Source organism: Panicum hallii, chromosome 9, assembly GCF_002211085.1.
Source record: "Panicum hallii strain FIL2 chromosome 9, PHallii_v3.1, whole genome shotgun sequence".
Classification (NCBI taxonomy): domain Eukaryota; kingdom Viridiplantae; phylum Streptophyta; class Magnoliopsida; order Poales; family Poaceae; genus Panicum; species Panicum hallii.
Window position 1 is genome coordinate 61,026,641 of NC_038050.1, and position 67,705 is coordinate 61,094,345.

Genomic DNA, 67,705 nt, shown 5'->3' on the forward strand with positions numbered 1-67,705 from the left:
ATGCTGCTATGTTCCAATGGGTTCGTATTTGCTATGTTGCTATGCTGTTCACATGTTACAATCCTTAATCACTACGTACTGTTCCTGCTTTACTTAATGCTCATGTGGCTTACTATGTTGTGGTTGCAGGATGAGGGCGAAGAAGATTTCGGTGCTGAATTCTTGTTTGATGAAGACGCAGAAGACTTGGATGCACAGCTTCCCTTCCTCTTATATGGTATGTTGTACGACATGCAACATTTCTCCAAATCAATAAGAGTTAGGGGTCAGGAGAGTGGACATGATCTTGTCATTAGGTTCCTTTCGGATCCACATTACTGTCACATCATGTTTAGAATGAGTCCAGACTTCTTTCATCATCTTCATGATACATTAGTTAATGGTTACGGTTTGAAGTCTACGAGCAAGAGTTCTAGTATTGAGGCATTAGGGATGTTTTTGTGGATGGTTGGGGCACCTGAACCATTTAGACAGGCTGAGACCATATTTGGGAGGTCCCTAGATACTGTGCACCGTAATTTTACCAAGGTTTTGACCTCTGTTGAGAAGCTAGCAGCAGATAATATTAAGCCACTGGACCCACAATTCAGCACTATACACCACGGCTACAAGAGGCTAGGTTCAAGGGCCTGTTCAACAATTGCATTGGTGCTATAGATGGAACTCATATAGAGATCACAGTTCCAACAAACAAGGTTGTGCAGTACCTTAACCGGAAGGGACGGACATCACAAAATGTAATGGCCGTAGTGGATATGGACTTGAGATTCACTTTTGTCCTAGCTGGTTGGCCAGGATCAGTTCATGATATGAGGGTTTTCAATGATGCCGTGAGCAAGTTTGGGGCAACATTTCCTCATCCACCTCCGGGTAAGCAATCGGATCCACATTGTTCTTTCCTTCCTTTGTTAATTAATACCAAAGGTACTCTTGAGACAATGTGATTAAGGTTTGCCACACTATGAAACTGAATGCTCTTGGCTCAATTCTATATTTAAGAACAAAGTGTTGCCGTGGTAGCGAACTAGTGACCAGGGAGATGTACGGGCTCCTAAATGAATACGATGTTTTGTTGCAGGTAAGTACTACCTAGTGGACTCAGGATACCCTAACAGACGGGGATATTTGGCACCATACAAGGGGACAAAGTACCATCTTCAAGAGTATCGGTTAGGGACACTGCCTAGAGGTATGAAAGAGACTTTCAACTATGCACATTCTTCAATTAGAAATGCAGTAGAGAGGTCATTTGGAGTCCTAAAGCAGAAGTGGAGGATGTACAATAACCTGGACATTCTGAAGGTTTCAATGCATTCCGTGAGTATAACATGTATGCTCTGTACAATTTTCGGTTGTCATTAATTGATGAATTCTGTTTGTTTCGGACAAATGCTGCTTCTGAACAATATCTAATCAGTTATATTGATTGTTATGTTGGTGTAATTGTGATGGATTGTTATTTGCATGAATTCTGCATGGAAAGAGGGGCAGAACTGTCCTTTTTCATGGTTTAGATGTTTGAAACGAACGGGCCTCTAAATTTTAGAGGGGTGACAGTTTTTAGACCTCTAATTGTACACCCCAATATTTTTTAGCTTTTAGAGGGATCCGAACGCACCCTAAGCAGTAACGCTATAGTTAGAAATAGGGGCACGGAGTACGGTGTCAGCCTAATAGATTTTCAATCCTAGGACGAGAAACACCATACAACCAACCTCATCCCCCATTGCTATTGTCACCCACTCACCCGGTCACCCCTGGTCACTCTAAAAATAGATCAACTAATTCTCGGTTTTAAGAAGTACTCTGTATTCATGATGAGCAACATATTTTTTATATTAATCATGAAACCTACAGTAAAAATGAAGAAAGCACGGCCAGACGACTTGATGAGCAGTATGAAAAAAAAGGTTGTGAGATAGGAGAAAATACTTGGAGTAACATTTTCATAGAAGTTAGTATAGTGTGTAACCACTTCGAAATAAATCTGATTCTAGTAGTGTAGTTTCACAGAACTTTTCAACAATTTCACATGGAACAATTGAATTCGCCGACTAAGAAATTTGGAAAAAAAAGGAAATTCTCATTTTTCAAAAGACTATCCATGGAAAGCCAGATGTATGATTCCTTGCTATCAGCCGCACACACGAGTGAACATCAAGTAACATTCATCAAGTAACATTTCAGCTTCATTTTCACAGACAACGATCACCCCACTTGGTTGCTTCATGCAGCGACGCAAATCGCCATGCATCTGCGTACCTTTTGTACGGATGACACAAGCATAAGAAGAACGGCAACTTACATAGGCTAGAATCGGCAGCGTATGTAGATTGTAGAAAGTCCAAATAGTAGCATTTAGAAGCCGAAATTGTACAGGGCCGCATCGAGCAGGAGGCCGTCGTGCGCCGGCTTCTGCTCGCCGCCGCCGTCCTCCAGCAGCCACGACTCGATCTCCGACAGCGGCACCTCCTCCCCGCCCGCCGCCGCCTTCTCCTCTCGCACGAACAGCTGGGCAGCCACCGGCGCGGCGCGTCTATTAGGCGCGCTGGAGATGGAGGCGGAGCACTCCGTCAGCTCCGACGTCGATCCGGACGCGCTCTCCGCGGCGACGGGCGGCGGCGGCGTCGCCGGGCTGCCGCTCTTCTTCCCAGGCGTCGGCCGCGCCCACCCGTCCAGCATGCAGGAGACGTCGCGCGCGGTGAGCGCGTACGCCTGCACCAGCGCCGGCGGCGGCGACTCGGCGGGCAACGGCGGCGGCGCCGGGGCCGTGGCGCCGCGGGTGCCGCTTAGCATCATCTTCCCCGCCAGCGGGACGGAGAGCGCGTCGCGCAGGGCGCGCCTGGCGAGGTCGATGTCGGTCTGCAGCCTGAGCTCCCACTGCCCCTTGTTGGGCGGCGGCGAGAGGGTGGAGGGGGCGCGCTGCTGGTGCTGGTGCTGCTGGACGAGCAGCTTCTTCTTGAGGTGCGTGTTCCAGTAGTTCTTGACGTCGTTGTCGGTGCGGTAGGGGAGGTAGGACGCGATGGCGGCCCAGCGGTTGCCGAGGAGCGCCTGGAGGTGGACGATGAGCCTGTCCTCCTGGTCGGAGAAGCCGCCGCGGCGGATGCCCGGGCGGAGGTAGTTGGTCCAGCGCAGGCGGCAGCTCTTGCTGCACCGCATGAGCCCCGTGGTTGCGGGGACCGCGCGCCAGTTGCCGGGCCCGTGCTCCTGGACGTAGGAGACGAGGACGAGGTCCTCCTCGGGCGTCCACGGCCCCTTCTTCACGCCCTCCTTGTCGCAGCACGGCGGCCGCCCCATGGAGTCGCCGCCGCCGCCGCTCGACGATGCCGGCCGGCCGCCGATAGCACGCACGGTGGTGAGCTAAGCGATCGAGGAGAGTGTTGGTGGGGTACAAGGTGTAGTGTACTCTACGAAGGACAAGGGTCCATGGCATGGGCGTCTGCGTCCCCTATTTATTTATATCCACAGCCGGGGATCCATACCGTGTACACTGGGCACCTGTAGAGTACTCCTAGACGGCAGTGGGCAGCACACGGTAGCTAGCAAGGTGAGAAGAGCTGACCATCACCTTTGGGATGAGTCAGCCCCTGGCGCCGCTACAGTACCACACGCAGCACAGCAAAAGTCAAACGGTAGAGCGACCATTGCATGTGGATTGGCACAGTGACCTGATAACCAGTCGGGCTATCGAGAGTCAAAGCTCAGTCGTAGTAGTATCGCACCAAAACTTGGTAGCTTGCACGCGAATACTCTGCTGTGACAGGGTCATCAGAGACGGGGGTTATAAACGCTAGTGACTGGAGCCACACGGCGTAGCATCACTCTATCCGTCGATCAAAATCAAGCTCGTTGACGTCTGACTACTTGATCGTCGTGAGCACGAAAGCTTGCTCACCATGCCGTCGGCCGTCCCCTTCCGACTTGGCGTCGACCTGCTGCTTGCGTTGGATGGCTTCCGAGTCAATGCAAGCCTCCAGCTCTCTCCGTCGCTGACTCCACTGCGGGACCAGGCAAGCCTGGATTCTTCTACCGTTTCGTCGCCTCTTGACACGTGATATGACCTGATAGATCTCGCAGTGGTGCAACACTCTGATTGTGCGTACATGCCTGGTGTACTGGTACTTTAGCTACCCCAAGTACAGATGGAAGCAAGCAATGCACACTTAGCGCCTGTTTAGTTCCCGGCGCAAAAACGTAAAAAAAGCCGTAAACGCAAAGATGCCAAAGAAATCTTACTAATTTGAAGTACTAAATGAAGTCTATTTACAAAACTTTTTGCATGGATGGGCTGTAAATCGCGAGACGAATCTAATGAGCCTACTTAATCCATATTTTGCAACAGTGATGCTACAGTAACCATCCGCTAATTATTGCTTAATCATGGATTAATTAGCATCATTAGATTCGTCTCGCGATTTACAACCCATCTGTGCAAAAAGTTTTGTAAATAGACTTCATTTAGTACTTCAAATTGACAAGATTCTTTTGCAAAAAAGTTTTTTTTGCCTTTTTGCGCCCTGATCTAAACAGGCCCTTAATGTTCACGCAATGCCTGGAGTGGTGGTGCATCCTAGGGAAATGATGCCAGTGACCAAAAGTCAACCTGCCGTCCGCGGTGCAGCAGGGTCAACTTCTGCGTTGGGATTGGCATATCCTCCGAGCAACAACCTACTACTACTGCAAAGTGTGACTGGCCTACTTGCAGTTGCACTTGTATTGTATTGTATGCGATGGCTCTCTACAGTTGTACCCACGCACGAGGCAGAGCATACCGATCATGATGAACTTTAAACGCATGACGCCCGGATGGTCAAACGCTCCAACCCTCCATGCAGGAGGCGAACTTTAAAGGCTCTGGCGACCTACCAACCAGAGCCTCGGATCGCCGGAGACTGACCGGGTCAGCCGGCCGGCGATGGATCGACCGGCGAGCTCTCGCCATCGTCGCGAGTTAATGCGGCGTACCTGATGTCTCGTCAACTTGGCCGTCGTGCGCAATAGCGACGGCGACAGGGACGGTGGCGAGCGAGAGGTTATCCCCAGCGGCCACCGGCGTGGCAGTCTCCGGCGAAACTTGTGATCAGATTAATGCATGGACATCGTTAGTAATGAGCCTGTCTGCTGCACATCTTCCATGGATCAGCAGCATGCTACACTGGTGTCTTCAAGCCGTGCGTTACCGTTAACCCCCAGTATAGTTTCACCATTTCTTAACTAAGCAGCAAGGTAACGAGGCACAAACCCTACGCTAGCAGCGGTGCTACACCGTACAATCTGCACTTGCAAGTGATGAATGGAACACTGCCCGCATGGGTCGACGACGAGTGCCTGCCGGCTGCTATCTGTCTTACCGGGAGATCAAGCCCTGCTTTGTCCGGTGACAGCCACAATTAGTAGGTCGACGGGGTACATCAGCGCCAAGTCCTCTCGCAACTTAATGCGACGGCGACCCCTGCGCCATCAAGGCCGGCCGGCCGTCCTTCCGGTCAGCCTGGCGCACGGGCAAATGGGGCAATGAACATGCCAGGCGAACATGGCCGACGGCCGACCGGGTGGCATCATCCAGTGCGATGCTATCATTAACTTATGGGAGTAACTTGTGAAACAGTGATGCAGTAGCTATCAAGGGACGACTAGTTAAAACCGACAGCCAGGAAACATGTGTTCGTTGCCAGACCAGCATCGAGCAGGGTGCGCGCGGCGCGATCCTCATGGTACCAAACGGGTCTGTGAGCATACCATCAGAATTTCTGATAACCAACTGTGAGGAAGAATTTCGGCAGTAACCGATTTCAGGTTGTCTCACCCTCCAATCCAAGCTTCTAGTAACAAAATTACTACCTATCCATTCTAAGAACAAAAACGACAGGTTCCATTAGCACCGTAAAATTTATGGGTGCAGAAAGGGACAGCTGCATGGCTCTAACCTGTTTTCTTTCGCTACGAGACTTAGGATTTGCTGCCAAAAAGTCAATCATCGATAAATAAGGTGGGGATACGTTTTTTTTCTTTCAGCAGCCACATGAACCGATCAAATATAGGATCATATGCGGCTGCATTGCTCTCTGTACATTATCCATGTAAGTTGCGCCATACTCGGTACAGTACATATGATACTTGTGATCTTTCTGCTTTCTAAGAAGAATAAGTGGTTTCCATCAGAGAATATACCATATATAGGTCATAAGTGGCACCCAAATTCTTCAGATATCATCCGCAGAAAGCCAGAGAGTAACATTCAAATACAACGCTGTTTCCTGAACCCTACTTTCAACTCTATCCGTGACAAATGGTAGCTAGAGCCTAGAGCAGTACGAACCTATGATTCTTCAATCCAAATTCTGACTTAGGCACCGAGTTAATGAAACAACAAGCGCTTGACAGATTGCCTTTAATTCGTCAACATATCTATGGTGGATGTGTCGCCTTCAGATCAAAAGTAAACGGCAGTATTAATTAATACCAGCAAGCCCGTTCTCCATGATATGAACTTATGAAGGAAAACTAGAAAGTTTCTGATGGGACACAAGGAAACTCGAAAACTTCTCTTGGAAATGGTTTCGTGAAGTGAACAAGTCAGCAAGAAGTCAGATCTAGAGTATAGGCAGAATTAATGACCGGATCAACTAATTAGGCTAGCAATTTGGTTTTGTCTTTTCTCATAAAAATATTTGGTTTTATTTCAAGCGAGCAACTAGCTCGCAGACAAGTTAATGAATACATACAACATATCAAATGCTAGATTACAAATCACCAGAATTTCATTCTAACACCAAAAAAATGGGCAAGGCCAGTAACCATGCATAAAGTAAAGGTGTATACTGACAGAATCATGAAGGCAGTCAGCGAAGAGGCAGAGAGCGTGTCAACTGAGAGATTTACCAGACCAGTTAGGATATTTGCCTGGAAGAACAAAATAGACTTAAGTTTCAGTTCATCTAACCTGGCAAACTGAACAACTTTCAAGAAACTGCAGCAAGGTTAATTTATTCAAGAAGTTTCACTTTCCAGTCAACAAAGAAAGCAAGCAATGATCTTACCAGAAGGAATGAACCAAGCATATTTTGATTGAATGCATCTTCAAGAATCAAGTTCTTTTCATATGAAATGAAGTCTGCTAATGTGAGGATAGATAAAACCTGCATCAGATAATCACAGTCAGTATAAACAGTGGAGCATGAACAAAGAAATATACCTAAAAACAACTCAGACACAGAAACCCAGAGAAACTCATTGTTGGTAGACTTTTAAGAAAGCGCGTTCATTTATTTGGGTAAGTAATAAGTTTCATGACTTTGCAACCACCCTTGCCATTTTTCATGAGTCTGATGATATGACAAATGTTACTCCCCAATCATCAAATCAAAGAGTAACATTGGTAGGCAAAGCAATGAATATAAAGGTTAGAGATGAAATTTTGGGCCATGCTGTGAACATTATACTGAGCAGGAACATGTAATACATACCAATTGAAAGATAAAAATATTTAAAGCATATAAGACTGAATAATAATAATTTGTTCCTGATGCCTTGGTTTTCTTTGGCTTCATTACAGGATAATTTGTAGGCATCATCAGATAAGGCAGATATTGATCTCTGTTATATTCATGATGTGGTCTGAATTGTTCAGTGTTTGGCGTACAGAGAGATTGCAAAAATATGAAAGAAAGACAAATTTGACTAAACTGAGAGTTCCAATATGACAATAAATGCATATTATAATTTTATGTAAGAAAGAAAAGAGCAATACCTGAAAATTCTGGCCGAAAACAAGCATAACATAAGCGAAGTTGCACTGCAAAATGAACACCTTGATCAAGTTTTAAGCTACATGTATTAACTTCCGACTGAATCTATAGTCTGGTCAGAAAAGGTTAAGCTTCATTGTATCTACTCCTTTTATACCACTACTAACTAAAAATTTAAATGCTATAACTTCATTTACACCATAATCATCCATTTAAGCATTAATAAGTGTTCCTGACCAGCATAACTTTTTCATTCAGTGTTAAGACCACAATATTCTGGTCTACAAACCATAAAACTGCTTTGACATTGCATAGTAACTTTTAAAATATTCACCAAGATGGCTTTAGTATTGTTTGATTTCATGCTAGAGTAAAAAGTCAGCAAAATTAGTATCTTACCATTCGCCGAGAAACTCTCTCAATATAGCGATCAAGGATGATTGCCAAAATCCTATAAACATGACATGTGCAACGATCAGAAAAGATTAAAAACAGTAATTATGTATGTGCTTATTGTTTCTTACCAAAAAGCTGCAGCAAGAACCCAGACTTTTACCACTTGAGTGTTCCTGCTCTTGCCTTTTGAACTAGTGTCAACGAACAGATAGTAACCCAGAGAAACACCAATTAGAAACATACCCCAGTATCCTGTGTCATGGGAGGGAATCAATTAACAGAATGCATAATGCTACAGCAATTTTAAAATACAACACGTGCAAATTTATGCCATGCAGCTATCAAAAAGGCCCAATAACTAAAGGTAATTACTAATTAGTGTGTAAATAAGCCTAGCAAAGTACGAAACTATGTGTAGCATACAGCGATAGGGTAAGAAGAAAGAAAGAAAAAGGTTAAGATGCATGCGTAAAAACCTGCATTTATGCCTGCATCTGCATGTTGACAGGGTTGCACAGCTATATGTTTCTCAGCCTTTTAAGAAAACAAATTATAAATTATGTAGAAATATATTTGTTACCAAGTATGCTATAAACGCCTTCCTTATTCTGGCTGATTATATCAGCACTTCTTTTATCAGAAATGAGGTACTCATTCAATCCAGAAGATAGCCAAATCTGGTATCCTGAAATAAATAACAGAGATGGACCTTAATAAAAGGATTACTGCAATATAAAGTCCATCAAACCAAGCTGGACAAGTCTGTACCTGCAAGGATAAGCAGACCGACTAGACCACAATGCTTTGGATGAATCCTGACAATGGATGTAAGGATAGAAACAGCAGCAAGGGTGAAAAAGAAGTTCCAATGAACACCATATTCTCCTACATGAACCTACAAGATAACAAACAGAAGTATTGTCTTCAGAATACAGCATTCAAACATGGAATCACTTAATAACTTCTCCATTTCGCCAGGCAATTTGATATCCAATCACTCCACTTTCAGTATTACTGAAAAGGAAATATGATGTAGTACAGTGTATTCAGTTATGTTCTGTGTTATAGGGCTTCAGTGTCCACAAAAGAGGAAACTGGCATCATGAAGTATAAATCACTGGAGAAAAAGGCGACAAAAAATTGCACGAATGGCATACCTACACGAAATAGGTTCCATATCAGTGCATGTGGTGGCAATTACAATGAATGACTGAATAAGTAAATAGTAATGTAAATAGTTGGTACAAAAAGAAACAAAAAAGCACCTGATAATCAACACCCGATGTTGAGATAATGCGAGCAAACCCAAGAAATACCAGTGGACTTACGGAACTCAGTGCTGCCCTGAAACTCCTAAGGAACACAAGCAGGATTAAGATACATTATATGAATATGGTAGACTATTGTTTATTGGCAGACCTATCAAACAGAAACTAATGTAATCATACAGTGAAATTAACAAATTAAAACAGAGAAACCTGTGAAAGAAGATATGCTTTTCAGTGATTACACTAAATTAATGAAGGATAAGATGTCAGTATACAAATCAGTGGTAATATGTCGTGCAGCGCACCACACATAATCCAAGTGTCTAAGTATCCCTAAAGATATTTTGGTTATGAAAAATGATATCAAATCATAATTAAGGACTTACATTGAGGTTATGTTTCGTGCTTGTCTAGATACCAGTGCATTAGCCACTACAAAAGATCCTACTCCAAGATCCATCTGTTAGACCATGTGTCAAATTCTTAACATAATTAAGATGGGAAGATGATTTCAGATTGTACATCACAACTTCTGAACTTTCAAAACTAGTAGCAAATACATTCAAAATTGGGCATGGCAGCATAGGATCAAACTTAAAAACGGTAAGCAAAGAATAATTCCTAGACAAGAGGTCAAAAGTAATTTAAATAAAAACTAAGATACAACAAAAAAAATGGATCATAGGTGTTCCTTACATGCCATTTCTAGAAAATAAAATAAAATAAAAAGGCTGTTTGTGCAAAATACAGGAATAGAAGATGACAACAGGTGAATATTAGTTTTTGTTTCATGCCCAACATTCTGTTCACTGAAACAAGCATATACTCATATATTATTAGCAAATAGCAACCTAAACATTTTTATGACTGTATGAACAATTCGTAGCAGGCAGCGTGTATGCACAGAAGGTTTATGATTAGTTGTGTTATGAATACCACTCGTATTCACCATGAGGATTCTAGGTCTGAACATATACACGCACAGGACCAGACAAATAGGCAAAAAACCCCTTATACAATGGCAACATACAAGACATGAATATATACAACAATTTGCAAAATTGATTGTGAAGACATAAAGATAAGAAAAATGGAAGGGAAAAAAGGCTGAAGTATGACTTACGATGCCACTACCATATGTTTCAGCCTTGGCATAGCGTCTTGGAAAGATTTTGAAATCCACCGCTAGTATGCACAAACATGTCACTAGAACCTACAGATTATGTAATCAGTTTTGATACTTCAATATTGCTCCTACATCTCTACTACTGAAGGATTACTAATTTTTCTAATTAATAAACTTTTGCACACCACTGACACTCGGTAAGAAGATATATCTGTTCTGAGTGAAGGCGGTTGGCTGAGTCCAGCTTTAAGATGAGACTGAGACCTGGGAGGACAGGATTACATCAATTCCAGAATAGCATTGCTGTGTTGCAAGAAGGAAATGCAAAAACAAACTTTAGAATGGCAGAATCTAAAAAGGCTTTCAACAAAATTAGACATAATAGCTCATATCAAATACCTTTTAAACATGATGTAGACAGATATCAGGATTATGAGAGAAATAGCACATGTATAAGCCCATTCAGCTAAGACCTGCGAAAAAAAACAAGGAATAACCCAAGGATCACTATTTTACTTTGCTTCCAACTAAAATATGTTTAACTCATGCCCTGGATTGTAACACTTGTTTCTCCATGAGCTCTTTGATTCTCTTTAGTTCAGAAATACTGGAATCTAAGCAAAATGAAAATACAGGGAAGGGGTACTTACTGTGAAAACCAAAAGAACTGGCAATACAACAGTGAGATAATCTACAACCAGTGTAGAGAAGTACTGCATCCAATCTTTACGAACAGGAAGAACTTTATCATCATTTTTCTTCGCTGCATCCCTCCTAGTATTATCTAAAACACGATGAAACAAGGGAAATATTGTCATTTGTCAGATGAACTCCACACATGGAAAGCAAAAGGTGAGCTGATTATTTGTTAATGCCGAGAAAATTTAAAAGGGCAAACTTAAAAGACAGAGAGAATATAGTTGAAATGGATGGCTTAATAGCATCAGTCATCAGATTTAGCAGATAACTAAAAATGGAGGGGGACATGATATAATTTTTAACAGATCCACATATTATTGACATTTGATGTGACAGGGCTTAAAATAAACCCCAAGGAACCAATAATAACGATTCCGTAGCTACGACAAATCTGCAAAACTGTTGCGTACTAGTAATTTGATTTTCCAATCATATTATTGAAGCTCACTTGCAGATTTGTCGTACCTACGGAATCGTAACGGAAGCACTACAATATAATAGGAGATCTGATTCACTGCGTTTCAGATGAACTGACCTCCGCTGCTCCACTTCCTGAGAACCACCAATGCCTACGCACCAAAAGAAAAAAAGAGAGTCAAATCTCAACTCCGTGTGCGCGTACAGAAAATTGGCAGGAGATTTGAAACGGTCACCGGCACGATGGTGGAGAGCGCCGCGATCTCCGACATGGAGGACCCCGTCAGGTTGCTCACAAATCTGCATCACCAAGGCGGAGGAGGACAGCAGTTAAGGGTGAGAAGGGGAGCGGTCAGGACAGCAGCCTCAGGTTTGGCTTGGGACGCTGGACTTACTGCTCCTTGAGGAGCTTGTTCGGATTCAGGGACTTGTCGAGGAGGCGGCCCTCCATCGTCGACGTCGAGACTCGAGAGGCGCCGGGGCGGAGGCGGTAGGGGCGGGGAGAATCGCTGGGAAGGCGTCAGAGATGGCCGACGGCGGGCAGCAGCGGCAGTCTGCGGACGACGGCGAATGCGAGCGCTTCGCGAGCAGCGGCGAGCCGGCGACCTGCGAAGCCGAAGGGAAAAAAATTCTCTAATTCGCACATGTCATGGCCCAGAAGGCTTTTAGGGCCTAATACCTGCCCCTTACGAGTTTATGGGCTGCATACCTGGCCCATAAGTTTGGATCAGTCCATGTCAATATGTAACAGAGTAATATCAGCCAAGTTAGACTTCGGGTCTACGGTCTGGTTTGTTTTTCTCGACGAGAGAAGGTGATCTGAAAGTCCGTAAGAGTGTGATTCGTACTATTATGATTATGATGATCTGAGGAAGATCTATCTTGACTTGTGAAAAGTGAAGTATGGATCATTGATTCGGATCAGAGATGCTGGTAGGGACTTGGGATACACAAATCTAAACATTATAACAGAAAATAATTGTCTTTAGAAGTTTCGACGCTGTTTAAATTTTTAGCAGTAACATTTCCTTGCCATTTTGTCGAAAATTAGCCATGAGCTTGGATTTGCATTTAATTGTTGAAAATTGGCGTCGAGCAAAACACAGAAGGGGTTAATTAAAAAATTTAAGCACATGGATTTAAAATGATGTCAAATGTCAAGAATGGGATTCGAACCCATGCCCTTTCGGACCAGTACCTGAAACTGGCGCCTTAGACCAACTCGGCCATCTTGACTTGTTGCTGTGGTTGCGATAGAGAGCGTATTATCTTGGAGACCAGATGCACAGCAGGCACATTATGTCAAACAGTTCAGCCAACTTGCTTGCCCTGTATGACCCAAGACCCTAGATTCCATGAACACCAATCACCACAGTCCACAAGTCCATATTAAAGTATGATGGTATCTCAGTATATAATTAGTGAAAAAAATACCAAGCTCATAGCGAACTACTATATTTATTCATCAAAAGAATACAATTAGCACATGACATTGTTCTACACATTCTTCCGTACGCACAAATACGCTATCTTCCATGCTCCACCCACCCAACTCTGCTACCTAAGATCAAGAACACAAAGAATTGAACTTGTACATTGTTCTACAACACAACACCTATTCCTGTCGTATAAATATAATTCATCTGCACAAGGGTCAGCGTCAGCTGATGCGTGTTATGATGTATCGGCCTTTCTCTAAGTCGTATATAATCTTTGTCTTGGGCTTCCTCCATTTTGACACAAAAAAAACTCCACATAAAAGAAATATCCCCACCACAGCAAACAATGGTCTATTGCTATGGGTTGATGTTACAGCAGTGTGTGATGGCTTTGAACTTGTATTTTGCATCAATGTGATGAAAGCTCCTAGGGCCCATTCAACCTGAATGTCTCCAACCTGGTTGGAATACTCAATCCTGATAAGGAGAATATTAAGTTAGTTAAGCATTGCTCGAGAGTAAAATGCACTGAGGAACATTCGTGTGTTCAATATGCTTGCCTCTTGTCATCCAGTGGTACACCAAGACTGTCATGCAATAGAGCCACAATGTATGCCGACGAGAAGCAATACCGTGAGAAATCTTCATCTGACCTATTAGGGTACTTTTCTCTAAGAGTGGATAAATCCTGGTTGCAAAATTGTTCTCCAGCAAGTGCAAAATCTGATAGCGATGAAGACTTCTTAAGTCCAAAGAACTGACAGAGAATGTACATGAGTCAGTGCCAGAAGAAAAGGTTGACATGCAAAAAAGAGAAAAATAGACATGTAATGCACCTTTGAAGTAAAATAGAAATTTTCAGTTGCCAGGAAGTATCCACGGAGCTCAGGTACGAAAGTAGATCCCAGTTGGCATTGTTGATACTTGCACTTTTCTGCATTCACGAGATACATGTGGCACTAATCTCTAAGACATCGCAATTGAGCAAAGAAACAGTTCAGCAAAATATTTGGAGTGCCTAAGATTTGCAAAAGATATTAGCTTAATGCGTAAGTAAAGAACATCTAGCTTCAAGCGATTTTTAAGTCATTCTGTGTGAGCTACTGAACAGAGAGTTTGCAGTTTCGAATATATTTCTTACCTTTTCCTTTTTGCAGTAAAAGCAGGGAAGTGGATCTGCATTCTGTAAAGTTACCGTTTCCACTATCAACATATTGGTTCTCTAGTGTTGATCTTGAAGCACCACTTGTCCTCACCATTACTTCTTCATTGTGTGAATATCCTCTAGGAGCACAAGGATCAACAAGTGTACTATTTTTGGAAGATCCTGCAATCTCACAAGTGATGAACTTGAAGAGATACTTCGCGGCTTAGTAGCTCTTTAGACTGTATAGTGCAATTACAGAAAACTGAATCTATTAATCCCTTCTTGTTTCCTACACATCTTACACTCTGCTCAGTTACTAGGCATATAATAAGCTAGTGGAACAAGGAATATAACTGCTTCAGAAACATATGATCAAGTGCTCACTCTCACTAAACTGCAAAAATGACTCCTGTTATTTTGAACAATGGTGCGAGCATACTTGTACATGCATAGCATACAGGAATAATTGTAGTAGGTATTACTTGTTGGCATTCTGTTGATTAAGTAGCGTCTAGTTTCGTGAATGATTTCTCCTCTCAGAGTATCCATTTTCAGAGACTTAGTTTTCCCTTGTACATCAAGTACTGAATTCCTTATTATCATTGCAAGCATGGTTTTTGAGGCATCGCCTAGGCGTACAGGCATGTCCCAGACACCACAGGACGCCACCAATTCTTCAAAACCCATGATTGCAAGGGTGGCTAGACTGGTTATATTCTTGCACGAATAGAATACAAAAAAGTTAAAATCCAGATAAATACCTCTTGACCTCAGTACTTCATGTAACGAGTCTTGAGCTGCATTCTGTGGAGGTAAATGATTTGATCAGCAAGTTAATCTATTGTATGATTCACAAGATTATACCAAACAGACGAATCAGTCGATATAAATAACTCACTTGACCAAAGTTTAAAAAGCTGTTGGTATAGAGAGTGTATGTTGTTTCACCAAAAATAAAATTATTTGACAGTTCGGGAGGAAGCACTTCATCAGAAACAAAGGTCAGCTGAAACAAAACAGCAACAGTTATTTTGGTAAAAAAAAACCATATTTTTGGAATATGACCATAAAAACAAGCTATTATGTGTACTGAATCAAGAAACTATAAATGAATTTGGCCATCCTATATTACAGAATCCAATTATACAGCATAGAGAAATCAAGATTTCAGGTAAGTGGATCCTTTTGAATTGTACTATACTATTAACAACTCATTTGCATGCACCGGATTTAAACAAGATACAAGTTTCGGGAGCAAAGAATCACAAAAACTGTATATGCGCTCATTGCTAAACCTGAGCTGAAGCGCCCCCAAGTTCAATTATTCCAACGGTTTTGTTAGGATCCCCTCCAAGTCTGCCAAGAGCATAATTTGCCGCAACCCAAGCATAGATGCCTTCATCAGAGCCTGTAGACAAGGTACCAACAAGTGCAAGCATATAAGTTGAAAGTATTTCAGCTAATGGCATAAAGGGCACTCATATATAACGACTTTTTGTGCTTACTAATTCCAACTGTCTGCACTGTTTCAGTAAAAAAAAACTGTGTGCACTGTTTTAGATCTTTGCTTCCCATTATTTTGATTTGATTTGTTGATGTTCTGTTAATCAAGCAACAGAAAATACATCTGGTAATTCCCAAAGAAACCTATCTCAGAACTGAATATAAGTATAGAACACTCAAATAATTAATGTACTCGCAGCTCAGCGCTTGTTATAAAGGCATCCGGAGCAAACTGCATATCCACATATTTAGCATTTCCAATTCATCGCATTAGTCATCATTTCATTCAAACATCCAGTCCCCTATCCACAATGCAATCAACTGCTGACTCCAGAAGGAAATGGCAATGGCAAGGGGCGCGGAACTACCTGGGATCACCTTGGCCCACGCGTCCTCGAACCGGAATCCAGCGGCCCGGAGCACGTCCCTGCAGGACGCCAAGATCGCCTCCCGGGCGCGGTCCTCGAGCAGACGCAGCCCGGCGGTGGCCATCAGCCGCACCTCCGCCTCCGCAGTGGCGCCCCCCGCGGTGCCAATCTTCTCCCTCGCGAATTCTATGAGCGGCCGCAGAGACTCCCCGACCCGCGCCGGGTCGGCTGCGAAGGACGACAAGCCCGGGGAGACGCGCATCACGGCGGAGCGCGCCAGATCCGGGCGGCCGTCGGGCCCCACGGCGAAGACGTGTGCCCGGGTGCCCGTGCTGCCGCCGTCTATGATGACGGAGAAGCGCGCGGGTGCGGGGGCGGGAGCGTGACGCCGCGGCGGGGCGACGGCGTGGACGAGCGCGGACACGAGGAGGGCGAGGAGCGCGGTGCCGAGGCAGAGGCCGCAGAGCCTGCGGCGGCGGCGCGGACGCGGCGAGGGGGGTTTTGTGGTGGGGTCGGGCATGGTGGTGAGCGGCCAGGACCCCCGGCCGCCGCCGACGCCGCCGCCCGCCGTGATTCCTCGACGGCGAGAGAGGTGACGACGTCGAGCTTTTATTTTATTTTTTATATAATATTTTACATGGTTTTTAAAAATGCGGGGGAGGAGCGCTTTTATAGTACGGGTAGGCGCTCGGACGACGGAGGCGAAGGCGCCTCCGAGTCTCCTCCGTCAACGCGCCATAAAGACGTACTTCTCAAGTTCTCATAGTGCGAATGCCTCACTTGTGGATTTCCATTTCTACAGCTTCTTTCTTTTTTTACGAGTAAAGAAAGATTTTATTGATTACTCAAAGAAATATTAAAGTCATGAGCAATCAGCTGCTCGACACGACTTCCTTGTTGTGACTTCACACAAGTTTTTTTTTAAAAAAAAAGACTTAGCACAAGTAATGTTCTTTTGGCAAGAAAGAGAAAACTTTATTGATTTTCTCAGAGATACGGATATCATCCTGGATAACAATTGCTCTACACAGCGGGAATCTACGTACGCCAAACTAAGGAGCGTGCAGGTACAAAAGAATGAATTCTTGACAGCTTCTATGCAAAAAGAACAAAGAATTCGAACACATTGGATCCACGGCCTAACATTCTGACAGGAAATTTCATTTGATCTATAGTCTGAGCTCCAAGTCCAGCTCCTCGACTTCGCCGCCGTTATCCTCGTCGTCGGAGTCGACGAGGTCCACGAACGGGACCTGGGCCGCCGGTACTGCCGTCCGGTCAGGCTGCTGCAGCCGCGGCTGCGCTCGGCGACGGCGACTCTGCAGCTGCTGGTACGCCGACGACGAGCTCTGCAGGTCAGACCGGGTAAGTAGCAATACGGTGATATTCCTGCCACGCGACCAATACAAGACGAAAGGGACATTACCTCAGATGACGCGGCCTGTCCCGTGGCAGGAAGTGCTGTGACGGCGCTCTGGATCTGATCGGCCTGACGGCCGTTCTGAAGCGACGAAGGATGGCCGCTGGATGCAAACAGCCTGCTGACGCACACAGCGATGATCGTTACGTTTAGAATGAGTTTCAGGCAAGCCAATTCTTCGGCGCCTGCTTTCTCATCTCCAAGCGATGTTGATTAACCACAAACGTTGACTAATTTATCTAGCTAATCGTTGGAGGCGACCCGGTAAAATGTAATTACTGTACGTAACAGTACTTGCCTGGTCAAGGATTCATACTGCTGCGCGGCGACGTAGTGCGGGGTGAAATATCCCCTCGGCAGTTGCAGTTGAAGGGCTCCATTTCCGACCTGCAGATCAGAATCATGGCGAGTCTCCGTCACGGCTGATGATTCGAGAATTTAATCGCGGTGAAACTACTTGGCGTGCATTATGGATGGGGCACCGTTGCGAGGGAGGCCCCATGCACGACCAGAGCGGCGGGAGGCATCGCCGGCGCCGGTAGGGGCTGCGCGGCGTAGCAGCGCTCGGACACCTCCAGCGCCACCCTGATCCGCTCCAGCTCCGCCACGCCCAGCCCGCGCCGCGGCTCCCGCCTCATCGCCGCCGCCGCCACGGCCTCCGGGGAGGCCTTCCGCTTCTTCCCGGCCTCTCTGCTGCCCCCGCCGCTCACCATGATCGCCGCCGCGGTTGGCTGCCCAGCTAGCTGGCGCTCGCCACCCATCTATCTCCCGTCCTCCACGCACGCACGCGCGCCGCTATATAAGCGGGCGGCGCGGCGGGCGATCGATCGACGCCATTCTCTCGATCGGGGAACTGAGCTGTATCTCAGCATTGACGCCCGGGGCGATCTGACGCGCGTGAATTCGAGATACGCCCCACCGTAAATTCCTTCCTCTTCTGCTCCCGGATTCCCGATGGGGTAAGTGTGGTGGATGCTGCTGGGATCATTCGAACCGCCCAGCGCGTCGGAATTTACTGGCGCGATCTCCATGCATGGGAACAAATCCTGGCTCGATCGGGCGCCGCCCTGGGGATCCCTGGGCGCGCCGCTGGACAATCAAGGGAGGGAGGGAGTTCCAGCTAGCGCTTGCATGTATGGATTGTCATCCGGTTCGGGTTTCGGGCCGGGGCGGGTTTTAATTTGCGGCCACCAGCAACTTTCGAAAGATCCACCGCGTAATTGGATAGGATTTATGGGCCGTTACTCTTTGTAAATCTTGCCAGATTTGCAAACATTTGCCCATGCACCGACGTCGTCAAGACTTCCTTTCTGCATCAGCGTCTGCTGTTTGAATCGGCCCCAAAATACCGACTAAAAACATGGTTCCTCTGTACGGGAAAAAAGAGGTTTACTCCTCATGCGACTGATACCTACCGCTCATATTTTTTTGAACTAGCAATTTGGTTAGTCTTTGGGGATTTGGTGTTAACAACCCCTGATTTCATTTTTGTTGTTAACTGCGGTGTATTCCAGCCCCCAACATTCCTTCATATTCCAACTAACATGCAGGTGGCTAATGATCACTCAATGACTATTCACTTTTAATGTATAAGTTGAATATTTGATTTTTTTTAAAACCAAAAGTCATTATGTTCCAATTGAGTGCTTCGAAAAATATTTGTGTTAAGATCAAATTTTCAAATTTATTATTTTCAGTTTTGAGCTAACAGTCCACATTTTTCACAAAATGTTCTTGACTTTGATTTGAAAGGTTTCAAAAAATTGGATTTAGGTTTTATGGGGGGGGGGGGGAGGAGAAACGTGGAATGCCGAATGCACATTGGGTAGGAAAAAGTGTACAAGTCATTAGGTAAAAAATATTGAAAACAATAATAAACTTCTAACAAGGGATAATCTGAGAAAGAGGAGGAATCTGGATGACTCCGCATGCTTACTGTGCTCTGAACAGGAATCAATTACTCACTTATTTTTTGATTGTTGTGTGGTGTCGAAAGCCTGGGATTTATGCTCTGAAACTCTCTCCACCTCTGAAGGTGTGAACTTTGAATCAATTGCATGGTGGATTAACAGGAAAACACGCCGTCCTTAACATTTGTACTTCTACTATTTCTTTGGAGCTTGTAAAATGTAAGAAATGCTATGTGTTTTCAGGGTTTGGTGTGGTTGGATACGGAGGATGATGCGGAGACGGGCGGTTCTGTGCAAGGATGCAAGAGTGCTGGAGGACCTGGTGGCGAGGCTGGAAGCGCGAGCAAGACAACCGCTGAGGCTTGCCTGGGTCGAGTCTCCTTCGCTGGCTGTGCCGACGACACAGAATTGGGTGGCGCTGGGAGTGGACGTTTCATCAGCTTCTGGCGTGGAAGTTAAGAGGGGTCTGATGCCCCAGACTCTTCCCTGAATTTGAATTCAGCTGTGTTTGAACCTGTTACGAGCGGGGGCGCTTTGAATACGCTACTCTGAACTGCTGCAAAGACTTTCATAGATTAGAAGCCAGTAGCTACCCACTTGGCCACCAGTAAAGAATTGTGCGGATGGGATTGAGTCTACTTTCAGGGAGAAATAATTGTTGCTTCATCTTGGAGGTGTGTAGCTAAGGTACCACCATTTTTGTGTTTCCAATTATAGGTTGTTTATTTATATGGATGCCCAAGAATTTCAGAGACCAACCAAAACAGCCATTCTACTGGTCACACGTGAGATGTTCTATCTCCATCTAGACCTAGTTGTGCCCATTCACGTCCATTGCATCCTTGTTCAAATGAATTCATGAGTACGATTGAGCTAAATTTATGGTCATCATCCCCGTGCATAGCCAGTTGTGGAAGTATTGACGTTGACTACTAAAAACCGATCAACTTGGTCATGCGTGCTGACGCCAAATTGTAGTATATTCTCCTGCTCCCTCTGTTTAAGTTTCTTAATGTATGACGTTTAGAACAAGATATGGACTAATACTTAACTTTTATAAATGTGTATATATTTAAAAACTCAGAGAGTAGTTAATAATCATACAAAATCAAGGTATTAGGCATTGACAATTCACCTAGAAACATCGGAAGCAGACGGGCGCACATGTGCATCCATATATGTCCGTTGTTTCAATTTTTTTTTTTTACCGCTTGTCTGAGCTGTGGCCGTTGTTCATTGGGTTAATTGTGCTTTAACTGACACCTCTTAGATTAACAATGGCTTAATAGATACATTTTCCTAAACATGAATAAATAACCTATATGTGGCAGTGAAGCAGGCCGGCGCATATATAAAACTTAGATGAGGAAGGAGGCAAGATAAGCAAGCAAACATTTTATTATCAAACATTTGATTATCAGGTGTATATAAAACTTATATGGGAGAGGTAGGCAAGGAATGCAATGCCGTGAGTCCACGAGCAATGACGTCGTCTACGGTTTGATTTATATTGTGCAGGCTAAGTGATGGATGATCTAAGCCAATGCTTCTGGATGACAGGTGTTCATACCAAACCCCTCTTGCGGCCTGTTTCTGTATGGGCATCACGGAGTTCAATCAACTGAACCTGCCACGTAGCATACTGAATGATGAGTCATCCTTTCTGCAATTTTCTTTTCCCTCTACTACTGAAACTGTCTTTGCCTTTGCCATGGCCCCAAAGTTAACACAGAAAAAACACTTTCAAATATCTATCTGTATTTCTGCAGACCTGCAACAGTCACTGTAAGAACATGCTGAATTGCAATGGAGACCGGCCTCTGCTGTGCAAGAACATGTCCAATCGCCTCTATCTGAGATTGCACGGCCACGTGGCACGTGCCCCCAGCTCCGAAGAGTCCATCCAAAACCTTCCATCCTCCCCCTTCCCTGCAACCAGAGGCCTCGATAAAATCCGGCGACAAAAATGGCAGCGCCCGCACCAGTCTACTACCGCTGCAGGGCCACGCCGGAGAACACACAGCGCATCAGTTGTCGCCTCCCCATACGAAGCAGGGCAGCGCCCGGATGGAGGCCGGAGAAGCAGCGGGCGCCCTGCTCTTCGTCCTCGCCGTCGCGGCCGCCGTGGCGGCCGCCGTCGCCACCGGCGCTGTCAACTTCACCTATCCGGCCACAGGTAAACCTCCAACTCGATGACCTTACTTGCTTGCTTGCTTATTGCTTACCGCCGGAGCATGTTTTTCCTCGGTTCCCCAAGTCGGCTCCTCCTCCGGTGGCGGGCAGTGGGGCGCGTGGCTCGAGCCGTGGGCGTGGGTGCGGTCCAGCGCGGTGGCACCCGCGCTGCAGGCGGCGGTGTGGGCGTGCATGGTGATGTCCGTGATGCTGGTGGTGGAGGCCACCTACAACTGCGCCGTCAGCATCGGCGTCAAGCTCCTGGGATGGAAGCCCGAGCACCGGTTCAAGTGGGAGCCCCTCGCCGGCGACGGCGACGAGGAGAAGGAGGATGCTGCTGCTGCTTACCCCATGGTCATGATCCAGATACCCATGTACAATGAGCTCGAGGTGAACTCCGTACATCTGATTTTTGCTGAAGAATTTGAGAGGATTCGAATTTGAAGGGAAAAGTGTCATGACTCATTTCTTTTTTGTTCTTTGATTCTTGGAGCTTATTTCTGCTTTCTGAGCTTCTGTGCTTGGTGCGCAGGTGTACAAGCTGTCGATTGGAGCAGCGTGCGAGCTCAAGTGGCCAAAAGAGAGGTTGATAGTTCAAGTGCTAGATGATTCCACGGATCCCTCCATCAAGGTAGCTATCCATTTTCCATGATTAGCCAAGTCGTTGACTGACTCTTTCGCCAATATAGATGATTCTAATGACTTTCTATGATTTTCAAGCCCTACACTATGTTGTTCTAAATGGTTCGCGTCTCTGCATATTTGCTGCTAACTAGCATATATCAGTTTTTCTTGGCCACACACATCACCATCTGAATCGAAAGGAGCAAAAAGAGCTGTCTTCATCATAGCGGAGCTTGTAGACCCCAGCGCTTCAAAGCAATGTCTCGTGTGCTTGGACCATGCAAACACACTTCGTTAATGTTTTCAGTAGCATCTCTAGAAAATATGGATGGGGCTACGCCCTTTTTACCTGTGGTAAATTAGTGTTAGCCTAAACGGTAAACACTAAACAGTCGGTCACCTACTGTTTAGCTCTTTATTCGGACTAAACGACCATTTAAATGGGTTAAACGGTCATTAAATGGGATAAACGGCTAATTAAATGGACACGGCTAGCCCCTGTGTAGCGTTTACACGGCATGTAAACGGGCTAAACAGCCATATAGGCGCATAGAAAAAGACTTAAGCAGCACCATACATGGTTGAAAAGTTTGTTGTTAAACTTATTTTTCTAGTAAAAAAAGGCTTATCTGCTTCAGATTTTTGTCTCAACCAACAAGTATTCCTCTGAAAATTTTTTGAGGTGCACAGAATACACTAACTGTATTAGTATTTGCTATGGGGATAAAAAGGCAGCATAAAGGGCTTTGAGGTATGCTGGGTGAAGGACACCTCAGCATTTGGCATCAGGTGAACTGATGACTGATGTCACTTTTCGTTCATATGTATCATTTTCCAAATTAGTAGGACAGAAAAGTTTTCATTCTCAATCCAATTCATCCTCATTCCTTTTTATGTTCTTTCCTTCTTGAAATAAACCAAAGAATATTTAGACATTGGTTTGTGAAAATTCCTGGAAGACTGTCTGTACATTTATTTCAGAAATTAAAATTGACAATGACTTATGCGGTGCTCCAGAATTTGGTTGAGAAGGAATGTGAGAGTTGGGCAAGCAAAGGAGTAAACGTCAAGTACGCCACCAGGATTGGCCACAAAGGGTTCAAAGCAGGAGCCTTGAAGAAGGGAATGGAGTGGGACTATGCCAAGCAATGCGAATATATTGCCTTATTTGATGCTGATTACCAGCCAGAACCAGATTTTCTCCTCAGAACTGTCCCGTTCCTCATGCACAATTCAAATGTTGCCCTTGTTCAAGCTCGGTGGGTTTTCGGTAAGACCTCATCTTCTGTTTCCTTTCTGAAACTGAATACCTCGCCAGTCATCATTTCAGTGTTACAGTTTACTTGTCACAGGTCACAGCTAGTGGCAATGAAATTTCTTATAAAGCCTTAAAGGATCATCCTTTTAGAACAGAATTGATCAAAATGGTTGTGGAGCAGTTGAAAATACATGTTGCAGTGTTGACTTCTTTGTCATCGCGCGTTTTATTATTCTGATCTGTCCAATTTTTAATTGACAGAATTTTACAGTGAATGACAGAGCAAGCCTTTTGACAAGGATACAGAAGACATTCCTGGATTACCACTTCAAAGTTGAGCAGGAAGCAGGATCAGCAACATTTTCCTTCTTTAGTTTCAATGGTACAGCACTTGACACAAAAGAAACTTTCAGTAAAAACAAGAAACAAAATTATGCAATATGACTCTAGACATACAAACTTCTAATTGATATATGCTTCCCTCCTAGGAACTGCTGGTGTTTGGCGTAGGCAAGCTATCAATGACGCAGGAGGTTGGAAGGACCGGACTACGGTTGAAGACATGGACTTGGCTGTCCGAGCAACCTTAAAGGGTTGGAAATTTATATATGTAGGGGATGTTAGAGTAAGAAAGCCAAATTCTACAATGTCCTGTTTGCCTGAAATTATACAATAGCACCCCTGCTTTCAGTAATCAAAGGTAGTACTACTTATCTGATGGAAAACATCTCTTAGGTAAAGAGTGAGCTTCCATCCACTTACCAAGCATACTGCCGGCAGCAGTTCCGGTGGGCCTGTGGCAGCGCAAACTTGTTCCGGAAGATGACATGGGAGGTCCTGGTCGCCAAGGTATTGTACATCACCTCTTGCTCATTCCTATTTGGAAAAGCACTAAGAAAAATTCTAACAAGGTAACCACCATTGTTGCTCCATCAGCAAGTGTCGCCCTTGAAGAAGTTCTACATGATTTATAGCTTCTTCCTGGTGCGGAGAGTCGTCGCCCCCACTGTCGCCTTTCTTCTCTACAACATTATCATCCCTGTGTCCATCATGATCCCAGAAGTCTTCCTACCTGTCTGGGGTGTCGCCTACATTCCTACAGCACTCACCGTCGTCACCGCCATAAGAAATCCAGAGTTGGTCCCCCATTACCTGCATTACAGCTCTGGTATGCTGCTAATTCCTTCTTCCGTGGATATTGAAGTTTTAACTGCCATATATTGTACCTTTCTCTGCAGAAATCTGCATATCATGCCGTTGTGGATTTTATTCGAGAGTGTCATGTCCATGCATCGCGTAAAAGCCGCAATAGCTGGTCTGCTCGAACTTCCAGAGTTTAACCAATGGATTGTGACGCAGAAAGTAGGGAACAATGGTGCTGAGCAGAATTGTGAGGTTCCGTTACTTCAGAAAGCAAGAAAAGGGTTAAGAAACAGGTAGGTCCCTGCTCAGAAATGAGAAGACGTTCTGTTACTGTTTTTTCAGGGAACATTATGTTTCTGTTAACACATGAACTTGTGTAAATAGTAATTGAATATTTTGTAAAAGTTAACATGTGTGTTTGTTGCAGAATCAACGTACCTGAAATTGGATTCTCAGTGTTCCTGTTCACCTGTGCTTCCTACAACCTTGTCTTCCATGGAAAGACCAGCTACTTCATAAATCTCTATCTGCAAGGATTAGCCTTTTTTCTTTTGGGGCTCAACTTCATTGGCACTTCCTGTTGCTGCTTATAAGCAATCAATTTAATTGCTTCTGTTTTCCCTTTCTGCTCTGTTTGATCTGTGATTCTTCTCTGTTATTCAAATTTATTCAGGAAACACATGAGGTGCTGTCAGATTACCTCAGGAATGGTGCTGATTTGTGCTCCTCTGTACAGTCACAACAACATATGTATACAATAGTCACATTCAAGTCATTAAAGACTACACTTGAGTTGAGTGCATCTGTACGTGTAATCCTGACCATCAAAGCTTGACTCAAGATATGTACTACATTCTACCAGTTTAAGAAAAATGTCAAGTGTGGAATGCAAATCTGTGTACCAGCAACTGTCATGTCCTGATGGTACGATGTTCTGCCGTCAGATGTTTTTACATGTGTGCATTCTGATCAGTTTAGGAAAACCAGGACTGCTAACCTCACCCGGGTGTTTTTTCTCCTCTTCCAAGTCCAAATTTCATGCCTCTTACATCTGCTCCTCCTCGAGCGACGGTGATCTCCTCCGTCAAGTTAGGGCGGTGGGTAGCACCGACAAGTTCAGAGGCGAGAGACACCGAAGACGGAGGATGGAGGACGGGATAGAAGCCACGATGCCATGAAAAATACTCCCACGATTTACAATAGACGGATGAGATTTCTTCCTTCTTCTCACCCATTTGAAATGCTCAGAGAAGCAGAGACGTGTGAGTACAAATGCTCAGAGATTTCCACCACTCTGAGTCACCAAGTGCAGGTTCGTTTGGAATACACGAGTCGTACAAGATCTCGTATAAATGTATTGAAAGATGAACCCACTCTGCGTGCCGAACGTGTGGCAGCATTCCGGCCCGATCTTAACTACGGGAACTGGCCGCCGGTGAACGTCTGGCCGAAGGCCCATCCGGCGGGCGCGACGTTGTAGGAGACGACGGAGTGGCGGTCGCTGGTGGTGACCCTGAAGGAGAGCGCCTGCCCGTCGAGGCGCGCGCCGCTCTGCCAGTTCTGGCCCCAGTTCCGGGCCATGCCCCGCCACCGCGCCCGGGCGCCTGCGCCGCCCCGCACGGCCACGGCGCGCACGTCGCCGGCGCCGCCCACGTTGCTGACCAGCACCAGGTTGAAGTAGGGGTGGCCGTTCACGGTGAAGCGCATGCCGCCCCGCCGCCTGCAGGGCACCCGGCGGTAGGCGACGGGGACGATGCCGGCGCGGTACCGGGCGATGCGGAGGAACGCCGGCTGCGACAGGTCGAAGTGCCGCAGCGGCGGGTTGCACCACCCGCCGGCGCCGCTGGGGAGCGCGTAGTTGGGCGGGCAGAAGTTGGTGGCCGTCACCACGACGGAGCCGCCCGGCGCGCACGACCCGCGGCCGCCGGCGCACCGCAGCTCGAAGCACGCGCCGCAGCTCAGACCGCCGCTGAATAGCGCCGTGCTCAGCGCCGTCGTCTCCGTGCCGTAACCCTGGCTGTACAGGTCGCCGTACCCGCACGCGCCGCCTGGTAGAGATGCGCACTAATCGGAGTCAAAAACTGATCAACCACATTGGTTAAAAACTAAGCTCTCGCCCAGTCGATCATCCATAACATTGTACGCACCCATCGTGCCGGAGGCGTCGGCGCCGCCGTAGAAGGTGGCGTGCGCACTGATCCAGCGGCCGACGCCATAGCCTCGAGCTGAAGAGGACAGCGAGATCAGGGCGAGCAAGAGCAGCAGCAGAACCTGCAGTGATGGCATCTTCTGAAAGCGTGCAATGCAGCAGGTGCAAGTGCAAGCGAAGCTACACTGCTACAGCGACACCTCTGAAGTCTGAACTTGGAGACTGCAGATAAGAGAAGGGGTTCGCGTGCAGGGTTAAATAGAGAGATCCTTGGACCGACACGCTAATGTGAACTGCGACACTAGCAACTGATGGCTGAGACCTCTTTCTCTGTACTTTCTCTGCCTTGAACAAACATGGCTGAGACCTGAGAGGAAGAACACTCCACTAGGTCCGTGGCGGAGCCTAGCTACCTCAGTTGGTACAAGGCAAACGCGTGGGCGTGTACACCCCCGTGTGTGCCAATAAAGTAGAGAGCTTTTAGGTTCCAATTTATTTGTCTATTTTCTTCTTCGCGTTTACACTGTACTCAGCGAGAGTCTGAATAATAAAGGTGGGTTGCAATTGTGACAGCACAAAAATTGCTGTTCATCTGCCTGAGGCCTACAGCAGAAGCACACATGCCATGCCCCCGCGATCTGTGTTCATTTCAAAATCAAGCAAACGCAGGTGTTAACTCAGTTCGTGCAAAAGATTAACAATTGATTAGAGCATTGTTCATCACATTTACAGACTTCATGTGCACTGATGCTATTTTTAATTTGTGCAGGACATGGGACCCCGTTGATGTGTGGCACATTTCTGACAGCCAGTTAGCAGCAGCTCCCCCGTGTTGGCACGCGCGAGAGCAAATTGAAAGCTGCAGAGTCACAAGGAGCAGCATCACAAATGTATCCCATGACATGGTGCCCAATATCTCCGGGTCACTCCTCCAACAAGATCGCAGGAACCTTCGTGGAAAGGAAAAAAAGATGTATTGCGGGGTGAGGCTGCATGTGGGGGCACTAAATGTGCAGGCAAGATCTGCAGACAGAGCTCTGAAATTGCAGACCTGCAATGCAACCCCCTCCTGTGTTTGAGATGTGTGTTCGGTCTGCCAGTTCAGATGGAAGTAGTTGGGCTAGCAGCGATCTCCTCCGATAGCAATGAGGTGGCTGAGTTCAGTTCCCTTCCTCTTCCAGAGAAAGACAAAATATAAATAAGCAGAGCATACAAGGACTACATTCATACAAAATCTGATATTGAACAAAAATTTGTGCAAGCAGAAACAAAAGGAAAAAAAGAAATCAGCCTGTGAATAGTTGCAGTTTTAAGAATGAACAGTTGCACCCACAACTATTCACGTGGTCATTTCTCTTTTTGTTTCTCCTTGAACAATTTGTGTTCAAACTCAGATTTTGCATGAATGTAAAATGATTGCATTGTCTACCTGGCTATCTAACTTTTGCATGATTTTTTAATGCAAATTTAGGGGGTGCTACTCATTTCGTTCCTGCATTCCTTTTTAAAGGAAATGCCGTTGCATTTCTGATCTGGTTGTCGGTTGCAAGTTGCAACCAGTAACCAACAATTTGGTGGGTGAAATGAATCCATAATATGCAAGGCATATTTATGGGAAGCAAACATATGTCCATGGGCTGATGGAGGATCCGGATTCAGATTGCGTACAGCTTGTTGGCACCTCGTAGAGAGACAGGGGACTGTATCAAGATTTGAACATACTCTAAAACCAAAGAACATAGCCGCGATGTTCATGTACTGGATCTTCAGTCCTCATCAATGGAGTCGCTGTGGACTGGATCTCAGAAGCACCATGTAGGCTTTTGCTATTGTGCCATGGTAATTGGCACAGAAGCCTCTGTTTCAGAGTTGACAGTTTTGGCGTTTGGTCAGAACAAACAGGATGAACTTAGCTTGTTGGGGCATGATTCTGGAGACAAGTTCCTTGTTGGCAGGACAGTAGCCCAATCATCATCAACAAAAGTAGGACAAAAGTATTTACCAATGTCAGACAAACAAATTACCAAATGCTAGGATCAGTGGAAAGTTGATGTCAAGGAGACAAATCCTCAAGTCAGGCTCTAGCGGTAGCCCATTTCCACCCTCTCTTTATCTGCATTTTTGTGTACATCTAAAAATTCAGAAACTTCGAAAAATTAGCTGATAAACATTTTCTCCTTTTGTTTTATTTCTTAAGCAGCCGTGTGCAGGCAAACTTTTATCACTTTATTGTAGCTTTAGACGCCATTGTCTAACCACCTCAGCTTTCTATCTCTTCCTGCTCATTTATCTTCAGCATCCACTGCTCACTAAAGAAGCCTGCCATTCTTCGTGATCATCATTTCAATGAATACTTGACAGCATAAGCATTGATGATTTCTCATTTGATATGTTCCGGAGAAAAGAAGGATAAGGCCACAACCCATTTTCCATTGCACAGTTGCATCGCTGCACTGTCGAAAAGTATCTTCTGGAGGCGGGGGATAAGCCATTTTCAGAAAGTAGCAGAAGAGATCCCGCTTCTAAATATTCTCACGCTTAGAACATCTCCAGCAACGGCCCTCAAATCAGACCCTCTACTTATTGAGTAGAGTAGCTCTCTCTTTTTTTTAGGCTAGTTTTTAACCTCAACTCCAGCAGTGGCCTTAAATCTCACTCTCTTCTTTAAGTCTAAAGGGCAGGACCCATTGGTTGGTGGATAGGGAGCTCCCTAGAGACCCTCCCGGAATAGAGGGTGGAGGGAGAGATACAGAGACCTCCCTAAAATGCGGACTTTAGTAGAGAGTCTGCTGGAGTGTGATTTTTTTATTCTACCCAAATTTAAAATTAGGACTTATTTAGAGTGTCCGCTGGGGTTGCTCTTACGCTGATATTTCCTTGACCGTATCATGATGCCTGCCTGAGTGTGGAGAACAGATACTATTCAGAGAAGAAAATATAGTAGAAAAGGTTTGACCAGATGAGTTTGATGACAGGTTGATCGAATTGGTTGATCGATCCGTATGGTTGTCTCACAAGTCACAAGATTCTGCATCCAGAGTAGTGGCTATTAGGCACTCCATGGCAGGCTGTTGAATCCAGCTAAAGTGCAGCCTTTTGTGATCATTAAGGAGATTAGAATCTCATCAAAGTTTGTTTCATCTTCCAAGATTTTTATCTGATAATCGCCATCGTTCTTTGGAAACTGAAATCTTAGACAGCTGTTCGTTGTTGGGTGACTTCCAAAACCGAAGACATGTTAAGCCTGGACGAGAGTAAGATGGGTTTGGGGTTACAGAGTGGAAGAATGCATGCACAGTGTTGGATCCAATAGCCCCCCAAAAAATTGAATGAGTTTAAGGCGACAAATCATTTGATGGTTGTGTAGATAGATAAGTTGCCGTTGCTACAAGGCTGCATCCTTTTCCGGTGCTTGATGCACAGATACTGCAATCAGGTGGAGAGCAGTATGCCAGCATGCATCGCGCATTAGTTTGACCCTTAGTCACCGACAAAATTGACCATGAGCAGCAAGCAGGCCTTGCAGTTCCAACAACCCGAACAAGACAAGACGAGCGAGCAGTGCCCATGACACCATAAAACAAGATGAAGATTGAAGAGCCTCCAGTTCTTCAATATTGTTCGCACTCCAGATGTTTGCTTTGGAACAGCTATATGCTCCAGAAACGAAGCGTCGGCACCACCTTCTCCAGAAATGAATAGGATGAAGGATGATCGGTGGGACAGATGTACTGCATTGTTGGTCAACAGGTCTGCCGCGCACTGCAGTTCAGAACACTGCCACCACTGGCTACTGAAACACCACTGCTTAACCGCTCATTATTCCTAGGGTTGCCATGAAAATACGAAGCGACAGTGGCTGATTTTGACAGTGAGTGAAAACCCAAGCATATTCATGTATTTGTTGCTCATATCTATCAGCTACCACTGCCATCTAAACATGCTCGGATGGCGGTATGGCAGTACTATATGAGTTGAACTCAATGAAAACAACCAAAAGTACAGTAACATAAAAGAATTAACTTAATGGTAGTACGATGGTGGTGGTGGTGGTTGACTGGTTGCAGGTGCGCCTGACGGTCCAGACTGATTTCCATGCTGAGGTGGCATCTGCTGTGAAGTGTGCAACTCGTGCGGCGGAGCAGCAGGATGGGTAGGGAAGCCCCCTGATGCTGCGTAATGCGGTGGAGCAGCGGGTGGGGTATTAGGGAAGCCCCCTGATGCTGCGTACGGTGCTGGAGATGGGTACATCTGACCTGGATATGCTCCTGGGGCTGGGGGATACCCTGAGTTGCCGGAATTCCAACTTGGCACTTGTCCGTTGGCGTTGTGGCTTTGGGCAGGGACACCAGGTGGGGCATATGCCCCGGCTCCTTGAATATTACCTTGCCACCCGGTGGATGTAGCTGCTGCACCAGGTGGTTGTGGCACCCCTTGGATTACACCAGGCGGCATTGTGTAATCCCTGCTCTTGTCACCATGTGCCTGAAGATGAAAGGAATACATGACTTCATATGGCGGACAAACCAAAATAGGCAATTGTGAAACAGAGGGTTCTATGAAGGGACACATGTATCATCTAGGTGGTTTCTGTGACCAAATAACACTAAACAAAATGCTCCTATTATACCTTTACATTCAGATCAGTATGACGAGAGTATGACAGGTGAAGCTTACAGTAGCCACCATCGTAGATGCAATGACCTTCCAATGCTTCCTTCGCAACTGCAGCTGTAGTTACATCTAAAGTATAGCCAAAGATTTAATCAGACTGATGAACAATTTATATACAAAAGCACATGGAAGAATAAATGGAATCAGTTGCATGTTTAGCTGACAGAGTGTGGATGGCAGTCAATTAACTATGGTCTACAGGGTCACAGCAGATGTAATGACTCCTAAAGATGCAAAAGCCTCTGTTTCTGGTTATGACACTGGAAAATATTCACATTGGATTATTGGAAGAACACCATATGATGTGTCAAAATATTGTTTTCCTAGAGATCAAAGCAGTTGACAAGGCAGTAGGTAAACACTAGTTCAACTGAAAAACTGATGTGATTGATTGGTAATTTAAAGCTTGCAATGATCTATTTCTACGCTCATACCAGGATACTGAATCAAAGCTTGTGTGCCACCATTCTTCTCAAAAATAGCAATTTTTTGGACTGTACCAAATGCTGAGAACACCTGGGATTTGTATAGCAATTAAGCACGGTTAGAACGAATAAAGCAGACAGCAACAGAAGTTTGAAGCATATTCTTGAAGTGTATCCCCAATTTGACTTACAGTATGAAGAACATCTACTGTAACGGCATATTGCATATTCTCAATTGATGCAAGAAGAACATTGCCTTGAGCCTCCACTTTCCTTCCATCAGCACCAACAGCAGGCTATTCAAGCACATCAAAAGGCAGATACAGCAAGGTCATATAAAATGGCAAAACATGCAGAATTAAAAGATTAGAATGCATGTTGTCTTCTGCTTGTAAATACCTGTAATGTACCATCCATGGCAGAATAGTTAATTGGAAGATATGGATTGTTATAATCCCTGCAAGATAACACCAAAAGAGGAGCTTCAAACAATAGCTTGTTAAAACAAAAGCATGTCTCCAACAAGATACAATCTAAATTGGCATATACTTGCACAAGTAAAAGAAAACTAACAAAGATTGGAAAAGGCGAATCATGTGACATGTACAGATTTGTGCTACTTCCTAGCATGACAGGTCCAAACATCTAATTAGTGTCTTCGACAAATGATCCCAGAGTTTATAGAACAATACAGGTCCAAATGGTAATATGGTGTATGAAAAGCAATATTGATTCCCATACATAGAGAAGCTCACTTTTGACCAGCTATAGAAGGAAGCACAGATACTCAAACAAAAACTTTCAGCTTCAATGTGAAGCATTGGCCATAGGCTACTTTCGCTTAAATCCAATAAAAAGAAAATACTTTCGCCTCAACAAAATAAAGCTCCAGAAGGCTTACTGAATTATGTATAAGGGTCAATAACCATTACAATCTCTAAGACAAGCAAGAGAAGAATGGGTGTGCACTTCAGAAGATGAAGAGGCGAGTAGTTCTTTTAACACTGGCTGAGAAAATTGCAGGAATTTATTTGGATGTAGTTTGTAGGCTCCTGGTATTTGTTACACAGTTGGGTGATTACTTGGGTATTAATTATTTGTCAAACTGAGGCCATGTCATATGGTTCTGTACATCAACAATAAACAGGAAACAAAGGAACTCCTCCACTATAATTTTATAATTTACTTTTCTAAAGAAAGCAAGGCACAATACTTCTTGTGCAAAAATACTCAATGGCTGTACACTTATTTTAAGAAGGTTCTAAACATGTAGATGATGCAATTAGGGCTTCACAAAAGCAGCAAAGTTCATCGATATATTCTACGAAGTTTAAAAACATGCCAAGCTAGGCATCAGCAATTTGATATACATAATCTCATGTGTTGCCAACGAATCATTGTTTGGCATTTACATTAAGATCTGCTAAACTAAAACAACATAAACCAGTGAATGATAAAATAACTTGCAAGGAGATGGGGCATAAGGATGGATCCTCTATCAGAAATAGGTATAAATAACTCAAAGAGAACAAATTGTAGGCTTTACCTGCTGCGGTTTGACTGAAACTTGATATTCAAATCCTTATGTGCAGAGAAAGAAATTCGCAGGCAGCAGGATGTTACATGCTGTGGAAGCAAGTAACTGTAGAGAACCAAAGCAATTCAGTTTATAGGAAGCATAAGAAAGTACAGTGAACACCAACAATGGACAATACAAAGAAACCCAAGAATGTCACCTTGGGATGCTCCTTCCGTCTAAGGCTTCTCTAGCCGCTGAAGCAGTGGCTGCATCAGTATACTGGATCAATGCCTGCATGCAAGAATAAGATGAGGCTCCTGACTTTCATTTCAAAACCCCAAAAAAAACAATTAGGCATCTAAAACATGATACTTTAACTGACCTGAAAACCTGCAGCCTTTTCAAAGGTGGCTATTTTGTGAACATATCCAAATGCTGAGAAAACCTGAAAGTTGATACAAAAGAGGGTCAAACATAGGAGTTCAAGGGCACAATCAGTTTAGGAAATGCATACAATCTCATGCCACATGAAAAATAAATCTGCAGCATAGCACACAATGATTACACGTGATATTTGTCATAAAGAAATGATGCATAAACCTCATTTCCAAACAAAGGATATAAACTCTTCAAGCTTATCCCTCACCCAAGCAAAAAAGGGGGAAGCGTGAAAGACAAAGAGATCAGATATGAGTAAAATTAAATGTACCATAGTTTTAATATAAACTGGCTGCAATATATAATATCACCAAACAATGATCTAAAAATAAGCACCATAGAGATACTTATGATCTAAAGGTTTGGAATTTAACCTTTCATCAGTAACTTGGATAAACAGGGAGGTGCCCTACACCGGGGATAAGCGCGTTGATGGAGGATACTTAGATTGCATCCTCAAGACGAGACATGAGAGTTCATAAGAACTTTGAATGTACTAGTTAGAAGACAGAGGCAGCAAAACAAACATGGTATCTCTCCAATTGCAGGTGTTGATAACGACATTTTCTCCGTGTTAACATGGGCCTGCTGATTCATGCAGAATACGTTACTACGAGAAGAACAGCTATGTAAAATCTTTGATTTACAAGGATCAGTTCAGGTAGACTCCCTTGCATTCCTTCAGTCAATGGCAATCAAGAAAGTAACAGGCACACTTGAGGTTGTCATTACCATACTAACACAATTATCTAAGTACTTTACAAGAAAAAAAATGGTATTTTAGAACTCACCATATGGATTACATCAATGGTGACATCACTAGCTTGAACACCCTCTATCGTAACAAGCAACACATTTCCAGCAGTCTCTCCAGGGCTCTTGTTGTTAATTATTTCTTGCCTATTTGAATACTGAATGTAAACAGTTTTGCCTCGAATTTGTGCTGGTTCCGAAGATGATGCAAAGTAAGAAACCATCGAGATTGCTTGATTAACATCAGTCTGCAAAGAAAGTTAATTGTGCATAAGTAGTTCTGGCATGTGAATTCAGAACTAAAGCAGTAGAACAAAACAGGCATTAGTACACAGTGTTTTGAATCCAAGTAAGAGAGAGCTTTCCTGTTATGCCTGATCTACATCCCCCACTACTCTAGACGCCCGTCCCCGCCCCACACCCAAAACAACACCGAGAGACAAAAAGAAATGAAATAAACAAAAATTCTACCAGCCATATAATCCACTAAATACTGGCAGAACATCCTACCACAAAACAATAGGAGTGACACATGTTCATATTTTTTTAACTCCAATTGGAACAGCCCAATCCACCAACACAAAATCCATCTGGCAATCATGAGAAAACATAGTTTAATAATCTCGCGTAAATTCCATCTATAAGCAACCCATAATTTCATTAAAATTCGGTAACAACTTGTCAAGCCTTGAACTGATTCAGTCTATTATGGAGAAAGCGTATTCTGTAAAAGTGCTGGCAGGTTTAGCTTCTGAAGGGAGTGGGATTCAATGTAATCCGTTAGTCGTGTATCGGACAGTGAAAAGAGTTACCATGTACTTGGATGGCGAATGTGAAATTAATTGACCGCGTGTGACCTTTACCGGCGAGTAGCAGGGGATATAATACCAGTGTGCCAGAAGGGGGAAATAGACTGGAAATTGAATTTATCTATTATGTTCTTACTTTTCTTGCCTAGGAGTAGTCTATTCTTATCGATTACTGCATGTTCATTTACTTCTCGTCAGTAAATTAGGTAGTTTTAGGTGTAGTTCTTGTCGGATCTTGACACAACTATCTTCACCAATCCAACTGACCAAAAAGCAAGCAGACGTGATAATGGCACATTTCCAAATCCCTCATCATGCCTGATCTATGCAACTCTAAGAGATCATAATTTTGCAGCTTAAAAAATTGATATGCAGTGCAACTGAATAACAGTATAACGGAATAGGCAGGAAGCCTTGCTGACCCCTGCAACATCTAATCCCAAATCCGGAGTGCTGACAAAATTCCAATATCTGACAGGCCAAACCTAGCTAGATCCAGTGACTCGCCTACAATCAAGCTGCTCATAAAATTGCAATATCGCAAGGGTTAAACCTAGCTAGATCCAATGATTCGCCTACAACTAAACTGCCCATCGTATCAATTCCATGCACATGCAAAACCGTGGAGGAGCGGCGCGCCCGTCCCGAATTCCGGATCGGATCGCGGTGGGGATCGATGGGGTAGGGTCGAGAGGAAGGGAGAGGAGAGGGGCGGGGGAAGGACTTACGAACTCGACGAAGGCCTGGTTGCGGTTGGCGCCGACGCCGCTTTTGGTGTTGACGATGCGGCCGAAGGGCTTGCAGAGCTCGACGAGCTCCTCCTCTGCGCACTCCCACGGCAGGTTCCGCAGGTGGAGCACCTTAGACGGCGTCTGCGTATAGCGGAACTGCTGCCCCCCGCCGCCGCCCGACGACGACATCTTGGCCGGCAGGACAGGTAGACTGGACCGCTGAGAGGAGAGGGTGAGGCCGGGGAAGACGAAGCTAGGGTTTGCGCGTTTTGGTAATGTAGTTTCTTATTAACCTTTGTATCCATAGCCTCTCTACTTAACTAGAAATCTCATTTTTCTCTTCGAACCACACTCGTCTCTCACTAGTCACTACTTCCTTTTCTTCGCATGTTAACGTCCTTGAAAATTTTAATTGCAACACATAGAAATATTTATTAGCCCACTCAATAATTAATTTAAAATAAATTTGAAAATAAATCAATTTCTCAATAAATTTTGCAAACTAAAAAAACTCATGATGTCCATTACAAAACTTAAAATTGATAACAAAATCTTCCAAAATTGTTTAGAAGCTCGAGCTTAACAAGATTTTTATGTGTGCATTCTAAGCTAGTTAAAGTTATTAGAGCATCTCCGGCCAATTTATAATAGAGCTTACAATTTCTGTTAAAAGAGTCACCGTCACCGATTGTAAGCATTATGTTATATTAGACATCAAACTGCTACTCCTCATCTATCACGATACACCGTCGTATCTCGTACACAACCATTCCATAAACACCAACAACATCGTCCATTTAATGGTTGCCTCATATTGTACCATGATTATATGGAGCTATGGCACACTAGAACAATCGTCTTGATGGGAGGAGCAAGTTGGGTCGCAGAAACGGGTGAGGATCGTCACCGCAGTCGACTTTGGTGGACCACAAATCCGATATTATGTCCAATTAGATGAGGAAGCTGCAGCCCTTCTCAGCATGTTCATATCAATATAGTACTCGGATTGTTCAACATATTTATAATCGCACTTCGCACTATACTATTTATATAGACAGTAGACAACCACTCTAACATTAATATTAATACTGGCTCTAACATTAACATTAATACTGGCCTTGTCTTTCATCCGCGGCCTGCTCATGACCCACATCAAGGATGCACTAAGAGGATTGAAACAGATTGAATATATGCATATTTGAATGTATGATATTTTTCTTAGATTCGAATTTGGTATGATAATATTAGTTGTGTCGGATACAAATTGTATGTACTCCTTCCATTTTCTTTTGATATTTATAAAAATGATTTTTTTATTTTGATAATTCTATTTATGTTGTCGTTGGAGTTTGACACCGATGACCATTTCAATTTCATGCAAAGTAACTTCTCTGAGAAAATAGATGCATATATATGATAACGTCGACACCGAGTAGTTCTCGTGGAAAATCGTTTCGGCTAACGAGAGTTCATGTTGAAGTGATTAATTAGTGGTAAGTTCTTCTTTTTATCACTGCACGAAAAAGAAATAGATCTATTAAAAAATAATGGAGAAAGTATCCACGTATATTTAACTTTATATATTTGAATTTAAATTTGGATAAAATATTATACTGAAATCCAGATCTGTATACGGACGGATCTCAACTCCTCGTGTAATACGGACTCGTATAAAATGGATAATTTTACACGGCTTTGAAGGCTCCTTCCAGTTTGGGCGTGGGCTTTTGGGCCCCTCGACTCGGGTCGGGTCGGGTCGGCGCGGCTCGGCCTACTCACCATGCACTGCGTATCCGCCCCAAGATCCACGAGCTCCAATAAATGCCGTCGTATATTATTCCTCCATCAGCTTCCTTCCTCCCCTCCCCTGTCCTCCTCGATTCCTCGCCGCCGCTGGTCCGGCTCCATCATCCATCGTCCCACCGTTCGTCTTTCTCGCGCAGCTGTCGCAGGTCCCTCGCGCGGTCGCGCCTAGAGTTTGCTGAGTCCGTCGGCCCAAGGTCAGTGCCCCTCCCCCGCACTCCCACCTCGCCGCGTGCCACTGCGAATCCCCGCCCGCTCGGGGTCTAGTCCGGCGTCCGCGCCGCCCAGATCCGTGTGCTAGAGCCTTCGTTTCTCGCCAAGCCTTCGTCTCCAAGTTGGTTAGGGCTCTTGGGTCTGAAGCGTAGATGTGGCCGAGAGAGGTTAGCTTTAGGTCAATTATTTGGGGATTTCTTGTCCAAGGGATGTGCCCCTGCAGGGGCCAGGTTTAGTTTCTGCAGGGAGGACTCAGTTTAGAGTTTGATTATGCAGATGCATGTCAGCAGGTGTATGACCCCGTTGAATTTGTGTCTTTGTCCGCTTTGGTTATGTTTTGGACTAAAGAAAGAGAGAAAATATGCTGCCTTGTCCTAAAAATTTCTGTTCTCTGGCACAAAAATATGCACAATTAAACCTAGTGATAACGGAATTTATGAGCATTTTTAACACTAGAGCTAGCCTGGGTACTATACACTTGGAACGAGCAATTAATTTATGCCTAACTTAGGAAAGGTCGCATCTTTTCCCTGTTGGATGGGAATAACGGAATTTTCAGTTCAGATGTTTCATGAAGAATTTGATGTGCAAAAAGATTACCCTGTATATGCAAAAGATGGTTATAGTGGTACCGCATCACATGCTCTGCTATTAATGGTGTTCTTGTCTGGTATTTAAGTTTGCATTTACTTGCGGCCATATTCTGTGTTGTTGACTCTTTTGTCTCTGCTCCCAGATAATGGCTGGCCACCGAAACAGTCACGGAAAACGGCACTCTGATTATGCTGAAAATGGAGGCGGTAAGAGAAGAAATCCTGGTGATGATTCCTATGCTCCTGGTCCCGATGATACTGTGTATCGCTACCTCTGCGCCTCTAGAAAAATTGGGAGTATCATTGGCCGTGGTGGAGAGATTGCGAAGCAATTGAGGACCGAGACTCAAGCTAAGATTAGGATTGGCGAGAGTGTTCCTGGCTGTGAAGAGCGAGTTATCACAATATTTAGCTCAAGCAGGGAAACTAATACTATTGACGATGCTGAAGATAAGGTTTGCCCTGCTCAGGATGCTCTCTTTAGAGTTCATGAGAGGCTTGCTTCTGATGAGGGTCCTGGGAATGAAGACAGTGAAGAAGTTGTACCTCAAGTTACTGTTCGTTTGCTTGTGCCATCAGACCAGATTGGATGCATTATTGGAAAAGGTGGGCATATCATCCAAGGAATCCGCAGTGAGACTGGTGCGCAAATACGCGTGCTTAGTAATGATCATATCCCAGCATGTGCCATTAATGGTGATGAACTTCTCCAGGTTGGTGGCCCATGTCAATTCCTGCATTACCTAAACAAGTTGTACTATATAGGCATGTCTGTGTCTAACTTTACTTTTTGCGTAGTATTGGTGGTATATGTAGCTTTGTTAAATGTCTACAGCATTTAATTGTCATCAAAACTTGAAAGATGTAATGGAATTCTAAGCTTTGCTGTCTGTGCAAATAGTTAATATTTACTGACAGTGCTTCCAATATATTGGACACCAGGTATCCGGGGATGCCGTAGTTGTCAGAAAGGCTCTTCGTCAAGTGTCATCTCGCCTCCATGACAACCCATCTAAGTCACAGCATCTTCTTGCATCCAGCTTGACCCAACCTTATGCAGGGAGCTCCCACCTTGGTAGTTCCTCCACTGCACCTATTGTTGGGATTACTCCTGTAATTCCTGCTTTTGGAGGATACAAAGGTGATGTGGCAGGAGATTGGCCCTCTGTATATCAACCTCGGAGGGATGAGAGCTCTGCAAAGGAGTTTAGTTTGCGTTTACTTTGTGCTGCTGTGAATGTGGGAGGTGTAATCGGGAAGGGTGGTGGAATTATCAAACAGATTAGGCAGGAATCTGGGGCTTTTATTAAAGTGGATAGCTCCAATTCAGGTGCTGAAGATGATTGCATAATTACAGTTTCTGCAAAAGAGGTGATCTCTTCCTCCTATTGGTATGCTTTTATTGTGCCTCCTTACTTATTCTTTGTTGTGTTTCCTGACCAGCTGCTTTTTTTCCCATGCAGTTCTTTGAAGATCCTGTCTCTCCAACAATTGATGCTGCAGTTCGTTTGCAGCCTAGGTGCAGTGAGAAAAGTGATGCAGAGTCAGCAGAGCCATCATACACAACACGCTTGTTGGTGTCTACATCACGTATTGGGTGCCTAATTGGCAAAGGTGGTTCGATCATTACTGAGATTCGGAGAACAACAAGAGCAAACATTCGCATTCTTTCAAAGGAAAACGTTCCAAAGGTAGCAGCAGAAGATGAAGAGATGATTCAGGTATCAGCTTGGACTTTCTGATGTTCTTCATTTTTTTTTTGAGTCTCTTGTGCAGTTGTGCTATAGGAAGTTTTCATCATATTTTTCCTGTGCACCAGATCAGTGGAGGCCTTGATGTTGCAAGACATGCTCTTGTGCAAATAGCTACAAGACTGAAAGCCAATTTCTTTGAAAGAGAGGGTGCTTTATCTGCATTTCCACCTGTGATCCCTTATCATCCTATGCCTGCTGGTGTTTCAGATGAACCAAAGTATCTAAGCAGAGACACTAAGCCTGTTGGGCATTATCTATATTCAAGTGGTTTTCGTGCATCAGATGATATGATTCCTTCTGACAGCTATGGAAGTTATAGCAGCTCCCAGGTATATAGCATATGCCATGCCGTATTCTTTGCTATGCCTGTTGGCAGCTTACTAATCAAGTTTTTTTATTCCCACTATCAACTAAACCTTCTCTAGGCACCTGGAGGTGGATATGGTTCTTACAGTGGGTACAGTGGCCGCTCAACCAGCAGTGGGTAAGGATAGCCACTTTTTTTATCCACAAGTAATAAAATTTGAATTTGATACATAATCGAGTATAGCAACTTTTCATTTATCTTTTATTGAACATTGTGCTCACTCGCTCCTTGTAATTGACAATAACGTACATCAGGTTGTCTGGTCATAGTTCTCTTCCCTATGGAAAGCGTCATGGTTATTAGGATCTAGATTTGTTGAATAAAACAGGTATGGTTCTTCAATTTTGTCTTGACTTGTAAGAATGATTATGTGATCGTGCCTTGCTTGCCTTAATGCTTTGCTGCCTTTTTAACACATTTAACCCAGCTCAGCTATCTTCTGATGGACCTGTTCTTTTCACCTTTGCCCCCCTGCTCCCCTCCCGCACTAAAAACAGCCAAGACAATGAAGTTTGGAGCCTGCTTATTGGAGCCCCTTCCCAAACCAGATGACCAAGAGTATTGCCCAACCTGGAAGCTTTGCTTAAGAGGACCTGTCTGGATGCCATAGACCATCGATTTTCCTCACACTACATTACTTATATCTTCCACCGGGCCTGTGTTTGTAGCCCTACCGTAAATTGTCCGAACCTATGTATTGATGAAGGTCGCATTTGAGATTGCGTGTATTTACTCGTTTGAGACCTGCTTCAGTTTAGCGGCTTTTGTTGAAATACTTGTTTCCTATGTGCCACCCAAAAGCCAGGAAGATGTTACTTGAAAAAAAAAACCCTAGGGAGATGTTACTTGCCATTCTTTGAGATGCAGGTTACTTCTCAGTGGTATGTGTGACTGCCATCCTTAAAAGTAACACTAGAACCACATGCCGTTCTTGAAAGTAGCACCAGAGACCACATATACCAATCTTGTTCCTGTTGGCCAACATTTCACAAGACGATTGCACCACTGCAACTTGCAACATCCTTATGATACTTAAATGAGCCTGAAATATACTATAGCATGAAAGACATTTTATGTATTTGAACTGATGTTTTGAAGCACGAAATTTTTAATTGGTTATAGATTTTATGTACGTTGTGTGAACAGCTAAGATCTTAACTGTAGATAGCTGGGAACTTAGCTTGGATTGGTTTATATCACAATGACCTTGAAATGCACTAGGAAATCTCATGATCTTACTGAACCTTTTGACCTCTCAGTCTCATGCATGTGTTGTTCTGATGCTTAAATAAGTGTTGCTGATTTAATGGTGGCTATGCACTTGTCATGTTGGCTGAACTATATGCTAAAGTCTACCTAATTGAAGGTATCAGTTTTAGTCACAGGAAGCAGTTCACGGGGTGAAGACACACCCCCACGATGTTTTGCAGGTTGACAATGTATTTTATCTAGATGCTTGAAGTTTACAGGACTAGGTAACATTATCAAGCATGAGCTCCTTGACATCTACAGTAGGAATCTTGTTAACTCATGATGGTGCAGGAACATACAAAAGGTAAGCAACTATTGCAGGCTTTGTACGGCTGAAAGGAACTAGCCCTGGAGTTGCACATAATTGCTATCAGACCATGCCTCATACATAGCTCACGTTGTATCATAATGTCATTAGCGGGATAACTGCTGTATGTCTGTATGCAAGTTCTAATGGTGTTATATTGATCAGCAAAGTTTGTTTTAGAATGGATTCAGTTTGGTGTTATACCATTCAGTTGCCTGGTCTATCCATGTGCTTTTATTTTGCCGATGGTCTTGATAATTTAATGAATTTGGATATCCCGTTGAGATGAAAGTCGGAGCAGCCGCTTCCTGACCTTGATACATCTGATAACGTTTTCAGGTTTTGGATAATCTGTACCATGGCACCGTGACAAGTGTGGTACGGCTTGGCGTTGCCGTTTTTGGGTCGTTTCCTGAGATCTAAAGTTCAGAGGGGTCACGTTAAAAAAAATCTTGTTTGTTATTTAGAAGTATTAAATAAAGTCTAATTACAAAACTAATTGCAGAACCCTAGGACTAATTCGCGAGACGAATCTAATGAGGTATATTAGTCCATGATTAGCGGATGATTATTGTAGTATCACTGTGGCAAATTATGGATTAATTAGGCTCATTAAATTTGTCTTGCGAATTAGCACCCATCTGTATTTGTAATTAGACTTTATTTAATATTTCTAAATGATAAGATTCTGTTTGATGTGATGGGTCTAAAATTTAGAGGGTAGGAAACGAACAGAGCCTTAGACAAGGTGTTTTCTGGCCTCATCGTTTCTGGGCCTGGTGGCGTCTGGCTCGGTGCTAAGTTCTGTACCTTGATGAGGTGTGGTGTTGATGCCGGAGTAGGGTGCATTTTTAGTTGCTTTTTTAATTTCTTTTGTCTGCCTGGATACGGCCTCCGATCGTCGTAGTCTTATTTTTCTTTATGCTATATTAATTAATATATAAAAACACATACGCCAAGTGTCGTTCGTTCAAAAGAAAAAAAATGATAAGCTAATCGTGAGGATAAGCGCACGTGCTCAAAATCGAGATTTTGGGATTGGATGGCCAAGGAGCGCATCATACCATGGCAGGTCCTTGGAGCTAGGACGGCCTTGGACGAGCATCTCACTTTGTGCATTGATGATGGGAAGATGTTGGCACATGGTGTAATGGGTGATGGTTGCTACTCGAGGTGGACGCATTGTGGTGCAGAAATTTCAGAAAATGGGTACGATGCGAGACTGTCACAATCCATAGCGCGACATATTTCAAGTAGCGAGTGCAGCTGCAGGAGCCATATGTCATTAGCTAGTAGTGGGAATCGGGAATCGGTGAGAGTAACCGAGTGCGTGTTCATTCGGGGAACATCTGGTCCATTGCTAAGCCTGTGCCCCAGCAATTCCGAGTAGTCCTGGGCTGATCGTCTGGTTAAGCATAGAACAAAATTAGTTAGTTTTTTGAGGCAAGGTTTCGGGCGAACAATTTGGTTGTTCGAGAAGAAATCTAGCCAACGAGAAATCAAAGATTTTCAGCTAACTAATAGGAAGAATGCAAGAAGCCGAAGTTCGAAAAGGGCCTATTAGCTCAGTTGGTTAGAGCGTCGTGCTAATAACGCGAAGGTCGCAGGTTCGAGACCTGCATGGGCCATGTCGTTCTTTTTTTTTTATTACTTTTCGTACTGTCGTGATTCAGAAACATATTTTTTTGAGGGCGTGATTGAGTATGCACTTGAAACGAACCAAGAAAAAAAATGTGTTTGTAATAACATGCGTCTGGTCTATCCAAATATGTATCAAATCATTCCGTTTGGTGCCTTATATATCTTAACCAATGCTGTTTTCCTTTTGAGTGGTAGTATAGTCGCGGTGGTAATTCAATTATCTTAGTTTTTCTTTAGGGTTTTCCAATCTTAGGATTTGCCCTTGTAATCTGTCACATATAGTACATGTTGGCGAGAGTATGGTGCGTGTGTGCATGCATTCACAAATAAAGGTTTTCTCGAAGAAAACTGATATCATTTGGGTAGACAAAGGGTGAAGTATATCCGGACGTGTATACCATGTACTGGCTGGTAGGCCATGAGTTTTCAGAAAATACCCCTTATGTTCCTTCCAAGACCATTTCTGCCCAGCTTTATTAAAAGTGAGATTATCTACTGGGGTTGCTAGCGCTACCAGGTCACCATAACATCTAGGCATCTAGCTAGCATCGTTCGGAACCAGGAGTCCCAAAGAAGAATACCCTGAATACGAGAGGCCAGAACTAGGCACTCTAGTAACTCATTTTCACCTCTAACAATGAAACAAACTTGATAGGGAAAGCAAAAGTCGTTCTATTACGTCAAGAAATAACTAGATACAAAGCAAAACAAAAAAAAATGAGCACATTCCATACGCTATCATTATTGTGTCTTCTTTATTTTCCGTCGATCGACCGAGTTTCACAGTCTGCGTGGCCGAGATAAAGCTCGTCCCATAGGGTGTGAATATGTGTGATATGAGCATACTCACGGCCAGTACTCTATTTCATTATGATGGTATATTATGCACACTACAACATATTTCTAATGTTTTCTTGAGTCTTTTGCCCTATCATCTTATCGTCTTTTTACATTTTTCTCAGGTGGAATGGCTCTATAGTTTCTTTTAGCTGATTTCCTAGGGAGAATACAAATTAACAACAAAGAATCCCAAATTCCCAACCAATATTTCCCAACAAAAAGATGCCGGCCACTTAACTATGGGAAACTGGCTTATTAATCAGATTAAAAACCTTGGCTATTTTTAAAAATTTCTAAAGAATATATAATTATCTGCCATTGGAATAAAACAGTACTAGGGAAATGTTGAAAATCTAGTATGGAATGAATGTGTGTCCTATTAACCATCTATACCTTTCTTACAACCAGATGTGTGTTTGCACATGTTTCACGGGCACAACTTTCGTGATCACAACTGTTTGTGGATAAGAATGGGCATGAACAATAGACCTGGTAGTATAAAGGTGAAAACGATGCATGTGCGCTGAAGTAAAACAATTTTTTTTAAACAATGTCAAGAGCTCTTTTTTCTTTAGATAATGGATTAAACCAGCCTTCTATTTCCAGAAAAGTGGATATATACAGCCAAGGGTTAAAAGAATTCTTAGACTCTAAACCTCAAAATTAGAGGTTTAACAAATACAAGAGAGAAGGCTCTAAAACGATGCATGGGAAGTAAAACAAGTTTTTTTAAAGGCAATGTCAGGAGCTCTATTCAGTCAAAGTATAGTTACAGTCATTGGCAAGTGCCTCTAAAAGAAAGTTTGGGGCACTGCCATTCCAAATTACATGACTCTCATTCACCGAGACCCTCCTAGCACATTCATGTGCTACTCTGGTAGCTTCTCGGCAGGCATAAGAAAATTCGTTTTCTTTTTTTTTTTGGGGGGGGGGGGGGGGTGGGGCGGGCGCAAATAAGAGGTTGTTGTGTTGTTTCTTGTTTAGAGATTTTACAAATAAACATGAATGTAGCGGCTCGAAAGATTGAGCATATTGTTTCTTGTTCATAGAAAAGAAGGATGCTGGTGTTATTCTTCATAAGAGGAGCCAGATACTATAAGATATACTAGTGTCTATCAGCAAATAATGATAGATAAGGGGACCATGTCCCTGGGCACAATGTACGGTTCATCCTGATCTATTTCCCTGCTTAATCCGACTCTGCAGCCTCTCGTTCAACAATGATACCGAGGGAGCTTCTTCGCTTGGATGTGCAGTATGGTAGCCGCAATATGAGACGTTGGAGGAGAAAAGTCGTCGCACGCAGCCGACTCGCCTGGTGGCCTCGACAACACACTTGGATAGCGATGTATCAGGCAGGACAGGGGCACGTACCTTTCTGTCAGCAAAAGCAACACACAAAATATGGCACCGATATGATATGATGCTCAAGGTCTTATAATTAATAAAGTCATAATATAACGACCTAGAATAACAAGCAAGCAAGTCGTATGTAGTATAGATGCTACACGGCACTGTGCAGAGGGTAGGACAAATGAAACAGGCCAATTTTTTCTCTCGAAAATTTGAAACAGGCCAATCTGGAAGACCAGGGTATGCCCATCCGATCAATGGAGTTGTGAGTTGACAAAAAGCATGCATCAAATCTAGAACAAACTAAGGGTACAATTTGAATACGCAACACATCTTTGATTCCAATACATTTATCTGACTATCTATACCTTTTTTCCAGAACATACATGAGCGTGTGTTTCATTACAAGGAAGATCGAGCAAGCTAGAATTACAGCGACACACGCACCACAATATATGGGGCTCGGAGAACAGAGAGAAATAGAATTGCACTAGTCGGATCGGAGAACTATGTGCTTGCTTGAATTGCACGGCTATGCTCACATTAACAAACCCTGTCGACTCGTCGTGCGCGTGGTGGTTGTCTCTATGCATGATTCTATGCATGATTTATGCTTATGGTGTTCCATTCCATCCGCATCTTGTCACATTTCCTCGTGTTTCTCTTAATTCTTCTTCGGTATATATATGCCGCAATCTCTTTACGGTGTGTGGCAAGCTTTAACTTTTCTCTTTTGGTAATTAAGGCAGGTCATCAGGTCCTACAGGCCAGGATTACTGCTCCATGTAATGGAGGACGGTCGTGCTAAAGGTTTCTCTCACACGCAGCCCCTTACATGGATTCCACCGCTGCTATACATCGAAATGATCGACTATATATATAGGCAGACTGCACCCACCGCGAGATCAGATCATAGTCCATACTATGATTCACATACACGTGGACGTCTCCTGCTGTTTATTTTTAGGCGTGTCATAAAGATTGAACTCCCCAATGGTGACTGTAGTCTGCTTGCCTGATGGTATGCGCGTGTTCATCATCCTTAATCGTGAAAAAGAAAGGGCAGAGACATATGCATGGTGAGCCAAACCAGATGTGGGGATCAATTTGCTTCTACAACGAGGGACCTCACCCAATTAATGACACGCCTTGATGTGTGTAGCAGAAAGTCCCTCACGGTTAGTGTGTTGATTCCTCAGAGAGAGGGAGAGAGAGGGAGAGGGAGAGGGAGGGGGGGGGGGGGGGGGGTAGGAGGGAGGGAGAGAGAGGGAGAGAGAGAATTACTGAATCATCAAAAGCCTACGCATATGCATTGAACGCCAGGATAGAATGTATATATCCACGAATAGGGAGCATGTGGATGGGAAGGGCACACCGAATAGTTTACTGTCTGTGTGCACGATGGTCCTAATGATAAATACATCTATTCTATGTCTTCCTTTTTTTCAAAAATATATATAATGACTCTATTCACTTGAAGCAACCAAGGACAATGCGATAATTAATGTCCTTGCTGGGACCAAGAGATGGGGATCGAGCTCCCAATCAGAAGCCCAAGCAACCGATAATATTATCTCTTCATTCTATTGTAGCGTCATGATCAAATCGTACGGGCAAGATAGACTTTTTGCGAACCATCACACCACCACGTGAAGGGGTTTTTTTTTTTGGAATCTTTGTAAATATTTCCAATTTTATCCAATATATCATTATAAATAATATGACACGTGTTTGTTGTCTTACCTGGGACTTTTTGGCTTTTGTTTATATAGTATATATATAATATTATTAATAAGTAGTCAATGAAACACCCCCCTCCCAGAAGGAAATGATTAGACAGCTTGATAGAAACCGATGGCCGATTGGGCTGCCAAGACAGAACCCTTCTCTTTTTTGCCCGATAGGATATGAGAATCGATACGACGGCCAGACAACTTGACCGGATATGAGTTATTCCGTTGCCGCCACAGTTAAAAAACGTGCGCGACCACCGTCCAGGCGCTGACTCCACTCTCCGCTTCTCCATCAGTTGCGCTACTATTTAATCCTAGGTTAGCCTAATGATTTCTGTAGCAAGGCTAGGCTGGCTAGCTATAATGAAGACGCCAGAGCAGGAGCTGGACCTTGAGCTCAGCCTCATCCTCCACCGCCCCCCCTCGCCGCCGGAGCTGGAGCCGGTGGAGGAACCGGTCGGCTTCTTCCTGTGCACGTACTGCGACCGCAAGTTCTACACCTCGCAGGCGCTCGGCGGCCACCAGAACGCGCACAAGTACGAGCGCGCCCTGGCCAAGCGCCGCCGTAAAATCGCTGCTGCCATGCGCGCGAACCAGGCGATCGAGAGGGGCGCCGGCCAGGTCGACAGGCCTGGAGGCACAGGCGCCCGAGTCGTTGGCGTCGCTGGAGCTGAGCCTGAGGCGGCCGAGAGGGCGAGGCCGCTGGTCGCGCAGCAATCTGCTCCGGTGCCTTGGCACTCCGCCGACCTGCAGAGCGACATGGGGCGCGCCGACGAGCTGGACCTGACACTCAGGCTATGATTGGCTTCTTCTCCGATCCTGCAGCTTCCTAGCAGCTACCTGATCTGTGTGGCTCTTTGCCTGTTTTTTGAAATGATTTGCTTTATCGTTCTGCTACTCGATCTATTTCGTCAGTGCCTCGTGCATATAAATGAGTATGCGTATGTCTGATGGAGTCAGGTCTGTGCAAGATGGACGACGAACTCTGCTGATTTGTCCAGAGGGCTTCTTCAGTTTGTTTTCTCATGATTTATTCCCAAATAAATTAGCATACATCTTCAATTGGAATAGGCAAGACCTTTTCGAATGCATCTTTTCTTGGTGGGGGTCAGTACCTGCCTCCCTGGGGGCTTCTCCAAGTGACCCAAGATTGTGCATATTCCATGTGATGTGATGAGGATTCGTTCACTGGATCACTGGATGGACAAGTGATTGCTCGACCAACTCGATATATATACGAAGCCAGCTTGGTAAGTCGCTATGTCCTAACTAAACTTGCCATATAATCTTGAATACTTTGTTAACATTGATTGATGAATATTTGTTAATCTTGGACACAAATCTCTTTCAAACACGTTTAAATGCTTCTTCCATCTTGAAATAGATGGCATTTAGGATAAGCTAATTAGTCCATCATATATTTAAAAGGATAGTATTAAGCAAAGATACTTGCTTGAGGAATATATATAGTTGATTCGATCAGTTCTCTCTTGCCCCGATTATCATTGATTGATGACTTTGCTAAATAATCTTGCCACGGTCGAATGCACGACACACATTAATTGGCACATGTCCAGATTCTCTAGATGCTACCACCCTAGCTTGTACTCTAATCTGGCTGCAGTTGGCGTTGATGAAAGGACAAACATATATGATAGCTAGGTGTGCACACGAGGGAGGAGCTCAAAGTTATTTTGTACTAGTTCATCAACCATGCTCCAGCACAGCTAATAATTTTGAGAGGTTGATACGTATTAGAAATTCGAGAAAAATTAGAGTTCATAGCTAAAATTGTTTACCTTACACTTAGGTCTATCTCAATTTTTAAGTATTCTAACACAATAGTCATACGTACTTGCCTTAATCATTTTTTTACTCTATATATACACGTGTTATCCAATATGTTTTTCTTTGCATCACACCTCCATATATATGTGTTTCACATATGTTTTGTTGAACTTGTAGTTTGAGATACGTGTTCAAAATGACAATTGGTATTCCCATCGCTTCTCTCGTACATGTATATATGATCTATATGGTGACACAAATCATGCATTTATATCTTAAATTAGTTATTTTTATATTAACAATGCAATAAATAGGTAATTTAGAATCATATATTGGTGTAGTTTGATTTATTTTTGTAATGACATACTCCCTCCGTCTGGCTTTATTTGTCGCTTGGGAAGCGTGATTGTGAGGGAGTCGCGCTTCCCGAGCGACAAATAAAGCGGGTCAGAGGGAGTACGTAGGTAATTTAGATTCAGATTGAGATATTACTTTAGGTTATTTTAATAATACATATGTGGATAATCTAGACGCAAATTTAGGGGTTACTTAAGTTATTTTTATAATGGCATAGGCGGTAATTTAGATAAAGATTTGGGGTTTATTTTAGGTTATTTTTCATAAAGGAATGGGTGGGTAATTTAGATATAGATTTAGGGGTTATTTTAAACTATTTTCATAATGGTATAGGTGAGTAATTTTTTTAGAAAATATAATATATTTAATGGCTAAGATGGGTAGAGTCTACCAGATCAATGACCGAATATTTCTATTTTTTATAATTTCTGAAATTTACTTTTTAGTGCATCTCGTGAGGATTAATGTGAAGTCTTCAAAAGGAAAAACTCCCATTAGTAATAGTAAGATATGATTCAAATAAATAAGTTAATCATATATTACAGGATACATATCATTCTAATATTCTTCACGTGTAGGGTTACCATGAAATTTGATTGAAGTCTTTCAACGTTTGGCTCAAAAAAAAAAGAACAGCAACAGTTATATATTATCCTTTCTATTTGGGGACTGAAATTAAATCACAAGGTCGACCACCAATGTGCTGACTACTACTCCAACTTATTGATACTTAATTTGCCTAGTGGAACAAGCAGATATCTTTTTTAACAAGCACCGCTAGACTAGCATTAAGTACCGGGCATAGGGGGCGTTTAGTACCGGTCTGGCTGACCGGTACCGCCTGGCCGGTACTAAACGCGCCACCTAAAAAAATGACAAAAAAACTATTACAGACCAAAATTTTCACGCGTAAATGCATGTGCGTGGCCGTGAGGATTTGAACCTACGACCTCCAGTCTCGCGTGTAGACTCCTTACCATTCTACCTACACATCACATGTGATTAGATGGGAAATGCTTTCCTTTTGAAGTAACCCGTTGGTGACCATTTAGTACCGGGCCAAGACACCCACCGGTACTAAATGGTGGTACCAGTGTATCTTGGCCCCAGTACTAAAATGGCTTCATGGGCTTTCAAATTTGAACCCGGTATTAAAATGGCTCTATGGCAGTTTTAGTACCGGACCCAATTGTATCCGGTACTAACGTCAAAGATCATTTTCTTTGTAGTGAAGTATATATATACTCCCTCCGTTTCCTTTTGTAACCCACAAATTACAAGACCTAAGCTTTCAAATTGTTGACCAATAGTATTAGTCAACGCTTTTAAAAGCACTTTCTTGTAATACTAAGTTCATTGTTAACAATGCATTTACTTTAAAGAGAATGTTATGATGAAAGTCTAGTCTGTCAGGTTGCATCTAGTCAAATTAACAGTACTCTATATTTTGGAATGGAGCTAGAGTACAACGTAATATAAGAGATTTAAAGAAAGTGAACAGGTGTAGGTTGCTATTTGCATGCATGTTCTCTATGCAGTGCGCATGCGCCCTCTACTACTGTGTGCTCAAAATATCCAATTACAAAACAAATAGCTTACTATATCAAAGTCATTCATGACGATTGATTAACATACTATCTCCGTTCTAGAATATAGCTACTTTTAGGTTTTTTCCAAGTCAAATCTTTTAAACTTTGACCATAGATGGTAAAAAAATATAAAGATCGATAACATAAGAATGATATTAGTTTATTCATAATGAAACCAACTATCGTAATATGTAACTTTTTCTATTTAAAAGTAATTATTTTTGGAGATATTGTTGGTTAAAAATGAAAATATTTGACTTTGACCAAGTCAAAAAGTTGTTATATTCTGGAACGGAGATAGTACTAGCCAGTGGGTTTAGGATTGTGTTTCTAGAGATATACATGTTACGTCAACAAAACTTGTTTTCTGTCTACTATTCATTGTGCTTCTACTAATTCCTGGACCATGCAAATAGAAAACTGTTCATCATTTCTATCAAATCCCTGATTTTTATAAAGGGATACGCACAGGAAAATCCATGTCTTTATTAAAAGGATTCTCTTTCTTCAAAGAACTAATACCTAATCATATATCTCTCAAAATAATGCTTGGCTGTGATTTGACTACTCTTTGAACTACAAATGAAGACACATGAGTTCCATTTTTAATGGTGAGATATCGGAGCACGTGTGGATTAATCTATTTCTCAATTTATTTGACAAAACCAAATAATCAATAAAGTCCAAATTTGAGTCTGGGATGATTTGCCTTTTCTATACAAATCGGAGTCCCCACCATCGGCGCAGCTGCTCCTCCAATGGCGGTGCCTCCTCCGCCGTGGCCGCCCACAACCGCATGTAGGCCCCTCCTCCACCACGATCTCTCCTCCTCTAGTGATGGACTCTTCCACTGTTGGGAAAATAGGTAGAAAAAATAGATAAAAAATTGTAGAAAAACTAGTTAGAAACAATAGGTAAAAAGGTTGGGAAAATAGGTCAAAACTAGCTAGAGAAAATAGGTAGAATAACAGTTGAAAAAATAGTTCGAAAACTAGTTAGACTAAATAGGTAGAAAAAACGTTGGAAAATTTAGGTAGAACAATCAATTTAAACACTAGACAGGGAAGCTAGCTGGATAATTTACTAGGAAAAACTAGTTGGTTATTTTAGTTAAAAATAGGCATAAAAACTAGGTAGAAAAGTACTAGTAATGGAAAAAGTAGGTAATTTAGAAGTGTGTTGGAATTACTTTTATTTTTACAATGGCAGAGGTGTGTAGTTTATATGAAGATTTAGGGGTTAGTTTAGATTACTTTTCATAAAGATATGAGCAATTTTGATAGATTTAAGGGATTAGTTTAGGCAAATTGTTTTGTAATGACAAAGAAATGAGTATTTACAAGCAAAATACATCCAATGGCTATTTTGTCACCAACAATGATTTAGTCTGCAGTATCGATGTCCAAACAATTTGCTTTTCTGTTACTTTCTACGATTATCCCCTCTTTTCCTAATTCTTCTCATGAAAATTAACTTGTAGGTTAAAAAAATTCTAATTAGCAAGGTTTAGATTAATAGATCTTGCAAATATGGTTGGTTCTAGAAGACTCAATGTGCAAGTAACGAAATCATTGCCCGTGCTTAGACATGAACAGGACAGGGGCATTCCAAATCCCTCCCCTCATTATGTACTGCAATGGAGAGGCTCCTTTTGCACAAGCTTCCTTTGTAAGCTTCTATATCTGTCATGGGTCCGTTGTTCCGTTTATGGATAATATATAAGTGTCTAGTAACTATCACAACAACATCCGCCAGTTTTCTTTCCTCTGTTAGCGTACAAGGGATGCCAACGTGCATCACATCAATGTATCTTTTAAATTAATCGCTCCATCTTAAATTATTAGTCATTTTGGCTTTGGTAGATTCATAGACTTTGTCAAAATGAAGGGAGTAAAAAGCAGTGCGTCTTGTATACCCTGCTGCTGAAACAGCAAACGCAGGTGGGGCTTGCAAATTAATGGACTCTGCATGGCAGCCTCACACCCACGGATCGATGACGATCCCTGGATTGGTGCAGAGGAAAGCATGCCTCATGCATGCCTTCTAGCGGCAGGCTGGCTGCAGCTGCCGGCCGGCCGGGTCAAGACCTATGGACCGTATCGGGCCACGAGATCCGCCGGCCATGCAGTCGATCCGGCCGGCCGGCCAATAGGACGAGGCACTTGGCTGGTGTACGACGCACGCTCTCAGAGTTAGTTGCACTTGCAGCCCGGCGGCCGGCGCCGCCGGCGGTTTCTCCGGCCACAATGCGTGGGATCTGCGTTGCTTATTTATTATCCATATTTAGCACTAATTGATTTTTTAAATAGGGTAAGATGACTTATTTTTAGATAAATTTTGAATTCTAAAATGATTTGTTTTTTTGGACGGAATGAGTATGCAATTAGTCCGTCCGTACAGTTACGACCAAGATTGCAGTGGATCTATGGCCTATGGGCGGAGCCCGGCGCTAGCTAGCTACTGGTCTACTAGTAGGCACCCCACGCTGGGGTGTGGTCCTCTTGTGTATAGCCATATAAAGAAGAGGCGCATCAAACCAAAATTGATTACGACCATATGTGGCATTCGTCTTTGATCTACTTTCGTACAGCTAGCTTTCTTCAAGTTTGAATGTTTGACAGAATTTCAGCCAAGCCTTCTCCTCTTCCGAGACAAGAAGATGTACTCCACGATGCAGCTCGATGATTGAGGGCAGCTAGAGTTTCCGATTCAGCTGCGAAATGAGCACAATAATTTCGATCGTGATGGCAACAACATCAGACTAACTGTCCAAGATCACAGAAGTCGTGATCGAAGAAATTAGGGATGGATGCGACTCAGTGTCGGTCTAGTTTAATTGCCCAAACAGAATCAGTCGATCCTGTTGCTTGCCATGAATAGAATCAGTGTCGGTTCAGTGGCCTTCGAAGGATCCACGCTACAATTGCTGATACGAGCTGAAGGAGACAGCTAGCTCGATTGGCACAACCTTGCGAAAAATTCCGACCCAGCCTCCGCAGCCGTCCCGACAACGCACCACCGACTACAACTTTTCCAAGGTTCCCGGCACCACCAAGCCGAGTAAAGTGGAGATAGGGACACGGAATAGGAATAACCACAGCCACCGGTCGTAGGTAGAAACCTCCCGATGATGAAGTTCACAGGAAGAGAGAGCTCGTGCTGAACCTAGATCGTGGTTTTCACTTTCACTCATTCATCTGTTTTCCCTAGTTTACCAAAATGAATGAATCAAAAGTGAAAACAAACTACTAGTATATGGTTGCCATATAGGAGTAATATATATGCTCCTTTCTCTGGGTGGCATCTAGTCTAACATCAAATTAAAATCCTAGATTCTTTTTTGTTTCTTTTTCAGAAAAAAAAAACAGATTCGTATGTATATCCCAGTCAGATAACCACAGCCAACTACTCACTCCGTCCACAAATATAAGGGATTCTAGTTTTGTCCAAGACTATAAGGTATTCCAAATAGACTAGAGGACCACATATTAATTCCTTGGCAAATATAGGGTAATCATTGACAAATCTCAATCACCTAGGTAACCTGTGATTTAACACATGGCTTTGTCCTATTAATCCAAAATGCCTTATATTTGTGAATGGAGCGGGTATTATCAAACTTTCACCAGACCCTTCCATCAATTCCAACAAACAAAAATCATCATCAACCTAGCACATGCTGGTCCCTGTCTTAATTTCACAAGCCAGATTGGCAGTGCATAAGAAAATGTGACCACCAGCTACGTGCGTGCCGTACCGCCGGGTCTCATCATCTATCATCTGTTACTTGGTGTGCAATAACTGGCTTTATTATGTATCATCAAAAACTGAGATAGCCTATAACCTTGAACACACTTTAATGAATTTGCCTACGTATTATTAGCAATAACTTATAAATTACAATATGATTTATCATACCTTGATGAAGTATTAATAAAGGAAGAACTAAGTCCTTGTGACACACAGAGTTTTCAAGTTGTTAGTTGCAAACATAATATCAAAGCAGATTCACTATTCCTGAAATTCTAGTAGTCACAAAAATTAGGAAGTTGGCAAATTTAGCTTGTAGTATGCTAAATATGAAATATGATGATACACAAAAGTGATCCCCGACATAAGATATTAACTGAGAAGTGCATCCCCTCTGTACGCGCTAACATACATGCACTCCTACACATACCCAAGTATATTATTCAATTTTAAATGGTTAGCATCAACCTTGGGGCGCATGCATAAGATGAACATCAACATTTACAAAGTGGAAAAACTCTCACGAGATTAAGCTCTACAAGTTATAAAGTTCATGTGTAATGTTGCAAAACTTGAGTTGCAAGATAAATATGTAACAATTAATTTGTTTTGGAAGCCAGTACTTTAAGTAATGTTTTATTAATTGAGCTCCATCAGACAATGACATTATTAGTAACACATATATGAATTATAAATACATTATTAAAGGTGAAAACAAAATGGAATAGATATCAAGATAATTCCCAGAGAGAGGTGTGCAAATTGTGCACTGCCCTAAGACCAAATAAAGCCCTTGACGTGCAGGTTTTCTGCTCTTTTGTCCCAAGATATGATTCAGGTGTGTCTCTCTGGTAGCATGGCGCGGATCAATGTATCATCAATCACCAATCTCGTTTGTGCCAAGAGAATCAAGGAAATATCTAGAGAAAGTTGTATGGTAGTTGAGGCCGGTTTGTGGTACCAATTGTACTTAAGACTTCGTAATGCTGACTTGGTTCTACCTTCAGAAACCAGGGATCAATCCACCATCAAGCAAAGGAAGGTTTGGTAAGCATATGCAAGCAGGGGCCTAAGGATCCTGGATGTAAGCATGCAATGGTCCAAAACTTTAATTTAGTACGGTGCAAGACTGGACTCAAAAGAAGGTTCATTAAACCAAGAAAGTACTGCCTTGTTCTCATCCTCCCTACTGCACACACTATTCTCAGTATTTAGCTTCATCAAGCTGACAGATCTAGAGGGGGAAGCGCGTGCGGTGGAATACAAAAATCTGTTTTTTTTAAGGAATGCAATACAAAAATCTTCTGTATATTCAGGGATATCCTGTATCACCGACATTGCAGCTAGATCAATAGCAAGATAGGACGGTAGACCTAGACAACGATTAATAAAAAAACTGTGTAGAAGGAACTCAGCATATATTTTCTTCAAAGCATAAGAAGTTCATCCATATTCGAGCTGGAGAGGAGTTGCGCATATATAGGTCATGGAGCATACACACCCGGCCAACATCTTTGATCGGGTGGTTATTAGTTGATCATGGCAACTGTATCAAATGACGAGGTTAATTTGTTGTTCTTCATGATTAGATCGAGACAGTGCGAGAGGATCCTCTACATGAAAACATGTTCATTAATAGCAAGACGTATAAATGTAGGTATAGAAGAAAATTATCTGACACACTACAGGAAACGGCTATTTTGCCGAGTGTCACAAACACTCGGCAAAACTCTAAAAACACTCGGCAAAGGACACACGGAAGAGAAAACGTCGGCAAAGGGGACTTTGCCGAGTGCATTTCGTCGGGCACTCGGCAAAGACTTTGCCAAGCGTCTTGGCCCGCACTCGGCAAAATTTAAGCGCCGTGACGGAGGAGGAACGTAACGGACGATTTGCCAAGTGCCAGAGCCCTGGCACTCGGCAAAGATTCTTCGTTTGCCGAGTGCTAGGGTTCTGACACTCGGCAAAGATTCTTCATACCAGATTTTGCCGAGTGCAAACACTAGGCAAAGTGACCAGAATTACCCATTTTAATCTGTTTTTCTATTTCATCCACACATATATATATCATAAAAACATATATCATCACAAAGACCACCAACATCACATCTATATCACAAACATCACATCTATATTACAAACACAATCGATTCACGTACATATCCCAAATCGGTTCACAAACATATTATCATTGCAGACCACAAATATGTCACAAATATTCATGTCTCACAATATAATCTATATAATCATGAGATGTCACAAAAATATGAGAAGTCTACAGAAACAAGATAAATGAAAAATCATCATCAAGGCTACCAACCCGGCTGAGTTGGAGAAACATGAGGGTCATTTGAGGCCGCCGATTGATTCTGCAAAGAGAAGAAGCAATCGCATGTGTGAGACAAGATAAATGGTGCTCGGCAAATCTTATGGTTCTCGGCAAAGACGCCGTCTCCGGTAGTGACACTATCTAAGGATTATGAGATAGTGGGCAATGCTATATGTTTGCCCTACTGATAACCATGGAAAACTTAAATTAATCTGGAATTTCATCTTCTCTACAAAAGGACTACTATACGTGTTGAGAAATCTTCTTGAGTTATCCAAATAAATGATCCGCGGTTCTAATGTATATCATGATTGTCATTAAGAAAGGGCCAATATGGTGCCTGAAATCAGTTATTGCTCAAATACAATATGCCCCTCACTCTACGTGATTAGACGGAGGGAATCACAACGCAACAATCTCTGGAGGAGGAACAACTAACAGCCAAAAGAATGCAATAAGCACACATCAAATCTCCTCAATTACTCTCTGGCTAAGCTTGAGCGAGGAACTGGCCCTCAATCCTTGACATGAAATTATTCCAGGACACAAACCCCAAACTTACATGAGAAAGGGGCACTGCCGAATTGAAATTTGTGGGCTCAATCATCGCCTCATAACCTGAGGGACAAGTCCAGCTCGTCGGCGCGCCCGGCGCGGCGCTCCGGCGAGCTGCTGCTTATGTTGTGCTGCAGCAGGCTGCTGCCGGACAGCCAGGCCAGCGACGGATCCGGAGCAGCTTTCTGTGTGTCCATCGTCCTCGCCCTCCCAGCAGGCTCCGCTCCTGCAGACAGCAGGTTGATTGCTACTCCAGCGCTCCCTGGGGGGTCGGCCCGGGCACCCGACCGCCCATGCAAGCGCATGGAGGCGGAGATCTCCCGGCGGCGCTTGGCGAGGGTGCGCTCGTACTTGTGCGCGTTCTGGTGGCCGCCGAGCGCCTGCGAAGTGTGGAACTTGCGGTCGCAGTAGGTGCAGAGGAAGAAGCCCGGCGGCTCCTCCGGCGCGGCCGAGGCGCCGGGGTGGAGGAGGGTGAGCTCAAGGTCGAGCTCCGGCTCCGGCCTCCTCTCCATTATAGGGCCGGTCGAGCTTGCTGGTAATGATGGTAGGACGTCTGTGTGACGCCTGTGGGCGCTTAATTTGCTACAGGAACTATTGTGCGGGTCATTAGGCGAGGGTTTAATACAGCTATCGGAACGAAACTGGCCGGTGTGGCTTTGCCGCTTGCGTGTTGCCGCACGCACGTGCTTTTGGGGATACGTGGCGACCGGAGGAGGAAGAACTCATATCAAGCCAAGTTGTATGTCCGGAGTGCGCTGATTTCATTAATTGTGATTCGGAATAATGACATGCCGGCTGGGGCATTTTTTTCGTACGAAACACAAAATATGAGGGAAACCACAGGGATTCGTAGCTTCACCGCTGGGGCTTGCTACGGTTCATCTATTTGTCATTGTTAGATCCAATGGCTTCATGAAAGATAGTTAGCTAGATCTAATTAGAAGATGTTTTATCTATTTTTCAATTCTCAAAATAAAAAATATAGAAACTTACATTTCTCCTGATACCTTCTAGCTAGGATGTAATATGTGATAATAGCCACCTAGATCTATATAAATGGATGGGTTAAAGTTACTTCGGAGTACCGTAGCAGAGCTCTTGGATCACCATTTCATAAATCAAAAGCAACGAGCTTCTTTAGAGCTCCCTCTCCAGTTGTTTAGTTTTTCTTTGTCGTGTAGGAGTATCAATAAGGTGGATGCTAATGACCTATCAATGATGATTATATAGGTGTGTCATATATGCGGACTTAAACCAGAGTCTAAACACTTTAGAGATGGCTATTCCAAAAAAAAAAAACTTTAGAGATGGTACGGCCCGCCATGCCAGCGCTTCTGACACGACGTCGCAACAAGATATAGAGACAATTTGGGCCGCAAGGGAGCAGCCTTTCGTCGCGCGTCATGAAGCACATCACTCGCCGCCGTCGCCGTCGTCGACGTGTTGTCCGGCCGCCGGGGACCAGGCGTTGGTGGCCACCATCTCGCGCTCACGCCGCCATTATTTAATTTCGGCTGGTCGTCCTTGTTTGCCAGTATATCAAATTGGCCCTTGATTCGTCCAGACGGTTAGGCGCCATGCATGGACCGCTAGCTCTCACCAAATTTGGATGCTTTGGGAATTGCTCGCAGCTAATGTTTCGTATTGTTACTCACAATGCAAGTGTCGTTTTACAATCCGTGTTGATCAAACTTCTATGCTTTTAATTTGATCATCGTTGGATGAGACATCATGCATCATGTAGGTTGAAAAGATAAAGTTGATTCCGTTAAACTCGTCATGAAAAATACTTTCATAACGTATAATTATTTTCATCTGAAGTATCATATACACTTTCATAGAGATTGCTAGTTAAAGTGTCGTGTCATAGACCATGCCAAGGTCCTAAAAGGTTTGTATTTTGGATCAGGTGGAGTATCTGAATCTTTTGTGAACAGTTCATGAGCATGTTGAAACTGTTTAAAACATATGTAATACCGTATAACGTGATTAATTATTTGTCTTTACAAGCCATCAATAAACCTTTTCCGTACACCTGTAACTATTGTTTTGTACCGACATACCTTCAAAAATTGCTCTTATTCTCACTATAATGAATATATTTTGGAAACACTATGCATGGTGACATTGTGAGAGGGGGGGTGGGGCGCGGGGACGGGGGCGGCTCAACCCCAACCTTGTGCTTAAACCTGAACTCAACAAAAGAGCTTGAAATGAATAGTCAGAGGAAGAGGGAGGCGAAAGAGGGTCCTTGTCTTTAATTATTACACGGATCAAATGGGTAGAAAATTGAAGGAATGAGGATAAATGCCCGATCCAAGTTTAGCCAATAATTAGATTTGTAAATAGACACGAATGGGTAGTTAGGCGTCATCTCTTTCTGTCTAGTTCAAAAGGCAAAGGCTGTTGTTCAATAGTGTGCTTTTATTGTTCGGTACACGCGCGATGCACCTAAAACATATTGATAGCACTACATACAGACATGGATATATATATATGCATGATTCTGATTTTGCTAATACGAACAGTGTGGTGTAGAAGAAATAGATGGTCAAAGTTTGGTAGATTCTTTTTTTGAATTGCAAAGTTTGGTAGGTTTTTTTTTAATTGCAAAGTTTGGTAGATTTTTTTGAATTGCAAAATTTGATAGATATTGAAGACATATATCGAGCGGAACCAAATTTTATATTTTGAAACGGAAGAGGAGTTACTAAGATTCTGTGCACCGTGTGAGGCAGCCGGCCGGCCGGTAGGCCGGGACCCCCTGCAAGGCTTAGCTACAACGCTGCAGCGCAGCGTGGCAGAACTTTGTCTCTTGCACGTACGCAGCCAATGCAAGCATCTGCCGATGGGCACACCAGTGGTTTAAATGCGATGGATCCACTGCCATATTCTACTGTGTCGTGTTGTGTAATGGCCAAACAAACTTTTTGACAAAAAGCTCATAGTTATTCTCATTATCATTATACCACTGTATCAGTATACCACCATACGTATGTCCGTATATTTATTTATTATTTTAAGTATATTCATATACTATTTCTAAAATATTTCAAAGGGATATACATAAAATTTTTCAAAAGCATCCCTATTTTTTAAGTATATTATCATTATACGTTAATACTAGTATATAAAAATAAGATGTTCATATACTCTATATATGGTCACATACCCAACATATATACCATCATAGATGTTCTAGTATGATCACATACTCCACGTACATACCCTTCGTTAGGTCAGATACGTCCTACATCATGAGATACACATGTGGGAGTAGCTACAGGCGAGTGTAGAAAGAATGTTATATACATAGAGAGAGAGAGAGGGGACAGGTTTTCCCTGCTCTCGCGTGTATCTACTCCTACTATGGGAATATGGTCTCCGGAGGTCAACCAGGTACCCCAGCGCTAACAGGTTCCAATCTTGTTCCGCATACCGGTGCACATACGTACGAAAGGAGGGAGGAAATACCCACACTATCTGTATACGGGAAAAATCACGTGCCCTTCGGAAATACTTCATCAATATCGGATTGGGTCGTGCTTATCGTTACTTCAGATGTTGCACAATATTTTTTATGATGTTGCAATAGTTAGTTTGGGATGTTGCATTTTTTCCAATGCGAAATATCGTATGCAACATGATACAGATGTTTATGTTGCAGCAGGTTTTTCCGATGGACAACGAATTACTAATTAGTTTTCTACGCATTCTTTTTGATGTTGCAAACGGTAATTTTTGACGTTGCAAATGTTGATTTTCTATGTTGTCGACGCTATTTTTAGATGTTGCGACGGACGTCCATAGAAGGTTGGAACGCCAGCAGCACCGTTTACAAGTTGTTAGACTGACGGTTGGTTGTTAGAGATTAGAAGATTTAAGTCTTGGGTGTATGCACGACGCGTACAAGAAAGAGGCGGTTCGGCTTTCGTGATCAGTGCACCGATCAATTAACAAAGCAAAAGGACAAAAAAGGCCGGCTAAACTAGGTGCAGTCGGCATGGTCGTGCGCGTGTCGATCCAGGTGGCTGACATATCAATTGGAGTGGAACTCATCGTTGCGGTGCGGCACCTGCCCCAAAACCAGGGAAGGCGGACTGCAGCTTTGCTTATCTACACAGTGTAGCCTGGTACGCGTTGAGCAAGTCATCCGAGCATGTCACTCGGGTCGGGTGCTACCGATGATTAAACAAGAAATAGAGATCAGGAAACAAGCGTGTGTTGGGCCGGAGCATATTAGTTTTCAAATGTTAATATGAGTTTATCTAGTTATAGTCATGATGATCATGTTTCAAAATGTATGTATCCTTATATAATCGCAACTTTGTATGCTTCTTCTACCTATATATCTATGATATAGCGGTGCTCCTGCTGTTGTTTGAAAAAAAAATGGAGGGTCAAGGTGTCAGCTTCTTTTTTTTTATTGGGATTAGGTGTCAGCTTTGATCGACTAGAATCGCAGCCGATACCAGAACAGCATTGATCGACTAATTCAACTTCATGCTGTTCGTTTTACTGCTTCTAGGTTAGCTAACACAAGTATCGTTCTTCTGCTGCTCTTGTTTGCTTGCTTTTGGTAAATTAATAAACAGACGTGACATAGTAATTTTTCTTTTTATGATATATACATCGAATAAAACAAAGCACATGCTGCTATGACAAGCTACAAGGCGCCAAAAATAATTAGAGCTCCACGTCTTGGCACAAGCTGCAAGGCCCTAGAACAATCAATTTAACTGCAGGAGGAACTTTACCCTCGATGAATGCTTCGACAGCCAAGAGCGCTTGCTGGGATTCCCTGACCATATCCTTCTCCATTGTGAGGCATTTGCCAAGTTTGTTGGCAGAGCACCTAGGAAGGCCCATAGTGGTGTCCAATGTAAGGCAATCAAGCGATGTGACATTCTCAAGAACGTAGCATACTAGCTCAACCAAGCTCTTCGCAGAGCAGAAGCCAGTGATCTTCACATTCTTGAGGTGGTCGTGGCGGTGTCCTGATATCTGCCTCAGAGGTGAGGGATCTCCAATAATCGAGTCATGCTGCATCCGCAGTTGTGACACCTAATAAAAATGAAAGACAATATGCTAGAGTTAATGGTTGGTTCCACAATGGACAGAGAAGAAAAAAAAACAGGATACTTGTTGGCATCGCAGGATGAAAAATGACTTACACCCAAGACAAAAGTCTCCAGTGAAGGTGCGGCATCAAGAAAATAAACCACGGAGAAACAGTCGTAAGCAGGGGAAAATGCAGCTCCATGTAGACTAATACCCAAAACCTTGAGATGAAGGAACTTGCTTGGCGACAGTGGTGTGCTAACCGCCTGCACAATGATGTTTCAGACTCCCAATACAATAGCAGTTAACCACTTCACTAGCCTATAACCACACATGAGTTAAGAACACACCTCACGAGATGAAATAATGGAAAGAATTTCCAGGTTTGGCACAACGGACGGAAGCTTGACAGGAGCATAAGAGATGGCACAGTCCATGCTCAGTGTTATGTCCTTCACTTGCAATGACTCTGCAAGTGAGACTTCTAATTGGCCACCTGCAATGTAAAAACTAGAGACATTTGGAGCTTTGCTCTCTATCACTCGCAGCTTGTCGCATTGAAGCACACTGAAACAGCTCAACCTCTTCATGAGGCAAGGTATCTTCAGGCAAGTTATTTTGTTGCAATAAACTAAATTCAACTGCTCCAAAGCACTAGAATTTGAAAGGAGGCACCCTAACTCTTCCTCTGTGATGCGCACATCATGCAGAGTCACACTCGTCAGGTTTTTCAGGGAATCAAGTCCAACCGTGGTTCTGAAGGCGCACCAAGAAAGAGTTAGATGCCGAATCGAGTTTCCACTCCCGCGAGACAAAAGTGAGGACGGGAAACAGTACTTCGCCTTTTTAAGTGGTAGCAGCAGGGTGAGTTCTTCAAGCTCTGGTGTAACAGCAAATTCAAGCCAACTATTGAGATAGCAATGGGTGTTGGAATTGTAACCACAGAATTCAATCTTCAGAGACCTCAAGCCAAAGCCTGAGTGTTTTTTCAGAATATGGTCAACTCTGCTATTGAAATCACTTGCTATTTTATTCTCTCCATGGACATCCTCATTCAAGCCCAGTGTTGTGCTGCTGAAGGTAATGTTGGGACGGCATCTCCAAGAACGTAGAAAGGCATGAGACACACTGGCTGTACGGGCAGCATCTTGAAGTGGCATTAGGGAATGTATATGACCCCATATGTCCTACGTGCACAAGCATGGGACAAAAGTTGAATATTGGAATCATTAATGGAAATGTTTTTCTTCAGTTGAAGAAAGAAAAAAATACAGCACAAAAAAAGGGTTGATTGTGGTAAGCTTGAGCGAGTAATCTAGGTGGTTTATTCATTCCTATCCTCACAGAGGAAAAAAAGAGCTCCGGAACCGCACTGCTGCAAAAATCAAAGAGAACTGTCCTCGAACAAACTCCCATGCAAAATTATTTTTGTATTGGCACCTCTTTTCCTCCAATGAAAATATATTCGTAACTCCCACCACCCCTCGTCATATTAGTTCTATCAATCGCCACGGCTGAAGCTGCAACACACGGTAGCTTTGTTGCCCCCAGCTCTGGCCCGATCGGTAGACATTGATTCTTCCAACCACCTGGAGCCTAATTTAGCGATGGGCGCTAACATGCCAAAAAGAATGTTGGAGAAACATGACAAGCTTGGTGGCAGGGAGTGCAATGTGGGCTGCTGACCTTAGAAGCAGAACACAGCAAATGCAGCAGAGGAGCTCGGGTGGACATACCAATGCTGTCAAGGGCTCAAGGCATTGTGTAGGCTTAGCAAAGTGGAGGGGGGTCCAATGCAGCGAGGTTGTTGACAGTGGTTTGATCTGCCATTAGAATCATACTTCTATCCCTTCCAATTAACTAGTCATAGCAAAAGAAGCACAGCAGATAAGGAAGATGGAACCAAGACGCCTACTCCTTGTGACATACCAATGACAGTTTTGTGCTAAAGGGCAAACCAGTAAAAGCTAAATGAAGCAAAGGTGTGAATGGAGTATAGCACAGCTAACAAAGATGACGTTCGTCAGGTCAAGGAATTTTATTAGCTAGCACAGTCCACCAAGTGCATACGGTTAGAGCAGCCATGATTTGAGTTGGTGGTGGTGGCATTCTTCAACATTGGCTTTTCCATATCCAATCCCTTTACCCTCCCCCACATCCTTTTTACCCACCCAGCTAGCCAAGTTAAATGTAGTATAAACACTTATATGTAGTCCTTGAAAAAAAACACTTATGCAAAGACAGTAAAGTTGTTCAGCATTTCCCAATGTAACGAATTGTTTTCCTTTGCAACGCATGGGTGAGTTATTTGCATAAATGGCTTGTTATCAGCATTGGCGTACCTCTGGGAGGTCTGGTCCTGAAAATCTCATTATTTTGCCGCCTTGAGGACTGTCATCATCCTTGTGGTTAGATCTCTTTCCATTAGCCAACGAAGAAACCAATCCATCTGCAAAATTAAACACATCTAGGCTGTGACAAAAAGAAAGAAAGGCACATGGATGCATATGCAGATGCGGTTTGTTTCTGTCACCCAATAGCTGATGGCTTTGTGTCAGCAAAAGGAAAGAACTTCAGCTGACAGTAGGTGTTCTTGGAAGAGATTGCATTGCTTCCCAAGATTTATCAGTTTTGTACCATCCAAATAAGCACCGAGGTGGAGTGATTGGATTCTAAAGAGTCATCCTTGAGAAATACTATCAATACTCGATGACTAGTTTTTTCCCCTCCTGAAATCTCCTTGGAAACTTAAGTTTTCTAATGGAGTCTCGGTGTGTGGTATTGGAAACCTATGCTACTCCAACAAAGTAAGATTTTACAGTCAAATAAGAATTAGCTAGCCGGCTTAGGAGAACACATAGGAAAGGGGCAATGTTTCTATCTATCCAGATATAAGGTTTTGCTGCGCTCGGATATGTAACGAATCTATTTGCTCTCCAGGGTAAAACAGGGGGTTAGCTTTCTATCCACCAAAGTAATTTTTTTAGAATCAAATAAACATTGTCTACCCCGCTAGGATCAATCTATATGCTCGTCTCGCCGAATCTAGAGGAGAAAAAGCCACCTTTTTGTTTACTTTTTTTTGCGTGTTGGTTGGTTGGTGGTGGTGGTGTGGAACGCATTGCATAGAAAGTTAGAAACCTAGAGGCGAAGAGGCTTACTGAGGGGTCGGATCTCGCCACGACGCCGACGCCGACGCCGACGCCGCTGAAAGGACATGAGATGATTCAACGCCAGCAGCCCCATATGATGCGACGATGGCTGGGATCGAGACGGCGGCCGGCCTCTCTGTCTCTCGCTCGCGCGTGCTCTGCGTCCTGGTGTATCTCAGGAAGGCGGCGCGGGTAGAAGATGAAAGTTAAAAAGGGGATGCCGCGTGGGAGGAAGATCAAACCGAGTCCAGCTCTCGCTCGACTTGTACTAGTACTACAACTCCGACTGGACAAGACGCGGAGGGACGGCAGGGAGGAGAGAAGTCCGCGTCTCCCGGAAATCCTAGTCTTTTTGCCGGCAGTGAGGGACTTGGCTCGGTCGAGTACCAGCAAAGGGAGACGATGGGAGGAAGGGGATGCCAGGGAGTATAATGGTGGTTACAGTTTCCTCTGCATTTGCCTGCTCCGTGATTTGTATTTTTTCTTCCATCCGCCTTCTTTGTGATTTGGAGCTTGATTAGTTGGATGTCAATTTTTGCCGAGCTGAAATCATGGTGGGCCAAGATATTGTCTTATCAAAATCAGAGTAATGCCAAAGTGTTGGCAAGAAAATTAGGCATTCATTTGATTTAGTGTGTCAAAATATGGCAACCACATTTACAAGGTTTAAGACGTTTCTAGTATTTTACCATTGTTTTGGGCACAAATGGACGCGGTGTGCCAGGCTGTTGGGCCAACGGATTCGCGAGCCTAGCAGGCCCATGCGCCCCGGAAGGCCCACTGCTGTCAACGTCTCCCAATGGCCGCTGCCGCGGGAGCGTGCACGCCGGCGGGCGGCGGCGATACTCCAAACCTCGCATGTGAAATCGAATACCAATTTACCACGGAGATGGCAGCAGCGGCTCCTCAGATCAGCGCTGGGAGGCATCGGGGCGGCACGAAGACGGCCGAGGAGCGACGGCATCCTGCCGGGAAGCACCATGGAGCTAGGAAGCGGCGCCGACGACGAACGGAGGACAGGAAAGAGGACAAGAGCCATTGGATCGGAGCATGAAACAAACGGTTATGACATTGCCGCTTGCGCTCTTCCTCTAGAAACGCACATGAAGCAAAAAGGAAAAAACAAACACGCA

General features: G+C 43.6%; 10 protein-coding genes and 2 non-coding genes across 20 annotated transcripts; 4 read left to right on the forward strand and 8 right to left on the reverse strand.

Moving 5' to 3' along the window:
- Nucleotides 1-2,151: 2,151 nt before the first annotated feature.
- On the reverse strand, nt 2,152-3,436 carry LOC112875258 (transcription factor MYB30-like). Its single transcript, XM_025939040.1, has one exon. It carries the CDS (start codon nt 3,295-3,297, stop codon nt 2,359-2,361), a length of 939 nt encoding a protein of 312 aa, XP_025794825.1. The 5' UTR covers nt 3,298-3,436; the 3' UTR covers nt 2,152-2,358.
- Nucleotides 3,437-5,981: 2,545 nt separating this feature from the next.
- On the reverse strand, nt 5,982-12,309 carry LOC112875257 (uncharacterized protein At4g17910). Of its 2 annotated transcripts, none has more exons than XM_025939039.1 (17): nt 12,050-12,309; nt 11,891-11,954; nt 11,773-11,806; nt 11,189-11,322; nt 10,938-11,011; nt 10,724-10,802; nt 10,536-10,625; nt 9,799-9,872; nt 9,410-9,488; nt 8,913-9,039; nt 8,725-8,829; nt 8,273-8,396; nt 8,148-8,199; nt 7,751-7,795; nt 7,041-7,139; nt 6,827-6,903; nt 5,982-6,426 (listed from the first exon to the last, which is right to left on the reverse strand). In XM_025939039.1, the coding sequence occupies exons 1-17, from the start codon at nt 12,103-12,105 to the stop codon at nt 6,330-6,332; spliced, it is 1,410 nt and encodes a 469-aa protein (XP_025794824.1). In that variant the 5' UTR covers nt 12,106-12,309; the 3' UTR covers nt 5,982-6,329. The 2 variants fall into 2 exon arrangements, with proteins under 2 accessions (XP_025794824.1, XP_025794823.1); XM_025939038.1 differs by having other exon boundaries at nt 9,410-9,497.
- Nucleotides 12,310-12,809: 500 nt separating this feature from the next.
- TRNAL-CAG lies at nt 12,810-12,890 on the reverse strand. Its single transcript has one exon. It is a non-coding gene; the product is annotated as a tRNA-Leu (tRNA).
- A 206-nt stretch (nt 12,891-13,096) lies between these two features.
- LOC112873171 (probable apyrase 6) lies at nt 13,097-16,711 on the reverse strand. Its single transcript, XM_025936192.1, has 8 exons — nt 16,112-16,711; nt 15,536-15,648; nt 15,139-15,246; nt 15,002-15,044; nt 14,235-14,420; nt 13,930-14,027; nt 13,654-13,850; nt 13,097-13,570 (listed from the first exon to the last, which is right to left on the reverse strand). Exons 1-8 carry the CDS (start codon nt 16,629-16,631, stop codon nt 13,315-13,317), a joined length of 1,521 nt encoding a protein of 506 aa, XP_025791977.1. The 5' UTR covers nt 16,632-16,711; the 3' UTR covers nt 13,097-13,314.
- A 4,651-nt stretch (nt 16,712-21,362) lies between these two features.
- Nucleotides 21,363-25,546, forward strand: LOC112877615 (probable glucomannan 4-beta-mannosyltransferase 5). Of its 2 annotated transcripts, none has more exons than XM_025941960.1 (10): nt 21,363-21,617; nt 21,699-22,003; nt 22,146-22,244; nt 23,255-23,507; nt 23,767-23,877; nt 23,984-24,105; nt 24,231-24,344; nt 24,432-24,631; nt 24,734-24,931; nt 25,066-25,546. In XM_025941960.1, the coding sequence occupies exons 1-10, from the start codon at nt 21,509-21,511 to the stop codon at nt 25,229-25,231; spliced, it is 1,677 nt and encodes a 558-aa protein (XP_025797745.1). In that variant the 5' UTR covers nt 21,363-21,508; the 3' UTR covers nt 25,232-25,546. The 2 variants fall into 2 exon arrangements, with proteins under 2 accessions (XP_025797745.1, XP_025797743.1); XM_025941958.1 differs by having other exon boundaries at nt 21,368-21,617; nt 23,984-24,120.
- Nucleotides 25,547-25,910: 364 nt separating this feature from the next.
- Nucleotides 25,911-28,143, reverse strand: LOC112877617 (expansin-A21-like). Its single transcript, XM_025941963.1, has 3 exons — nt 27,839-28,143; nt 26,786-27,737; nt 25,911-26,686 (listed from the first exon to the last, which is right to left on the reverse strand). The coding sequence occupies exons 2-3, from the start codon at nt 26,922-26,924 to the stop codon at nt 26,055-26,057; spliced, it is 771 nt and encodes a 256-aa protein (XP_025797748.1). The 5' UTR covers nt 26,925-27,737; nt 27,839-28,143; the 3' UTR covers nt 25,911-26,054.
- A 2,481-nt stretch (nt 28,144-30,624) lies between these two features.
- LOC112877616 (polypyrimidine tract-binding protein homolog 1-like) lies at nt 30,625-36,440 on the reverse strand. 2 transcript variants are annotated; one of them, XM_025941961.1, is made up of 10 exons: nt 36,134-36,440; nt 34,635-34,844; nt 33,788-33,850; nt 33,623-33,696; nt 33,433-33,528; nt 32,286-32,343; nt 32,078-32,182; nt 31,896-31,977; nt 31,418-31,530; nt 30,625-31,272 (listed from the first exon to the last, which is right to left on the reverse strand). In XM_025941961.1, the coding sequence occupies exons 1-10, from the start codon at nt 36,323-36,325 to the stop codon at nt 30,811-30,813; spliced, it is 1,455 nt and encodes a 484-aa protein (XP_025797746.1). In that variant the 5' UTR covers nt 36,326-36,440; the 3' UTR covers nt 30,625-30,810. The 2 variants fall into 2 exon arrangements, with proteins under 2 accessions (XP_025797746.1, XP_025797747.1); XM_025941962.1 differs by having other exon boundaries at nt 31,030-31,272; nt 31,465-31,530.
- Nucleotides 36,441-37,976: 1,536 nt separating this feature from the next.
- Nucleotides 37,977-42,625, forward strand: LOC112874889 (KH domain-containing protein HEN4-like). 5 transcript variants are annotated; one of them, XR_003225059.1, is made up of 9 exons: nt 37,977-38,136; nt 38,889-39,458; nt 39,688-40,116; nt 40,209-40,466; nt 40,565-40,828; nt 40,925-40,983; nt 41,121-41,194; nt 41,364-42,341; nt 42,409-42,603. XR_003225059.1 is itself a non-coding variant. In XM_025938458.1 (8 exons), exons 2-7 carry the CDS (start codon nt 38,892-38,894, stop codon nt 41,167-41,169), a joined length of 1,626 nt encoding a protein of 541 aa, XP_025794243.1. In that variant the 5' UTR covers nt 37,977-38,136; nt 38,889-38,891; the 3' UTR covers nt 41,170-41,194; nt 42,409-42,625. The 5 variants fall into 5 exon arrangements, 4 of the variants coding, with proteins under 4 accessions (XP_025794243.1, XP_025794242.1, XP_025794241.1 ...); XM_025938458.1 differs by lacking the exon at nt 41,364-42,341 and having other exon boundaries at nt 42,409-42,625; XM_025938457.1 differs by having other exon boundaries at nt 41,294-42,603.
- Nucleotides 42,626-43,978: 1,353 nt separating this feature from the next.
- TRNAI-AAU lies at nt 43,979-44,052 on the forward strand. Its single transcript has one exon. It is a non-coding gene; the product is annotated as a tRNA-Ile (tRNA).
- Nucleotides 44,053-48,354: 4,302 nt separating this feature from the next.
- Nucleotides 48,355-48,889, forward strand: LOC112873284. The gene has a single exon (XM_025936278.1). It carries the CDS (start codon nt 48,355-48,357, stop codon nt 48,790-48,792), a length of 438 nt encoding a protein of 145 aa, XP_025792063.1. The 3' UTR covers nt 48,793-48,889.
- A 9,526-nt stretch (nt 48,890-58,415) lies between these two features.
- Nucleotides 58,416-58,871, reverse strand: LOC112873285 (zinc finger protein 11-like). The gene has a single exon (XM_025936279.1). The coding sequence runs from the start codon at nt 58,869-58,871 to the stop codon at nt 58,416-58,418; it is 456 nt and encodes a 151-aa protein (XP_025792064.1).
- A 4,090-nt stretch (nt 58,872-62,961) lies between these two features.
- LOC112876901 lies at nt 62,962-66,945 on the reverse strand. Of its 2 annotated transcripts, XM_025941079.1 has the most exons (6): nt 66,582-66,945; nt 65,763-65,869; nt 64,258-64,607; nt 63,771-64,176; nt 63,534-63,686; nt 62,962-63,423 (listed from the first exon to the last, which is right to left on the reverse strand). In XM_025941079.1, exons 1-6 carry the CDS (start codon nt 66,664-66,666, stop codon nt 63,046-63,048), a joined length of 1,479 nt encoding a protein of 492 aa, XP_025796864.1. In that variant the 5' UTR covers nt 66,667-66,945; the 3' UTR covers nt 62,962-63,045. The 2 variants fall into 2 exon arrangements, with proteins under 2 accessions (XP_025796864.1, XP_025796863.1); XM_025941078.1 differs by having other exon boundaries at nt 63,771-64,607.
- Between the last annotated feature and the right edge of the window lie 760 nt (nt 66,946-67,705).

Bases quoted from the DNA above. Each gene is read 5' to 3' on its own strand.
- LOC112875258 (XM_025939040.1), bottom strand. From the start codon at position 3,297: ATGGGGCGGCCGCCGTGCTGCGACAAGGAGGGCGTGAAGAAGGGGCCG.
- LOC112875257 (XM_025939038.1), bottom strand. From the start codon at position 12,105: ATGGAGGGCCGCCTCCTCGACAAGTCCCTGAATCCGAACAAGCTCCTC. The intron at 11,807-11,890 runs GTGACCGTTTCA...TTTGGTGCGTAG, and splicing joins CGCTCTCCACCATCGTGCCG to GCATTGGTGGTTCTCAGGAA. The intron at 9,040-9,409 runs GTGCTTTTTTGT...GTTATCTTGTAG, and splicing joins CATCGGGTGTTGATTATCAG to GTTCATGTAGGAGAATATGG.
- LOC112873171 (XM_025936192.1), bottom strand. From the start codon at position 16,631: ATGCCCGACCCCACCACAAAACCCCCCTCGCCGCGTCCGCGCCGCCGC. The intron at 14,028-14,234 runs GTAAGAAATATA...TCGTGAATGCAG, and splicing joins TTTACTGCAAAAAGGAAAAG to AAAAGTGCAAGTATCAACAA. The intron at 13,851-13,929 runs GTGCATTACATG...ATTCTCTGTCAG, and splicing joins ATTTCTATTTTACTTCAAAG to TTCTTTGGACTTAAGAAGTC.
- LOC112877615 (XM_025941958.1), top strand. From the start codon at position 21,509: ATGGAGGCCGGAGAAGCAGCGGGCGCCCTGCTCTTCGTCCTCGCCGTC. The intron at 23,508-23,766 runs GTAAGACCTCAT...AGAATTTTACAG, and splicing joins TCAAGCTCGGTGGGTTTTCG to TGAATGACAGAGCAAGCCTT. The intron at 24,632-24,733 runs GTTGGTCCCCCA...CTTTCTCTGCAG, and splicing joins ACCGCCATAAGAAATCCAGA to AAATCTGCATATCATGCCGT.
- LOC112877617 (XM_025941963.1), bottom strand. From the start codon at position 26,924: ATGCCATCACTGCAGGTTCTGCTGCTGCTCTTGCTCGCCCTGATCTCG. The intron at 26,687-26,785 runs GTGCGTACAATG...CATCTCTACCAG, and splicing joins CGACGCCTCCGGCACGATGG to GCGGCGCGTGCGGGTACGGC.
- LOC112877616 (XM_025941961.1), bottom strand. From the start codon at position 36,325: ATGTCGTCGTCGGGCGGCGGCGGGGGGCAGCAGTTCCGCTATACGCAG. The intron at 33,851-34,634 runs GTGAGTTCTAAA...ATCAACTTTCAG, and splicing joins CCATTGATGTAATCCATATG to GTTTTCTCAGCATTTGGATA. The intron at 32,344-33,432 runs GTAAAGCCTACA...GTTATCTTGCAG, and splicing joins TTTCAGTCAAACCGCAGCAG to GGATTATAACAATCCATATC.
- LOC112874889 (XM_025938458.1), top strand. From the start codon at position 38,892: ATGGCTGGCCACCGAAACAGTCACGGAAAACGGCACTCTGATTATGCT. The intron at 40,117-40,208 runs GTGATCTCTTCC...TTTCCCATGCAG, and splicing joins TTACAGTTTCTGCAAAAGAG to TTCTTTGAAGATCCTGTCTC. The intron at 40,984-41,120 runs GTAAGGATAGCC...AACGTACATCAG, and splicing joins GGCCGCTCAACCAGCAGTGG to GTTGTCTGGTCATAGTTCTC.
- LOC112873284 (XM_025936278.1), top strand. From the start codon at position 48,355: ATGAAGACGCCAGAGCAGGAGCTGGACCTTGAGCTCAGCCTCATCCTC.
- LOC112873285 (XM_025936279.1), bottom strand. From the start codon at position 58,871: ATGGAGAGGAGGCCGGAGCCGGAGCTCGACCTTGAGCTCACCCTCCTC.
- LOC112876901 (XM_025941078.1), bottom strand. From the start codon at position 66,666: ATGGGGCTGCTGGCGTTGAATCATCTCATGTCCTTTCAGCGGCGTCGG. The intron at 64,608-65,762 runs GTACGCCAATGC...TTGTGCACGTAG, and splicing joins CAGGACCAGACCTCCCAGAG to GACATATGGGGTCATATACA. The intron at 63,424-63,533 runs GTAAGTCATTTT...CATTTTTATTAG, and splicing joins TGGAGACTTTTGTCTTGGGT to GTGTCACAACTGCGGATGCA.